The 72,089-nt window shown below is 35.5% G+C and overlaps 1 protein-coding gene and 1 long non-coding RNA gene across 2 annotated transcripts; one reads left to right on the top strand and one right to left on the bottom strand.

Moving 5' to 3' along the window:
- The first annotated feature begins 16,643 nt into the window (after positions 1-16,643).
- Positions 16,644-26,417, top strand: LOC114280903 (aspartyl protease AED3). Its single transcript, XM_028223305.2, has 3 exons — positions 16,644-17,301; positions 20,547-21,021; positions 25,651-26,417. Exons 1-3 carry the CDS (start codon positions 16,789-16,791, stop codon positions 26,007-26,009), a joined length of 1,347 nt encoding a protein of 448 aa, XP_028079106.2. The 5' UTR covers positions 16,644-16,788; the 3' UTR covers positions 26,010-26,417.
- Positions 26,418-34,037: 7,620 nt separating this feature from the next.
- Positions 34,038-46,800, bottom strand: LOC114280901 (uncharacterized). The gene is made up of 8 exons (XR_014361592.1): positions 46,420-46,800; positions 45,644-45,775; positions 40,638-40,774; positions 40,418-40,507; positions 39,719-39,770; positions 39,007-39,632; positions 34,633-34,774; positions 34,038-34,404 (listed from the first exon to the last, which is right to left on the bottom strand). It is a non-coding gene; the product is annotated as an uncharacterized LOC114280901 (long non-coding RNA).
- Between the last annotated feature and the right edge of the window lie 25,289 nt (positions 46,801-72,089).

The following is a 72,089-nucleotide window of genomic DNA, read 5'->3' as shown; positions in this document are numbered from 1 at the left end:
GAGATCAGAATAAAAGATACCATCAGAATAAAATTAAATCAGATCTCAAACAAATATTATTTGCATGGATATTGCAAGTTTCCAAAAACACCTCTATTATTGAAAGTTGACTTCAAAAAGGACTATTTTTTCTCAACCATTTAGAATAATTTAATCAGACAAACTAACAACTACACTTGAGGATGATTTCTTACCTAAAAGATTTTGAGATGGGAACCAACTGCTGAATCATCTACATCAATAATCAACTAGTCATGGATCCATGTATATGGCTGTATGCTAAGGGAAAGAAAAAGAATCGAACATACTTGCTGCAATGTTGTCCCAACTAGCCTTAAGATTTTTACTACCCTCTCTTCAAACAAACTTAGCACATTATGGGCTTTTGAAGGAAGCAAATCCTTTGTTGATCCATACACATAAACAACATAGGTGGCGTCTGGATATACAGAATCCTCAATTTGAACAATTGTACGCCTCAAGATATTGAATAAATGGTAATTGGATGTAAACCAATTTGAATCTACAAAACCAAGTGACCTAGGATAATTTATTAGCTACAAAAGAACTCAGAAAACCAAACCAAACCAAACCAAGCATTAAGTCCCATTACAAAAGAACTTTGAAACACAAAAAAAAAAAAAAAGGGAGTAAAATTCAGAAATAGTAGGAACTTCCTATTTAAAAGTCAAGTGCCATCACATTCTGGTGTAATAATCAATGTAATCACTTGTGGAAAGAGTGCTTGAAAGCTTTTACCTAGACAATATATGTTATAGAAGGACTATAACACTTTCCAAATGTACATAAAATTTTCAATATCTTCTCTGATAAGTTGAACAAGAATCATGACTCCTATGATAGGAATCCATTAGGCATTGAGAGATACAACAATAATTTAATAACCAAAGATGGGTAGTTGTTAAGTGTTAAAGTAGACATGAATAAATGAGAAGTCAAAAACTGAAACTAGAAAATAGATTTAATTTGCATATGTAGCATTTTACATTGTGGAAGGAAAGGGAGTTAAAAATAATATTAACAGGACACAAGCTTACAACACTGATTAGATATTAACTATAATACTCTATAAAGTAGCTTGAATAGTGAATATAGATTGAAAAACATGTAAATATTCTCAAGCCGCATGAAACCATGATAAATGAAGTACCCAGCAAGAAATATGAACCTGTAATAGCAGAGGAGTGATGATATCCAGAAAAAAACTTTAATAATTTCCTTGGGAAGCCTAGAAACTTTGAGGGGCTCCTGTATTAATAATACAACCAAATTACATGGTCAATTCAAAAGGAACTGCATTGGAAACATTACAAATAATAATCTAAACAATCACATCTCTTTTTCCTTTTTATTGGTACTAAAATAGTTAAAGAAAATAGTGAGTGAAATTAGCCAAACTAAACAGAAGTAGAAAAATATTATGTAGTTTGAGTAGGGAATTTATGCAAACATGTGCGAAGCATTGTAAAAAAACACAACCAAAATACAAGATTAATAAACCCCATTTGATATTTTGAATCCATGAATCAAGATCATCATATCATTAAAAAAAAAAAAGTTCAAAATTCCAATCATTCGTCAATGGCAATGTGTAGGTCGATTTGGGGGTGGGTTTGCGTAAAGGTATGTGAATGGAACAAAAAAAACCCTAGAGGCTGAAATTGGGAGAAGAGAGATAGAGATAGAGAAACACACGCACAGAGTGAAAAATATAAAGGACATGCCTGAGGGTAGTGCTCTAATGGTGGATCGTGCTGCAAGATAAGAAGAGAATGGTTGCTGGTTTACGATGGTGATATCAATAGCGGTGGTGGTCGTCGAGGCAATGGTAAGCGGCGGTGGCCATGTGATGATGTGCGACAATGAGCAACAGTGGAAGATGGACGGACACTATGCGGTCCTATGTGACATTGAGATGAGCGACGGTAATGACTCTATGAGAGAGAGCGAGAGAGAGAGAGAGAGAGAGAGAGAGAGAGAGAGAGAGAGTACCTGTTTGTGAAGAAAAAAAAACTGTGAGAGAAAATAATGGCACACATTTGTAATTTTGGGAATATTATTTTATATAAAAATAAAATTGAAAAAATATATACAATCACACTTCTAATAAAAATGAGATGTTTTTAATTTCTCCTGTGTGATCTTTAATTATTGTAGTAGTGTACATATAATCACACGTTAATTCGAAGGTGTGATTAATATATATATATATATATATAATGACACTTAATTGAAAAGTGACATAAAAAATAAATATAATCACATGTTAATTAGAAGGTGTTGAAAAGTGACATCAAAAATAAATATAATCACATGTTAATTAGGTGTGATTAATATATATATATATATATATAATCACACTTAATTGAAAAGTGACATAAAAAACAAATATTGTCACACTCAATCAAATTGTGATTAAAATATCAATCTAATTTTTTTTTATCACACTTCCAATAAAAGTGAGATATTTTCATTTGTCAAAGTGTGATTTTTAACTATTTTTGTAGTAGTGTGTTCAAATAGCAAACCAGCAAACCATCACCAGAAACACACTAACCTGTTCAAGAACCACAAACAATAATATGGATGTCTAGAACAGGCCCAAACAGGCCCAATTTCTCAATTACCTGTATTTCTCTGTAAAACATACAAAAAATCTATATATAACAAATAATACAAACTAAACCTAACACATCATAACAATTAGTAATGTAACCAAATTAATATTTATGACCTAAAAGATAAAATTATACAAAAATAATAAGTATTTTTTTTTACCCCATTTTTTTTTTTTTTAGTTTTTTAGAAACAAAATTTGGAACTAGTTTCTAAAAATAAAACCAAACATATTGAAATTGATAATCTAATCACATTCTTTGAAAAAGTTTAAATTATCTCAAATTAGTTATCTCAACTTAAGAGTGTGTTTAGACTTGATGGGTTCATTTTGTAATCTAATTCAATGATCACTTTAACTTTACAATTTAGTAACTAGAATATTTAAAACTCTTTGAAAAGTTATAATAAAAACACAAATCACTAAATCACCTCATTTTACTTGCAAAACTTTTACCGACGAATAGTGTTATCATCGCTAAATGGTTGACTCTTTGCCCATGCCAACTGATCGTCGCCAAAAATAAGCACACTAATAGCAACACTCATTGTGTTGCTAAAACATAAGCCTCGTAGCTAAATTTTTTGAAATTTTGGTGCCAACCAAAAATTTTGATGCTTAGTGAATGTTATGCTTTTTTAGCGATGGTAGCAAATTGTGTCGGTAAAGGTATATGTAGAAACCCTATTTTTGACCGACCTTAAGACTCAGACGTCACCGATTGAGCGCTCGGTGATGATGCATATTGTGCTCGTTCTGAGGTTTCAAAGTCTCGACTGTGAGCCTTGCCTCCGGACTTCGGGGCTCTTTTGTGCTTTGCCTCGGTTTGCGAACCAGGTCCTGTTTTCTCTATTTTCTCCCCGAAGGGAGGGAGAGGTCTCATAGACCATCTCTTAGTGGCCGTAGGCTACGTTTCGTGGCCGTAGGCCATTTTTCCTATTTGGAGACCAGTTTTCGGTTTTCGGAGCCGTCGGCAGTGTGCCTCGGTTCGGGACCGCTTAACTACCTCCGTTTGCTCCAATTTTTGGCACACACCTTGTTTCCTCTCTTTTGAGGGACATTGTGGCCCGAGAGACCACCTTCGTGGTCACATGCCACTTCCGATACCTAACAGCCTGTTTTTGTGGCCCCAGGCTGCGCGTTTTGGCCGCCAAACCCTTGTTTTGCATCGGTTAGGGTTCATTTTTGGTATGGACCCTATTTTCATTATTAGGAAGGCGGTACTATAGTGGGAGACCAGCAATTCTTTTGGAAATTATTTTCTCTCTCCTCTAGCCGATTTTCTTGACAGAAAGTTGGTTTTTTTCACTTTTGGGCCATAATTTTTGGTCTCCTATACCACCATTATGTTGTACTCATCTGGGAGGCCACCAATATGGGTAGGCCGACCAGCTTTTCTTCCTGACCCTTTTGAACCTTGCTAGAAAGCTGGTTTTTCTCTCTCTTGGGTCACATTTTCTGGTCTCCCACCATACAGCTGTATTCTACTCACCTGGGAGGCCACCTTTCTGGTATGGCCGACCAACATTTCAGCTTGACCCTTTTGAACCCTGGTCGGCCGACCAGGGTAAGTGGTCGGCCGACCACTTGAACTGGTCGGCCTATCTTCTGCTTTTTGGCCTTCCTGAGTGCAACACAGCTGTGCCAGCTGTGAAGGATTTGACCCTCTCTCCGAGATTTCACCCTCTTGTTTGTCTTCTTAAGGAAGCTTTGGTCCATTTGCTTAGCTTCCTCAAGAAGCTTGACCCTTTTGGTTAAGTTTCTTTGAGAAGCTTTGACCCTCTCTTGAGGCTTCTCCAAGAAGTCTTGGCTCTTCTCCTCTATAAAACCAACCCTCCTTTCCACTTGCAAGGGTTGAACATTTTGGTCTCAAGATAGATACACTCCTCCATATATCTCTACATCCCAAGCCTCCAAACTCCATTATTCTTGGCCATTTACACTACACCTCCTAGCAAAACACCTCCACCATCTATCCAAGCACCTTGAAGCTGATTTTCAGAGGTTGAAAACTCACTATTTGGTCCAGAAGCTGCTGGCCTTCTTCTCTTCAAGGGTAAGTCTCAATTTCCCCCATTTTGACATTGTTTTTCTCTATAGTTTATCCCTATTTGAAAGCATTTTTGGACTTCGACATAAACTAAAAAAAGTCTTGTTTTGAGCTCTTCTTCAAGTTTGTTCAAGATCATTTTTCTGTTCGGGGTCACCTTCCCCCTTGCATGCTTCATTTCCTCATGTTTAAGGCTATGCATTAGAGCATTTGTATTGGACATGGTTTGGCCTTTTAGCCACTGAAATCCAGTGGATTTTTAGTGGCTTAGATGTGTTTTTGAGCCCTAAAATCAGAAAGGGGTGACCCTCTCACCCCTTGTTCTCTTTACTAGCTTTGTTGGCCTTCCAAAGGGGCTCCTACTTGCATGTTATGAAGTCACATTTCAGGCCCTATTTGGTGAGTTTTAAGGTCTTCCTTGACTCTGTCTAGAGCCCATTTTGCCATATTTTGTGTCTTTGATGCATGTGTAGAACAATCCCATTCAAGGCCTTTCAAAGGGGCCTTTATTTGCATGTTTCCTAGACCCATTTCAGTCTATTTTTAGTGGGTTTTAGGACCCTCAGAACTTCTTTCCAGACTTGGTTTTGCCATTGTGTGTGTCCATCATGCATGTGTAGAACAACCCCCTTATTGGCCTTTCAAAGGAGCCCATCATTCTTGCATGCATTGACTGAGTTTCAGTGGTTATTTAGACATATTTTGGCATGGTATACTTCTGTTTTTGGCTGGTTTGGTGATCCTTCATATGCTCCATATAGTTGTAGTGTAACTCATGGTTCACTAGCTTTCTTTGCATGCTTTGTTGACCCTTGATTTTAACACTTTTTGGCCATGCCTTAAACTGATGTTGTGCTTATTTTGGACTGCCCTAGCTCTGTTTTTGGGTCTTGTGGTTGAATTATGTTTGTTTTGCATGCTTGTAGTTCAATACCCATGCTTAATTTTGAGTTTTAAGGCTCATTACATGCATATACTGAGGTGTGTTCATGTTTTGGGTCCATTATCTATCATATTTCAGAGCTTGTACCAATGCCATATTGCCATGTTTTATACTCCTTAAGTGTACTTGAGAGTTGTCCATGAATGCCTCATTTACCGACCATTGAATGAGCTCCATTTCGTTGCATTCCGAGGCATCATTTTAGGCCATTTCCCCACTGTTTCAGACCTGCCTAGGGTCTGTTTGGGGTTGATTTTGCTATTAGTGCATTGTCTTGGGTACCTCTAGAGTAACGTACTTCACTAGTTTCGGTACCCAAGCCCCCTAGCTTGTATTGTGTGCCATGTTTGCATGTTTCGGGACCATTTTATATCATGTTTCAGAGCTGGAATTTGTGTGTTTGTATGCCATATTGCATCCTCTTCCATGCTTTGGTAGAATGGCATTTGATGCCTTAGGATCGATCCTTTGCATCGTGCATGTTTGCATGTGTTTCGGTTGTCTCATTTCCATCATATGGCCACTGATTTGAGTGTGGCTGAGGTCCACTCATATTGGTGTAAGTCCATCTTGCATTGTGTATGCCATTTTAGTCCATAGCATAGTGTATGCTAGGTTGCATGTTAGTGCATTGTGCATGCCATGTTGTGTCTTGCATTGTGTATGCCATTTTAGTCCATAGCATTGCGTATGCTAGGTTACATGTTAGTCACATTGTGTATGCCATTTCATTTGCATTGTGTTTGGAATAGGAGTTAGCCCAAGCATGGGAAACGAGGGACGTTTCGTACTCCAAGTGACAGAACGTGTCTCAATTCCCGGTCGCCGACACTCCGGATTAACCATGGTGGAGTTTAGGCCTTGTTGCGTTCATATGTGCATTCATTTCACATCGAGTCGTGCAATTCGACTCCTCGGCCATCATGCATCGAGATGCGTGATTGGTGGCACGAGGATCGAGGTCTACGCTCCCTTGAGCTTATACAAGGACGGGGAGTGTGGTCGTGCACACATTTGTTGAAAATACCTTGCCATGTCTCTCTCTTGCTTTGTGTTGCAGAAAACCAAGATCCAGCGGTAGAAAGTGGTCGGCCGACCAGGTTTTCTGGCAGGCCGACCACATTTTTTTGGTATCCACTACAAAGGGTGGTCGGCAGGTGTTTCCTAAGCCAATAGCTGGTTGGCAGTCCTCCCAGGGTGGAGTTTCAGCCTTCTGGAGCCTTGTGCAACTTTCGGAAATCAATTGCAAACAAAGGCGAGACGAGGCATCGCGATGGAATTTCCCGATGAGGCGACTCGAGCATGCATGCATCCATTGTCATCCAAAACAGAGCCGAGGCTATCCATTCTACATAGTTTGTATGCTAGTTTATTGCTTACCTAGTTCATTTGTTAAGTAATTAGTGTTGTGTAATAATTAGCTGTGAGTTATTATCCATTTTGGTTGTGTATTATTTATTCAGACCCTCTGAGCGAGGGCACAACTGTAATAAGTGTGCGTGTGTGTGATGTATGTCTTCCAACACCACGTCTTTCTCCCTTTTATTTATCAGCTTATGATGGTTAGATTAGGGCATGTTTCAATTAGCATACTCATGCTCGCATGTTTGCATTCATTCATCTGTCTTGCATGCACCGGGCTCGGCGCATCATACTAACTGCATTGTATTACAATTCCGAGTTGAATACTTGTTAGTTGTAGCATTTCACATGCCATCTTTAGAATAGCCGAGCCTATTGTAGTTGCATTCCTGCATGTGTTGCATTAGGCATTTCAGCATAGTTAGGATCATGCATGGATTGCTAACATAGCTTCTGTTTTGGCTCGGAGTACTCGGTAAGTGTTTATGCTCTAGCATCCTTGCATGCGTGTGAGTGACTGCCATGATAGCATGCTTACCATGAGGCTATGTGCTTATGTGATATACCTGCCTGAATGCCTGTGGGTGAAGGTTGGATTATTTGAATTGGAACAATTCATCGATTGCGAGTTTTAAGCCCACTTGAGAGTGGCAAACCATGTTTTCTAAACCCACCCGAGGGTGGCAAAACCTGCATTTTAGCCTACTTGCGAGTAGCAAACCATTTTTGAAACAAACATGAGATGTTTTGTTCCAATTCAGGCGATCCGGTCTTGTAGACGCGCCCGCGTGAGGCCTTCGTGCTACAGTTCGGACTCAATTTGTGTTACGGTTCTTAATTTGAACCAAAGAGTCCAAATCCGGAAAATCGTTTTGAGAAAACAAATTTTTAGAAAAATAGTGCCAAACATGGACTGCTTTGCCAGATACAAAGTCGCCACCTAAATATTTTTTAAGGGGGAATTTAGGAAACTCTGACTCGGTGCCAAAGGCCACGTGTCCGTCATCACCAAAGTTGCCTCAGCTCGGGAGTTAGGGTACGATTGGGGAAGGTCAGCTATGAGCACCCCCTCTCGCCCGATCCGAAGATCGGCCTCTACTAACCGTGATATCCGATTTTGAAAACGTTATGTGTTCTTATCCCGATTATTAGCCTAGAATTACTATGTTATGCGCACAGCACAAAAGTATAGACTAGATCGCCTAATTTGGAAATAAACATTGCATATCCGTTTGTTTTGAAAAATATTTTGGAATTTTGCTACTCGCAAGTAGGCTAAAACACGGATTTCAATGAGCTATTCCAACTCAGACAATCCAACCTTCATCCACAGGCATTCAGGCAATTTATAACACATAAGCATCTAGCCACATGGTAAGCATAATGTCATGTCAACATCCACACGCATGCGGTATGCTAAAGTATAAATACTTACATAGTACTCCAAGCCAAAACAGGGAACTCGTTAGCAAATCAATGTATGATCCAAGTCCATGTTAAGTGCCTAATGCAACGCATACAAAATGTCACTAGAATAGGCTCGACTAATCTAGAAGTGGCATGTGAAATGCACCAACATCATGTATTCAAGTTAGATTTGAAATACTAATACAGTTAGCATGATGAGCCGAGCCTGGTGCATGCAATACTGATGAATGATGCACGCATGCATAGCATAAGGTATGCTAAATTAAACATGACCTATTACTAACCATCAAAGCAGGTAAGTAAAAGGGAGAAAGAAGTGGGGGTTGGAAGACATGCACACACTCACCCATACTTATTACAAATTCACCCTCGCTCGGAGGGACCGAAAGAATAATACAAATTAACTAACTCGCAAGCTAATTAATTATTACAAATCACCTAATTAATTAACAAATTAACTAAGCTAAGAAAAGCAATAAAAAAAAGGGGCCTCGGGAAGAGGGTCTAATGCACGCATGCTCGGGTCTTGCTCGGAAGTCCAGTGCCATGTACAAGCCGCCTCTATTTTCCCTGCTCTACTTCTCTGAAGACTGCCAAAGTCTCAGGATGTGCTCACTGGATGTTGGGGAATGCCACCGGCTGGAGGGAATCATCATCGACTGTGATTTGGTGTCGATCGGCCAAAAATGAATCCATCGGCCACCGATGGATTGCCGGTCGGCACTCTGTGCAGTCGATCGGCAAAAAGTTCCTGCAGAATCCGTTTGACAGCAGCAGAGGACAGAGCTTTGCATGGCAATGCAATTCAAGCAATGTATGCACCAACCATATCCCTTATCATGTTTATGACTCAAAGGGACATGATCCTCGATTCTCGGGCCACCAATCGCGCATTTCGATGCATGATGGCCCAAAGAATCGAGTGTGCAACTTCAATTTCAAATGTAATGCAATGCAAATAAACAAGCAAAGGGGCTCAACCTCTATCATGCCCAACTCAAGAGGTATCGCATGTATGTTAATGCAATGCAATCCTAAGCATGTGAGCTAGCATGCAACATAGGCAATGCAATGTGTACATGCAAGTATGTAAGCAAACATACAAGAGGAGGATGCAAGCAAGTAAGGAGACGGACTTAAACTAAATTAGGCCACTCTCAAACAAGCCCAAATCAGCGGCCAAAGTGCTCAAACATGAGGGCCAACACACATACACGCATGCACATGTTAAGACCTAAACACTTAAACATCAAAGGATATCCTTTAAGCACACTTCAAGCGGAATAATCACGGACATATGGCATGCATTGGAAGCTTTAAAATCATACTAAATATGATACCAAATCAATTAAACATGACAAGCCAAGACATGCAACCAAGGTCCCAAAACTCAAAGTAAGCTAAGGGGCATTAAACTACCCTTGACAAAACCAAACATGGCATGCATTAAACAACTAAAATCAGATTTCTAGCATGTTAAAACAAAGCCAAAAGACTACTTAGATGATATCTAAGAGGCCTAAACATGCCAGCGCACCAAAGAGGCTAAACATGAAGCATGGAATGTCGACCTTTGAACACACTTAAGGGACCTCAAATGCAACCACACGAGCATGCTAAGTGAGCTGAAATAACATGGCAAGTGGTTCCAAACCACTGAAATGAGGCAATGATGCATGTTACATACTCACACCCTTGAAGCCTACAAGCTAAAATGCAAAGAGGCTATGCAATGCATGCTAAAGTCGACCCAAACAACTAAGGACAAACCTTAAACATGGCAAAATAAACATGAAAGCTTCACAAAGCTAAGCCTAAAGCACGCTAGAACAATGGTTTACAACCTAAGGCATGTTAAGGCAACAAAATAGCATTACAAGGCATGTATGCTAAGCAAGCATGGTGTACCAAAACCAACTTAAAACAATGCTATATCATGGCATAATAAGGATAAAAAAACAGCCAAGGCATGGTCAACATGAGCCTAAGCTAGGTGCTCCCTCAAGAGGCTAAAAATGGTCCCTTTCAAGGACAACAAGGAGAGGGGGTGGCCCTCTCCTTCTTGGGACCTCAAGGCACCATCCTCACCTCTGAAATCCCTCAAGATTTCAGTGGTGAGGAGGCCCAAACACCAAGGTCTCAGAGCTCACCCAAAATGGCACAAAATGGAGCCTTACAAGGCTTAAGAGGGGTCAAACAACCCCAAAGCTTGAAGCAACCTTAAACAACTATTTAGAGGGCCTAAAAATAGAACTGTTTTATGTTATACACTAAGCTCAAAAATAGATGCAAGATAGGTAAATAAGCTATGCAAAAATAGGAGAAAAGGGACAAGTTTCTTACCCTTGTAGACCCTCTTCACAAATGGTGGACCAACAGTCTCCTTAGGTCCAAACCAGCTTCAAAACTTCAAAAACAACCCTCTAGAACCTCAGTTCCAAGAGAAAGGTGTAGTAGTAGGTGTTTGTGTGCAATACTAAGGCCTAAAACACACACAAATACACCAAGAAAGAGAGATATAGAGATAGGATATATACAAACCCTAACCCTAGAACTCAAAGCTCTGAAAAATAATTCCTAACTTGTCTAATTTTGTCTAACCCTTGAACAAGAGAGAAGACCCTCTCTTTTGTAGACCAAATGGTCTTGTAAAGCTTCCAAAGGAAGCTAACAAGAGGGCAATCCCTCCATACACGTGTATGGAGGGGGTGAAAGTATATGCCAGCTGCACAAAAATATCTGCAAAAGCAGATGCACAGTAGTCGGCCGGCCAAAAATGCAATTGACCAAAAAAAGATAGCCGGCCGGCCATTGATAGTGCCGGCCGACCAAACATTTGGCTGGTGGCCTCAAGCCATGGCCGGTGGAGTGTGGGGATGGCTCACAAGCCATTCCCTGCCCCTCCAAGGCAAAGCACAAGTGTTTGGTGCAAAACCAGACACAAAACAGTCGAGTCGAGAGGTCCTGAGGCAGGGAATGACAGTCCATGTTCTCGTCAGGGTGTCCACGTGTCCATGTCCACGTGCCAAACATGGACTGCTTTGCACCCAAGTTCCTAAATAACGGACGAGAGAGTTATGCCTATTTGAAATTTGCGAATCTGTGTTGTGTGCATAGTACGCTCGAGCGCAACTTTCACCGCTTGAGCGCACCATAGACCCTTCCAGCTCTGTTTTTCAAAATTGTCTGAGATATTGGAAGCCTCGATTCACCGCTCGAGTGCAACTTTCACTACTCGAGCGAACTGTTTAGAATCATATGATTAAAAGTCATTTTTTGGATCAAACCTCTTCACTTTTCACCCATTTTCTCTCTCCTTCCGCCATTTTTGAGTCTTCAAGACTTTTAGCCTTGATTTCATCTATATCTATACATCTTTGACCCCTAGTTCCATATGCCAAAACGTAGAGTTCGACGAGGGCTTCTATTTAATCTAAGCGGATCGTGTTTTCATTGAAGTTAGATTTTCAGGCTTCTTTTCTTCATTGCTTGAGGTAGGGATTTCTTTGCTCCTTTTCAATACCTCATCTATAGATAGCTATGCGGTAGATTTTATTGCATAAAAATCATATCCATTATGGATTTCTTTGAAAGTCGTGAAAGGAGATCTAGAGTTTGATATTTGTGAATGAGATTATTAAATTGATTGTTGTTGGGTTAATTGGGTAACATGTTTATGTTGAAAGGGAGAACAATTCCTAATTTAATATTTTGACGTGGTGAATTAAAAAAGGGGTAAAGTTGAATAATGTTTGTATTTTGTTAATATGGATTGTGCAAATGTGTTAATAGCTAAAATGGAGAATTATTTATGGCATTGAAATTATTTTGGATTGATCATACTAAGTTGAGTTAGGTTGTGGCTTTGATATCCATGAATTTAGTTTTGTGAAATGAAAAGAATGGATTTTGGATAAAGATTGGAGTATGTTAACTTGGAAAATAAGAGAATCGATTTTTGAAAAATGTAAGGAAATCATAACACTTTGTGAATTTTAAAAATGAACATGAGCTTGGATTATGAACACTTTATTTATTATTTGTTGTTGTTGGACTTAGAGTTTCACAAGAATTGGGGTATGATATTACGTGTATTAAATACAAGTGTTTGGGGGTTTTGTCCTTTGTCATCGGTGGAGGATGACACTGTCGTGTTGAATAGATTATGTGTATGTATTACACTTGTGTTATTAATGTTTTTAATATGTTGTGATGATTGGTTGCACTTAGAATGAGAGGTACCAGTACCTTCTAGCTAGCTCTTGGAGAAATTATGTGTATGTATTATTGCCTTCCAACCGGTGTCTGATAAATTGGCATTTCGTTATTGGAAAGGTGCATCCTTGGCTTACCGTGCTTAAAGCAAGTAGAACATAGCTTATTTATCATTATTGTCTCAGTGTATCTGTGTATATCATGCGTTATGATGGTTATGGTTCAGGAATGCCGAGTTGTCTTATATGTTGAGTAGATAGTTGTTGGGTGCTTATTGTTTTCATTTTTCGTGTTAGATGTATATACGTATATTTGAACGTGTTGGAAAAGAATGTAGATCATGTATTGAGTTCATAAATAATGTGAAGGAAATCAAAGATTTATGAACATGTTTAAAAAAAAATAATAAAAAAATAATTGTTATGAGATATTTTTGAAATGGGAAATGAAAAGAAAATGTGAGCCGTCTTTATTGTCGAAAGAATTGAATGATTTTGGAAAAAGTACTTATGTAAATATTCTTTGGTTATAAACCGTCACATTATTTATATAGTATGAGACTAAGCATTCATGATCGTAGCTATCTGTAAATTGTTATTATTTAGGATTATGTTGGGATCCCTACTAGACTTTATATTCATCCCATGTTGTTAATCCTTTTTCAAGTGAATGTCGAGAAGTGTTTCAAGATTAAGGATCTTCTTTATCTGTTTGCCACAGGGCCTTTTATTTGTTGGCAGAATGCCATTTTTGTAAAAAGGTTGAACCCTTCCTTTTATATGTAATGATGTAAACCTAGAGGTAACTTCTTTAATTGTAACTCATGTTGCATTCATTATATATTCGAATGATAGAACCTTTACCTAATTGTCCTTATTAATGTATTGAACTTCCGAACGCTATCTTTGAAATTGTAATATAACAAAGGATTTGGTAATGGTATCTGTGAATTTAAAAGTGGAGTGTTACATTTAGAATGTCACATCATACCTGACACGTTGGAGTATCACATGTCACGTTTGGAAAAAGTACACTAAAGAGTTTTTAATTTTTTTAGAGTATCACATCATACCCGCAACGTTACCACGTTTGAGAAAAGTATACTAAGAGTTTTTATTTTTTTTTGAAGTGTTATATCATACCCGCCATGTTGTCATGTTTACAAGGGAGCTTTTTTTTTTATTTTTTAATTTTTTTTTATTTTAAGTGTCACATCATACCCACCACATTGTTAAATTAAGGAAAAGTACATTAAAGAGTTCCTTTTTTTTTTTGAAATGTCACATCATATCTGTCGTGTTGTCACAGTAGGAAAAAGTACACTATAGAGTTTTTTTTTTTTGAAGTGTTACATCATACCCGCTACGTTATCACATTTAGGAAAAGTGCACTAATGAGTTTTTAATTGTTTTGGAACGTCACATTAATACTTTCTATATTAGAGTATTAAATTATACCTATCACATTAATTAAAGGGTATAATTATCCACCAAAACACTACCAAAATCAAAAATAGGACCACACAGAAAGAAACTCTCCATTAATAGGATTTAACAGATTAATAGAAAAAACTTAAGACTAATTGGAATACTTGTTTGTGAAATGGGATTTATTGATAAATATCCCTTGTTTTAACTTTACTAAAAAAAAGTATTAATATATTTACATTAAAAATGTAAGATTGATTATATATATATATATATTTTCAAATTTCAGATAATATGAGTGTAATTTACCTTTTGGTTTGCGCTCACCTTCTTTGAAATTTGATAAAAATACAGTTAGTCTTCATTTCTAATATAACCCTAAGAGGTTAGCCAAGCAGTAAGATTTCAAAATAAGATCGAAGACCTTAAGTTCGAGTCATCCTCAGGTACCACCGGAGGTTTGCCCAGTTAATTTCAAGACCCTAAGAACATGTTTGTTTAGACGGACTGGATATGGGAGATTGTAATCCATCAGGCAATTAAACCTAGATACATAATCCATCGGACTATTTAGTTGAAAAGAATGTGTATTCCATGTTTGTCTTCTCATGGGATTAGATATCTGAAAAGAACTATCCTAGCGATTTCAATGTTTGGTTAGAATATAAAGAATGATAGATGTTTAAAAGACTATTTTACTATTTCAATTATTTACTGAGTAATAGCAATAATAAATTTGTCTTTAATATATTTTTTTTCTAGAACTTTTAAAAAATTAAATAACTAAAACATCAATAAAAATTAAATAAATTTATTTAAATTTTTAATTGAGACTTAAATTTTGTTTTATTTTATTTTATTTTACTGAGTACAATATATAATGAAACTAAACAATTTGTCTATGTAATAGTGAATTTTTTTTTTTGAATCTTTATCCTACCATTTGAAGAAAAAAAATTTAAATTTTTATCTCATCATTTAAAATAAAACAAAATAAAATAAAATAAAATAAAATACATGTACTTGGGGGGCCAAAAGTGTCTTTTTACAAGTTAATGCTATGTGATTGTTATCTCACCATTTGTAACTTACCTCCCTAGGACACAACAATTCCACGTACGAAGAACATAGAGTCCCCTTAAACTCATAATCCGGTCTATAGATTTTCAACCAAATAATGAACTCCTTCATAGAATAGACATGAATCCAATCCCCCTTACAATCATTCCAAACAAACACCTCCTAAGATTAGTTGAGGTACACGCACAAATTAATCCAAACTCTCAATTATGAATAAATAAATAAAATTACCATTTAATTTATCAAAGTGACAATAAATATCAAAAAATTATAAAATATTCTCGAAATATCGCGTATTTATTCTTCCTAATCAATTATCACTCACCATACTTTTTAATCATACAACATAATATTCTAGTTACTCGCCTTCTACCTCCATCATAATTTTATATCAGCAATGTTAGGTATCATGAAAATTTTTTCATGAAAATAATTATAAAAATTTTGTGACCCTTAGATTATACTTAGAATAAAATACCATACACTAATTAAAGTAATCTAAAAATTATAAATTTTTTATGATCATTTTGATGACAAAATTTTCCTGATGTAGGAAAATCTACCCATTTTATATAGGCACGAGAGCTACGGCACTAAAAGCAAATGGAGTACAGTCTGTTAGCTAACTTGCTCAGTTGAATGGTCTACATTCTCCCTCCCACTAGCCAGAGAAATTATTCAATACTATTGAAATCAGTTCATATCATAGTGCCCACTAGCTACAGAAATTATTCAATACATTATAAAAAATTAAAATTTTAGAAATTAAAATTTAAAAATAATTATTTTTTAGAGATCAAATATTTTTATTATAAAAAATGTCATTATTATATTTTTAATAACGAAAATTGAATATTAGTGATGAATTATTATCTTTTTGAGATCAAATATTTTGTGTCAAAAAATAAATCATTTTGAGATCAAATTATTTTGTCTCTTCAAGTGTATTTATTAGTGACATTTTTAAAATTTTGTTATTAAAAACCTTATTTTTTACTTTTTAGAATGACCTTTTAATGACCATCGTCATGATATTAGAAATTGATCCTTAAATGTCTTTTGTAACAAAATTTTCACTTTTAAAGGCCAAAATTTTTTTATTTTTAAAACTCTTATATGTTGTAGTGATACTATTAAAATTCGATATTTTAAATTAATAATTTATTTTATCATGATAGAATTATAAAACTAATATTTAAAATGTCAATCAATAAATAAAATTGTACATTGTTGGGAAAATACTGGATAATTTTGTGATATAGAGGAGTGTTTTGAAAAGATGATTAAAAAGTTATTTTTTAGTTTTTTTTTTTCAAATTTTTTTTTTTGAAAGAAGGAAGTGATTAAAAATTAAAAACTTTTAATCCATTTCCAAAGAATAATGTTACGTATCATGAGAAGAATATCATAAAAAGTTTCATGAAACTAATCTAAAGGTAATTGTATAATATACAATAAAACACTACAAACACTATAAACTAATCCAATAATAAAAAATCTTCATGAAACCTTTTTATGATACTTATTTCATGATATCTACCATTATTGATTTCGAAATGAGCCACTGACTTGCTGGTAACCACCGACTGATCACTGGGTCTATATATATAGATACAAACACAGAGGCAAAACTCACACCATAGCCATGGGCACCTCAATCTCAATGCCTCCTCCACTTGTAGCCATTCTCTTCTCACTACTACTAGTAACCATTCTCATTGTCTCAGCAAGCGCAGGCCAAGGCCCAAAGTCAGCAAAGTGTGAGGCAACACCGGACCAGGGCTCAACCCTGCGAGTGTTTCACGCGAACAGTCCTTGCTCTCCATTGTTCAAGCAATTAGGAGGAGTGTCATGGGAAGAGAGTGTGCTTGAAATGCAGAGCAAAGACCAAGCCAGGCTTCAGTACCTGGCCAGCCTCGTCGCAGGGAGGTCGATAGTGCCGATAGCTTCAGGGAGGCAGATCATACAGAGCCCAACTTATATAGTGAGGGCCAAGATTGGCACACCACCTCAGACATTTCTCATGGCTATGGATACAAGTAATGACGCTGCTTGGGTACCTTGCTCTGGTTGTCTTGGCTGCTCTTCTACCTTGTTTGATTCTGTCAAGTCTACCACTTTCCAGACCATTGGTTGCCAAGCTCCTCAGTGCAAGCAGGTATATAATTCAATTACTTAACTATCCGAGAAGTTGATAAAAAGTTAATTTTTTAATTTTTTAATTTTTTTGGTGACTTTTTTGACAAAAAAATTGGATTAAATCTGATTTTTTTACTAAAAAAATTAAAAATCAAGAAGTTTATTTTTTACCAAAATGCCCCTCTATAGTCTATAACTAACAAATTACATTTACACACCATTTCTAATTAAACTAACCTTGTTTTGCTCACTATATATGTTAATTACATTTCTTTTTTCTTTCTCCTTTCTTTAATTTTTTTGTTATAAGATGAGTGTCTTCCTAACGAGTGTCCTCAAAATATAAGAAAAACACAAAATATATTTAGATCCCGAGACATTCATTATGAAATTGAATATTATTTTTATAAATTTCAAAATATTTTATAATCTTTTTACACACTTTTAATACATTTTTTCTCACATTTTAATATTAACAAGTCCCAATCAATCCATCCAATTCACTCAAGAATGGAGATCCTAAGTAGGAGACATATTGGCCTGATATGGCGCTAGCGAATGGTCGTATCTCTGTTATTAATTGATAAAATGATGACATTCAGCTTGCTTATTTTCATTTTTTAGAAAATACTTTTTAGAAAATTTTATTTTCTTATTTTTCGTATTTTTTTATTTTTACTAAATTTTTTTAATATTTTAAGCAATTTTTTTTACTTTTTAGAGACACCTAACATAAATACATCTAAAAAGGAAAAAAATTGTAAAAAAAATCTTTTAAAAATTCACTAAATATCAAAAATACAAAAAAAAATATAAGAATTCAGTACATTTTTTGTATTTTTATATAATTATTAATTTTTTAAAATATTTTTTCACAAATTTTTTACTTTTTAGATACATCTAACTAAGATGCATCTAAAAAGTAAAAAAAAAATATTTCAAATTTAAAAAATATTTACTAAAAATAAAAGAATACGAAAATTAAAAAACTCAATTTTCAAAAAACTTAATCCAGAAAACTCAAACCAAACACACGAATTATTATCTTTTCTTCTCTAAAGTGTTTTTAAGTTTTAATTAATGCAAGCAAATCTTTTTGTGTGTTTTACCTTTGTCCAACAATGTATACAATAGTGTAGCGTAGGCACTTTATTTATTTATTTTTTCAAGTAATTTTTTGGACTATTAAGTAAATTACTTTTTTTTTTTTTTTTTTTTTAAACTCATTTTGTTTGACAAGTATCTAAAAAGTAACATTTCTTTTTCGATTTTTGTTTTTATTTTTATTTTTGTAGTAATTGAAAAGTTAAAAAAAAAAAATTCAAATCCATTATTTTTTCAATTACAAAAATAATTCTTTTAACATTTGTCAATAATTTTATTTAAAATTAAAAAATTAGAAACAAAGGTGGATTTTGAACCCCACACGTGACAGCGGGTCCCTTTCTTTTGAAAATGGTCAAACAGTGGTCCTATCTAAGGCTCCCTTGGTATCTCTACTTGATAAAGAAATTTAATTGTATTTTAAAAGATAAGTTGTTAAAAAAAAAATTAAAAATTAAAAAAATGTTTGATTATGAGTTTTAAAAATAATTTTGGAAAGATTTATATATATATATTTTAAATTATAAATAGATGTGAGAAAAAATTTAATTGATTGATTGATTGATATACATAAAAGGAGAGAGGAGAGAAGAGGGAGAAAAAATGATTGATTAATTTATTAACAAAAAAAGAGAAGGAGAGAGGAGAAAAAATAATTTAAAAAATTTATTAACTAAACATAATTTTTAATATTTTGATCTAAATATTAATTTAAAAACTAATCAAACGTTGCCTAATGTCCTCTACCAGCACAACAATGCGTAAGCAATAGGGCTTAAAATTGACCATCTTTTGATGATACAATTCATATAACATGATAAATCACACTTTGGATTCGTTTGTGAATATGGTTGGTTTTTTTAATTTTTAATTTTTTTTTTTGGATTATTTTAGCTTAAGTTAAAAAATCTTATTTGGGTTGGTTTGATTTTTTTTTAACTTTTATGAGAAAAAAAGTAAAATAATTATGATTTATATATAATATTTAATCTTATTAATTTTTTAATCTATTTTATCTTTTTTGTGTAAATTTTAACATTTGAACCCCTCAAAACCTTTGTGCCAAACGAGAGCTTACAGGTTGTAGTTGAAATTTTTATTAAAGATTGTAATTGAAATTTTTATTAAGATTTAAAATATTGTACTTATCATTATCATGTCATTTTAAATTTTTTAATTTAAAATAAAAATATATTAACGTGACTCTTTCCTATGGAAAATTCTCTGTCACCATATTCAATTTTACCACAAAATTAAGTAAATTTTTACAAATTTACTTAAGTAATTTCATAAAAATATGTAAGTTAAATACAAATTCGCATAAATTTATAAAATCACGTAAATTTTTACTAACTTATAAAAATTTATGCTCAATTTACACATTTTAATAATATCACTTATGTAAATTTATAAAAATTTACATAACTTTGTGATGTGATTACATATGATGTTGATTGCACCGAAACATCTATCCTCTCAAATAAATTAACCAAAATGTCAAAGATAAATTCCCCAGATCATTAATGGGCCCACAAAGGTAAAATAAAAAATCATCAACCTAATCCGTGACTGTCGTTTCGCTGAAGAGCTCAGTGTCTTTTTTATTTGATCTTTCAAAAATTATTTTATATTTTATTTAATTTTTAAATACGTCTAATCTTGATATTTTCAAATAGTTAAGAAATTAATTATTTCTTTTTAAAATTCAAAAAAAATAAATAAAAATCCGTTTAAAAATTATTTTTAAAAATGTAAACCAAAAAACAAAGACCTTAAATTGCTCACGCACTCGTATAGCGTGAGTAACACGCTTCCAATACCAAGGCAATCAATGCCTAAAATAACATACACCGGAGCAAAGATGATTTCTGAATCTTCATATACACAACATGTCCATAAATTCAGAAAAAATATATATATATATATATATTACAATATTTGTAAGAAAAATTTGTTTTTAAATTTTTTTTTTTCTTGTAACCCTAGCATTTGTGTTGGTGAAAACTGGTTGATGTCATTTTTATTATTTTCTATTTTCTTGAAACCCTATTTTAGTGCATTTAAGAATATAAAAGTTGCGTTTAGTAGAATTTTTTAAATATAATTTGAAAATAGAATTGTATTTTGAGTTTGTAATACTGGTTGGTGAAAAATTTTCAGGTGCCAAATCCCACGTGCGAGGGCAGCGCGTGCAGCTTCAACCTAACCTATGGCGGCTCCACCGTGGTGTCGAACCTCTCACAGGACACCGTAATGCTTGCCACCGATTCCGTCCCTGGATATACCTTCGGTTGCATCCAAAAAGCCACAGGCAGCTCTGTGCCACCTCAGGGCCTTTTGGGCTTGGGTCGAGGCCCACTCTCACTATTGTCACAGACCCAGAATATCTACCAGTCTACATTTTCCTACTGCCTTCCCAGCTTCAAGTCTGGCAACTTCTCTGGTTCACTAAGACTTGGACCCATTGGCCAACCCAAGAGGATCAAGTACACTCAGCTATTGAGGAACCCTAGGAGATCATCGCTCTACTATGTGAACATGTTCGGCATTAGAGTCGGCCGGCGAATTGTTAGCATCCCTCCACAAGCATTGGCATTTAATTCGATCACCGGCGCAGGGACAATTTTTGATTCCGGTATATTTATTTTTTCTTTTAATAAATTTCTGGCATATACTTGACATAAAGTTATTTAGAAAAATTATAAATTAGTGAAAAATAAATTAAATAATTACAAAAAACATAGAGGTGTGGAAGTGGAAGTTTATGCTCGGATACAAGTAAAATCACAAATTTTACTTGTAGCAGAATGCATACCGACTAAGACTTCAAATTTTTATAATTACTATATTTTAAACTGATTTACAATGCTCGTAGTTATTTTGGTACATGGTAAGAATCATGGTGCGAAACTTTAGGTAAAAGATGTGAGTCAAAAAAGTTTAGAACCACCTTATCATGTGTTTCCATCCACGAAGTGGCATGGCACATTATAAGCTAAAAAAGGCGGGTGTTTTGAGAAGAAGTTAAAAAAGTCAGCTTTTTAAGTTTTTAATTTTTTTAGTTAAAGAAGTTAATTGTTTTAGTCAAAAAAAGTCAGCTTTTTTATTAAAAAAATTAAAAAATTAATTTTTTATCAACTTTTCAATATGACTTGTTTTAGTTTAATGGTAAGATGGACCCAATCGATATTTAAAACCAATCCATGCTTTATATAGTCTACGTTTGGGAAGTGGGTTGGCTTTTTGGCTTTTTGGCTTTTTTGGCTATTTTAGCCTGGGCTAAAAAGTTTGGTTTGGGAAGGGCTTTTTGGTTTTTTGGCTTTTTTGACTTTTTTTGTGAGAGAAGAGTGTAATGATTATGGGTTGGATGTGATGTTTTGTTTTTTGTGGCTAAAATAGGCTATTTTGTTTTTTGTGGCTAAAATAGCCAAAAAAGCCCCAAAATTTTCTGTGGAAGGAAAAAAAAGGAGGTAGTGGGAGATTGTGACATCATGTCGAGAGCAATAGAGTGGCAGTGGTTAGTGCCTTTATTCAATCTTTGGCATCGCCTTTCTCTTAGACTAAGCTGACACTAAAATTACACTAGCTGAGCCTTAATTTATTAAAAGAAAAATAATATAAACCTATTTTTTAAATTTAATGATTTATAAGTTATATGATTGGTTAATAATTAAAAAATTTATACGAAAAAAAAGTCGTCTTAAATATTTTAATAGATTGTCGTATTATTGAGTTTGAAAGGTAAATCTAAATTTTATGTTTAAAGTGTTATTCTTATAAAAATTATTGATGTAGGTCCATTAAATACTAGGGAGATTGAACTCCAACAGTAGAGAAGACTTTTGTTTTGGGTGAATGAACAGTAGAGAAGACAATCTATTTAAAAAATTAATGATAACATGTTTGTTTTAGGTGGTAGATCTCCGTGGGAAGTTTATATTTCCCCAACACCAAATTAGTGGGTAAAAAAACAATCGAATCTAAACAAAAGAGAATCTTTATGTCCTTAAATGCGCTAAAAATAACAGAATAAGAATAATAATAATTATAATAATAATAATAAAAAATTAAACTGCTTAACTTTAATAAAATACCTCTAGGTAGTTTGTGAATAGGTTTGAGCTCGGCTTGGTAAAGAATTGTTCGAACTCGATTTATTAAATTTATTTATTTATTTAATGATAACATGTTTGTTTTAGGGGTAGATCTCCGTGGGAATTTTCCAGGTCCCCAGCACCAAATTAATGGGTAAAAAAACAATTGAATCTAAACAAAAGAGAATCTTTATGTCCTTAAATGAGCTAAAAAAAAAATAATAATAATAATAATAATAATAATAAATTAAACTGCTAAACTTTAATAAAATACCTTCAGGTAAGGCTCTAAATAATTAGAGTCAGTTCGTTCGTGAATAGGTTCGAACTTGACTTGGTAAAGATTCGTTCGAAGTCGATTAATTAAATTTATTATTATTTTTTTTTTTGGTGTTCGAGTTCGAGCTTAAAGTTGTTAAAACCTTAATAAACAAATCTAAAATCGACTCGTTAGCTGGATTGTTTAACATTTATTTAAATAATAGAATAAATATATTATTTATATATTAAATAATGTAAAAATATATATAAAAAATATGATAAATATGTTATTTATATATTTAAATAATATAAATGTCAATAATAGTTAAATTTATTTATATGTAAATAATAGCTAACTATAGATAATACATTTATATAATAGTAGTAGTAGATATTATTATTTTAATAAGACATTGATTTTTTTTTTTTTTATAGTATGTTTACATATATTGTATATATAGTTGTATAATTAAAGTTTCAATGGTAAAGTTAGTCTCATATGTAAATATAGATTTATAATTTCTTTGTCTCGTTAAAACTCGTAAACATGCTCGAGCTTGAGTCAAACTTAAGCCAACTTGATTCGACCTCGGTTTGTTATATTTTTATTGAACTCGGACTCAAGTTTGGAGTCATTAAAATTTTAATAAACAAATTCAAATATATTAAAACTCAGCTCGATTTGAATCCTTAGCGGTTCTATCTCTAAATTTCACTTTTTGCCTTGTGTAGTGCATGGTACATACAACATGAATGACTTCCATTTTCCGTGTCAAAATTTATAAATAAAATTATTATTATTATTATTTATGAGTAAAGTGGGAAGCTGTTTTATTATTAAAAAATAAATACTTGTGGGTATGGGTCTCACGAAAAATCTTACACTCGTATATATATTTTTGTTATCATCTATAATTTAATTGTGTATAAAATTGTACTAGTCTTGCACATGGCATGTGAATGGAGCACTTGGCGTACGCACGCGCAAGTGTGATCCAGGACACAGCAATTGACAGTGACTTGGGAACGGGCAGTCGTCGGGGAACTAGACATAATTTTAAATTTCAAGTCTATGTATTTAACTTAATAATAGGGGTGGATAAATATTGAGTTGGGTCGGATTTAGGCTCGGCCGACATTAGATAATAAGAATAAATGTCTCATCTAAGTTTGACATTGGTTGACCTGGGCTTAATCTTGTCATCCTAAGTCCAATTTTAAAATAATATCTAAATCTCAAGTCCATCAATTTAATCCTTTAGATATAATTTTTTTTTTTTTGACTTGAAGGGTATTAAATTAACTTAATTATTTTAAGAATTATTTAATTTTAAAATATTAATAAAATTCAATAGAATAAATATAATTTTTAAAAAGTACCTTAGTTTAAGTTATGAAAAAAAAAATCTACGTATTTTCTTCTTTTATCTTTTATTATTATTTTAATTTATTTTGTAACTAAATAATTTAAATTTAAAATTCATATTTTCTAAATGGGTTGGCCTGGCCAAGCCAGGCCTTTCGAATACTCTTTATTCCAAACCTAGTTTGAAAATTAAATGAGTTAAAAATATTTGTTCAACTCGGTCCTATGGATTAAATATTTTTCCTATGCCCTAAATATATCGTATTTGGCTGGTCAAGTTAGGTTGGGCGGACTATCAGGCCGATATCCACCCTTAGTGTGCTAATTCAAAGAAAATAGATAATAAATTACATATTGTTTATAAACATGGTTATCATAGCATTATTAACCAAAAATTATGTCATGAGTGTGTAATAGAGTTGATTTTAATACATTACTAACACAAAATAATTTCTTACATAAAGATTTTAAAAAATAAATAATTTATGAGAAATAAATAAATAAATCTAAAAATTTGCTATTTTATTATTTTTTAAAATTTTGAATTATTAATTAAGTCATTTTATTCACTAAAATAATATAGTAAATAAAAGTATACATCGCACTTTTATTTTTAAAATAAAAGAAATTAAAGGAAGTAACATTTGCCTCTTATATAAATAAAATCTTTCAGATTATATTTAAGGGTTGGTTTGGGAAGTGGGTTGGCTTTTTGGCTTTTTGACTTTTTTGGCTATTTTAGCCTGGGCTAAAAAGCTTAGTTTGGGAAGGACTTTTTGGCTTTTTGGCTTTTTTAGCTTTTTTTTGTGAGAGAAGAGTGTAATGATTATGAGTTGGATGTGATGTTTTGTTTTTTGTGGCTAAAATAGCCTATTTTGTCTTTTGTGGCTAAAATAGCCAAAAAATCCCAAAACCTATGTTGCCAAACAGAGGCTAGTGGCATGTGAAATAATTAGAGTTATCTTATAGGTGATGAAATATTAATAACATAAAAAATTACAAAAGTGATTTATTTTATTTTATTTTATAAAATTAGGGGACAATTTCATTAATCATTTGACAAATACTCTTTAAAATATAATAATAGTATTAATATAATTTTCAAAAAATATGGAAGTCATAGCCCCCAGTTGGTATGTAGTTCCGCCAATGACCAGCGGCAATGGCAGTCGGTCGCAGGTGGTAGTAGCAGTAATCAGAGAAATAAATAAATTTGTTGACACCCTGTTAGTTAAAAAAAATATATTTACATCATTTTTAAAATTTTTCTATGTATGTTTTTATAAAAATTTTAAATATGCATTTATTTAAATTATCTCAAAAATGAAAAATTATTTACTAATATTTTCAAAATATCACGTGTTTATACTCCTTAACCAATCATCATTCGATATGTCTCTTTATATTTTCTAATCACTCAATACAATACTTTATCTACCTATTTTCTCCACCAATCATAATATTATGGAATAGCATGTATCGATTATAATTACCCCCTCAAACATGAGTGTGATTGGTTTAAACATATGCATGTATGTATCAGGGACGGTGTTCACGAGACTAGTCCAGCCAGCCTACATAGCGGTGAGAGATGAGTTCCGAAGGAGGGTAGGTGTAAACGCGACGGTGACAACATTGGGAGGATTCGACACGTGCTATTCGTTCCCCATAGTGGCGCCAACGGTGACACTTATGTTCACAGGGATGAACGTGACACTACCACCAGACAACTACTTGATCCACAGCACAGCAGGAAGCATCACATGTCTAGCCATGGCAGCAGCGCCTGACAATGTCAACTCAGTCCTCAATGTCATTGCCAACATGCAGCAACAAAACCACAGGCTCCTCTTCGACATCCCCAATTCTAGGCTCGGTGTCGCTCGTGAACTCTGTACCTGAGATTCCCCATCACCATCATCATCATCATCTCTCTCTCTCTCACTGTGTGTTTTTTGTTTTTTTATTGGGATCTTTTGTTAGGTGGTGATTTGTGTGGTGCTAATAGTAGTAATAATAGTAAGGTATCTTTCGGTGTTGTTTGTTGGGTTTTTATCACTTACTTTATATTTGTAGTATTTAACCTGGAATTGTAAGGAATGGGACTAGAAGAAGGCGCAAGAGTAGAGTGTGTTGTAGTTTTGTGATCTGTTGTGTCACGGGGCAGTCTCTTCCTTTTGTTACTTTCTCTATTTTGATTACTGTTTGTGGGTGTGGGTCGTACAAGGTCACGAGTTGCATGCACGGACCCCAAAGTTCGATCGCCATCAATGTCCAAAATTTCCGATTAATAAATTCAGAATTTTACCATGTTTTCGGCTTTCTTCCAGTTTTACAGGACAGCAAGCAACACTAGGTGCCCATAAAATAAATTTGAAAATTTTACTCACAATTTTGACCACACTATTATAAGTATAAAGTTAAGTTTCAATTTTGTTTCTATGAGTTCTATATTTTTTTGTTTACCATAATTTGAATTGAACAGTTTCCTCACATTTTTCTGTGGTGAGTCTGGTGAGTTGTTTGTTATTGTTTTCTTGAAAATTATTGACTGCTCCAGTGCTCCTCAAGTAAGGTCATTTCATGTCCCAACCTAATTTCTGTAAGGAAAAATGAGTGAGAGCATTAATTAGTGCCATCACTAATGATGTGGCAATAGGTCTCACCCACTGCCACAGTGTTGTTGTGTCTGTTTTTTATTTTATTTTATTTTAAGTGGATGTCACATCATTAGTGATTGTTTTAGAATATCATTTTTAGTGATCTCTATCATTACCGTTTTTGTAAGTTTGAATAGTGGGATCAATCATTTTATATTATTTAATGTTGAATTTTAACTTCACAATTAAATCAGATCTCTTTGTTGAGACCTTGAGAATTAAGTCATAGAGTTATGTGTAATAATAAATAAATCCAACACTTGCACATAAGAAGATAACAAGGCCAGTGGCTCGTCCACCCGGGACACTCCAACGATTAAGTCAGACAATAAATCTTATAAATATCTCAGTTCAATTAAACAATCATTACAACATATAAGAGTTTTAGAAACCAAATGTTTTGGTCTCTAAAAGTGAAATTTTTGTTGCATAAGATATTTAAGGACCAATTTCCATTGTCATGAGGATAGTTGCTAAAAGGTCGTCCCGAAAAGTCAAAAACAAGGCATTTAGCAACAAAATTTTAAAATTGTCACGAATAAATAGACTTTTAGTGACAAAATAATTTGGTTTCAAAATGGTTTATTTTTTTAGACAAAAAATTTGGTTCTAAAAGGATAATAATTCATCACTAATGTCTACTTTTTATTGCTAAAAATATAACAACGATACTTTTCGCAACAAAATTATTTGGTTTCTAAAAAATAATTTTGTCCCTAAATTTTGATCTCTAAAACCTTAATTTTTTTTGTAGTGAACTATCAATTAAAAGTAGCAAGAAAAAATATATTTTAGACTCACGTGGGGTGCTTTCATTTTATAACCATCAGTGCCCTCTGTGGGTGCCGTGCCTTTTTCGAATCTAAGGCGTTACTTTCCACACCGGCTTGCTTTGACCAATAAAGAGTCGCCGCTTAATTTTTTTAAGAAAAATTAAGAAACATTTAACAATAAAAACTAAGTTAAGGTCCAGTTCATCATAATTAGAAAATTTCTAAGTTCGGGAGTTTAGGTACAAAAGAGGGAAGGCCATTTATATGGAAGCATTCCTTTTTGCCCAATCTGAACATTGGCATCTACTTACTTGCTATTTTATGATTTTAGTGGTTAATTATTTCACACAAACCTCATTATTAGACCTAAAACTTTTAATTAACCTAAAACAACTTGATTTGAAGAAAAATAAATATCATTTATTTTAGATTAGGGAATAAAGGCATATTTTCCAAAAATGATGATTTTTTAATGAGAAGTGAATTGTTAATAATCCATGGCCATAAATCAATATAAAATTAATAACATTCACAAAATATTCAAAACACATAACTTTGCACACAGAGCATCTAACTTGCATAATTGAAAAACAATACAATAGCAAGCACATGCAAAGGAGATGGAGAGGACTTACCTGGATATCCACTTGTGCGTTTTACATGCATGCATAAAATAAATATGACCTAATCATACAACTAACATACAAAAACATGAACATAGATCTGATTTGAGACTACTAATGATGCTTATGCATAGAATACAACTAACAAGTATAAATATAAACTAAACTATATGATGATCCAAATCGGGCTTAACACATGATTTCTACATGATTAAATTAACTTAAACATGCTGTTCTAATGAGAGTAAAGAAAACATGCAAGAGGCGGTGGAAAGATGAATATAATGAATAAACTACATGATGAGAGGATGACATAATATCATAACATGCTTTGAATACTGAAATAAGAGACTAAAAAGTACCGAAATATAAGCAATAGAGGAGTTTTACTTGCTGGTTTATATAAACCAAAGGCACGCGAAGAAAATAGCAAAAAAATAGCAAAAAAACAAAGGATTTCTTGCTTACAAGCCTCTCAAGCTTTGGTTATGACTTAGTTTGAGTTCTTTAGGCCTTAGGTTAATTTGCAGAAGTTTGGAGTTTCTGTGGGTGAGGAAATTTCGTGGCTAAGGCAAAGAGGAGAAGAAAAAGTGGTGTTTGGTCTCAAGTGCTCTCAAAATGCCTCAAGTCTAAACCACTTGAAAGGAAGGGGAAGAGGCCCTTTTTATAGGGAGAAGAGAAGGTTCTGGAGCCTCTTATGGGGTTCCATAACTTTCTCCCTCCGCTTTCCATAAAAAATGCACCAAGATTGAGTTTTCAAAAATAACACTATCATGCTTGGATGTGTGCACGCACAGATAAGGTTTACACGCACGAGGAACGTGCACACATACCCTTTGCTATGGTACACATGTCATCCCTGCATGCATTGCATGATCTTGGCTTGCTTGTGGCCCAAGTAAGTCCGTATTGTTTCCTAATAAATATTTTTGATAAAACGGGTCACTAATTTTAGAACATACGTTTGATCAGTGCACAATAGTGCTTTTATCTCCTTCTTAGGGTTAAAAAGTTGATTTTCGGTTAAAAACGAGTTCAGGGGTATGGTTATTTTCACAAAAAGTCAGTTTTTTTTTTTTTTTTTTTTTTTTTTTTTTTTTTTTTTTTTTTTTTTTTGCCAAAATGAGTTTACAGAGCAATTCCAAACATCCTTAAACATTCTAAAGATGAAATAATTTACCATTTCATCATTGAGAAACTTGCAAGCGTCCGAAATCTTAGGGTTAGTCAAAATGGGATGTCTACACCCTCAATCCCTAAAAGTCTTACTTCATAGGACTTTTATTCCTTTCAAGGATATCACCTATCAACAACTCCTCCAATTTGGATTAAAATTAACTCTCTCAAGAATTCTCACTTATCCAAACAGAGTCTGTCATTATCTAGGACTCTTGTTCTTCATCCAAACATCTCGAATTCTAACATGTCTTGACCACGCCTCGACTAATCAGAAACACCTACATGGCACCTCGGCTAACCACCTAAGCCATGTAAACAACTCAAAATTATGTCCCCACAATTGCCTCATAGGTTCTATTACCTTGGCTATTCTAAGGTGATGGAACCTAGAGTCTAAACTCCCAATATGTCAACTAAACAACATGCTGACGGGTACACCGCTATTCGAGATCATGACTTATCGACTTCAAAAGACAAGAACCCGAGCGTCTCCTCTTGCCAAACCCTAGGTTTGACAATCCAACCATCACTACCACTTGGTACTCACTAATTGGTCTCATGTACTATGTTGACCATCTATTCCGACTAAGTTCTCATAGACAATGCCAAATTGTGAGTATTGAAATATGACCTCACAACCAAATGAAATCTCTAACCCAAGAATCTAGGAACGAGGCCGTAAAGTACGTGCAAGAATAGAGAAGCCCAACATCTACACACAAGAAAGATAACAAGATGGTGACTAGTCTACTCGGAGGTACTCCAACGATCAAGTCAGTCAACAAATCTCACAAAATATTAGCTAAAGCATAAAAACTCTTAAGTAAAAGCATCAAGAAAAAACATACCTTAGACCCACATGGATGCCTTTCTTTTATAATCATCAGTGCCCTCGTCCCCTAGAAGTCCTACTTCATAAGACTATTATTCCTTTCAAGATAACACTTATCTAGGACTCTCAATTTAAAGTAAGATTAACTTTCACAAAAGTCGTACCCTATCCAAACAGAGAGTCTGTCATTATCTGTAACTCTTATCTTGTATCCGAATATCTCGAATTCAGGTGTAATCTGATCACACCTTGGCAATTTAGAATTACCCACATGACACATTGGCTAACCACCTAAGCCACATGGACCACTCAAAATTATATCCCCACAAGTGATCTTACAATAATAATTTTAGAAGAAATTAAAACAAATATCACAAGTTAAATGGTATAAAATATTATTGTAAGACTATCAAATAACCTCTCCTAGTTTATTTGCCTTTTGTCGGACACCTTTTTAGCCGTTTAGTATTAAAATCGTGGCTTAATTTAAATTTTATTCTTTGATTTTGTTTCCTATATATATTTTTGTATTTTTGTAAGGAATTAGTCTAATTAGTTATTTTTCTAGATGAATTGAGACTTTTTTAAAAAATTTATCATAGCGCTCTATTTGTTTGGGAAGCAGAAATATTTTCCTCTCAAAATTGACTTTTTTTCTTGTGTTTGGTTGGACCTTAAAATATTTCCTGAAAAATATTTTCTGTTATTTTAATCTCACGAAAAATTATTTATTTTTTTACAATTCCATTAAGCTATGTTTAAATGAATGATAATATTGGTGAGGGAAAATGGAAATGTTTTAGACCCCAATGATTCATTAGAATGATAAAGTGATTTCTGATTATTTAGATAATTAAGGATTCGTTTGGCAAGATGATTTGTGGCTAAAATAGTCATAAAAGATAAAATAAGTTATTTTAGTCACAATAAATAAAATGTTATATCAAATTCATAATCATTACACTCTTCTTTCACAAAAAAATTAAAAAATCAAAAAATTCTTTCAAAATCAAAATTTTTAACCCAAATTAAAATAGTTAAAAAAATCAAAAAATCCACTTCTAAGAGTTACGTTACGTCCTCAAACTAAGTGATTATCATTCCCCACTTACCTATGAGATTGTCACATTCGTAGAGGAATATTAATCATTTAAGAGTTGAAAGAAAAATGAGCCCCACAAAATTTACTGTTAGGCTCGGTCAAAGATCCAACTTTTTCAAAGTACAGAACCGATATTTTTATTTAGATAAATTACACTAATAGTCTTTATAATTTAAGATTTGTATCACTTTAATTTTTTACTTTTTAATTATGACATATTTAGTCTTAAATTTTAAATCTTATTCTAAATAAGAATAATTGAACATATCATTGTTTAATTTCAAAGGCAAAATCGTCAATTTGATAAAATATAAATTACTTTGACAAAAATAAATATCAAAAAAATATTTTAAAATTTTTAAAAAATTATTTCTACCCACCAAAAATAAAATTATGTGAAATTGATAAAAATTAATAAAAATTATATGATTAATTTTTAAAAATTAATTTTACATTATTATCATCTAAATACATAATAAAAATTAATTTCATAAAAAAAATATATCTAAAAGATTTATCAATTTTATATAATTTTATCTTTAGTAGCTAGAAATATTTTTTAAAAATTCAAAAATAATTTTTTGACATTTATTTTTGTCAAATTAATTTATATTTTATCAAATTGACGATTTTGCCCTTGAAAAATCTAATAGTATCTATAATTATCCTTATTTGGAACAAAATTCAAAATTCAGGATCAAATGTGTCACAATTGAAAAGTCAGAGACCAAAATGACACAAGCTCAAAACTAAAAGAACCATTAGTGTAATTCACCATTTTTATTTTATTTTATTTTATTTTTTAAAACTTCTAAGAATATGATATTATTCACCAAATTTAGATTGCTTCTAGACTTAAAATTAAAAAATTTGATAACACTCATAATGATTTCCGGACCAGGTTAACTCACTGAAACTATTAGAATCATTTCCAAACTTAAAATTGGAAAGTACGATAATATTCGTAACCAATTTCTAGACCCTGTCAATTTACCAATAATATTTGGATTGTTCCCGAACTAAAACTGACAAAATATGATAATGTTCATACCAATTCTAATTGGACCAGTTTCTTTAGACTTGAAATGTGGAACTTGGACCATTCCCAAGACAAATAAATTGAAACATATGATAATACTTATTTTCAAAAATATTTGGACCAATTTAGCAATCCCATTTCAATAAAAATGATAATGAAAAATGTTTGTTAACTTGAATTTGAGTTTGACCGAATAACTCGAATTTGTACATGTCAGTTGACTCTCAGACGATTGTCCGAAAGATCGGTGCAATACTATTTATGTCGATTATGACTATTACTTTGTTATCGGATAATTGATAAGTCAAAACTCAAACTATTCAGACAAATTTAAATTCAAATTACATAACATTGTTGAATGGTAATATTCATCACAACTATTCTTGGAATTAATTCCCTAACTTAAAACTGGTAATGTATGATGATCTCCATGCTAATAGCATTTAGATAGGCCTTCCGACTTTTGACTTTTCCAATCAGTGGAATCTGGACTTGGACAATTCATTTGAACCATTTTTCAAACTCTAAATCGATTGGACGTTTGAGTAATCACAACTAACAGTATTAAATAAAGTCAAAACTACTAAAGATGAGAAACATGGATATTTTGTAGGAATGTAAAAAAATCCAATAGAATTGAACCAATCACTTAAAATTGATCGAAAATTTGAATTTCAGTATTTTTTTTTAAAATTTTTTTATTTAACATATGGTCTATTTCAATTTTAAGAAGGAGAAGGAAGAGACTCAAATTTTTGAAGTTGTCCCATTGAAGATCGGCTCTGGTAAGAATGACGCTCTTGATGCACTCTACATTTTTGGTCAAAGGAGCAGTGTGAGATTCTAATTTAAAATGAGGTGATCAAGAAGTTTATAAGTTTTTAAGTGTTTGTAGAGAGACAAAGAGGAAAAGAGTTATAGAGAGAAACACTACAAGAATTTTTGCCAAAAGTCAATCTTTAGTTACCGAAGGCTTTTAGCGACAAAAATATTTGGTCGCAGAATTAGTCGTGAAAGAATTGTCGAGAAAGATTATTAGTGACTAAAATCATTTTTGTTGCCAAATATGCTACATTGTCGACTAAGTTTTTAGTTGCCAAAAGGTTTGAAATAAAATTAAATATCATATTTTCGGTGACTAATTTTTTTTGTCGCTAAACACTTCACTTATTTTTAACGACTAATCATTTAGTTGCGGAAAAGATTTGTAGCTACCAAATATATTAGTGGCTTAAAGTAAATGTCATATGTTTTTGGCTAGTAAGATTTTAGTTGGCAAATATTTTGTGTTTTGGCTACTAAACATTTGGTCGCCTAAAATCTCACATTTTTTGCTACTAAAGTTTTAGTAGCCAAAAGTTTTTTTTATTCTTCAGCTTATTTTTTTGCTACGACATATTTTAGTGGCCATATGTTTATTTATTTTTTTTGGCTACTAAACTTTTAGTCGCCAAATGTTTGATTGTTTTTTTGGCTATTAAACTTTTAGTAGCCAAAACTATTTTTCCAATTTTTTTTTAGCTGCTAACAATTTAGTCATCAAAAACATGATCTTATGTTTTATCGCAAAATTATACTTTCTTCACAACCTGTCTATATTTCATGCAACTTGTAATACGTATATAAACAAAACAATATGTACACTATATCAATCATTCCACATCTGCATCCATATACAAAAAATGAATAATTTTAATTGTCAAAGTCCATACAAACCAACTATTGCCCAAATTGAAATAATAATTCCATAAAAAATATAGACTCATACAAAAATCATGTCTTCCGTATACAAAAAATACATGTACTAGCATGTGAAATGGCCATTTGGCATGGTACAAATTACCATCGTAATCTGTACCACAACAAAAGGTAATCTATGTACCATGACAAAAGGTGATATATGTACCACGGCAGAAGGTGATATATGTACCACGACAGGTATTATTAGTTGGTTTCCAAAAGTTTTTCGTATCAGTAATAGTGAACTACACAAAAGCCGAGAATGAAAAAAGTATTTGTTGTATACAAAAGCGTAATTTCTTTTCCATATACCAAAATGGATTATCCACAAGTCCGTACAAAAAGCCATCTACAAAAAAAAAGATTGCAATTGGTTACAAAATATCAATTGATCTAGACATAGGAAAAATGTTGTAACATGCATTTAAGGTAGAACAATCTATAAATGCCTTCTTGGAAATAAAAGCATATATATGTATCATGCAATGTTTATTCCAACCAACTGCACAATTTTTTTTCTATAATTTCATCGTCCTATAAATATACAAAGGCAATTATTAGAATCTGTGGAATTCACCTTTCATAAAGTTGTCAGTCTTTAAACTAGAGTTGATGAGGTTTCCCTTTTATCTACATGCTGTAGTTGTGGTTATAAATAGAGGTGTCAACGGTGTAATTTACCCTCATTGTTTGATGAAAACTGCACCTCTCAAAGTTTGCTGAAAACAAACAAAAACTTAGGTGAGAATTGGGAGATTCTTTTATGCAACTATGAAATCCCAAAATCTGCACTTAAATTTTAACAACTAAGGCTAATCATTAATGGGTAATGAATGTATGCTCATCTACAATTGAAAATACTTGGGTTTTTTATCAGATTTTTCAGGGTATGATATCAAACCTTCTCAAAATTTGATAAAAACAAACAAAATTTAGGTATAGGACTTGTTGACAACAACCGTTGTAAATTGTAGTGGCTGTAAACATATACTACATCAGACTTGCAGCTTTCCATTCTTGTACTATTTTGAGATTTTCCTTCTAAGCTTCATATTGTTATTTTCATAGATGACCAATGTCTCGAAGCTTCATATTGTTATTTTTATCTGACAGAAAACGAAAGAAATAATCTTGCTTCAATATTAAGATTATCAACGTTACAAAAGTCGGAGCCTTAGAGGCATACAATATGTAATTTGTTATGTTTGACTTTGAGAGGCCAATCATCATATCATGAGGTGAACTCCAATAATGGAACCAAAGAAATGTTAAACACGTAGCAACATAGTTTTGACTTAACGTCCTTTTTCAGTTAAGTTTGAAGCGTTTTTGGCTCTAACTCCCAACCTACATGTGCGAATTACATTCCGTCTGTTGTCACAGGTCCTATTTGTCATGGTGAAGCTGGCCGTGACATCCATAGGGCGGTTCGGTGGCTGTTTCGCAGTTTCGCCACCTTAACGTCATTTTTCGGTTAAGTTTGAGACGTTTTTGGCTCTAACTCCCAACCTACACGTGAGAATTACATTCATTTTGTTGTCACATATCCTATTTGTCACGGCAAAGCTGGCCGTGACATCCATAGGGCGGTTCGGTGGCTGTTTCGCAGTTTTGCCACCTTAACGCCCTTTTTTGGTTAAGTTTGAGACGTTTTTGGCTCTAACTCCCAACTTACACGTCCGAATTACATTCTGTCTGTTGTCACAGGTCCTATTTGTCACGGCGAAGCTGTCCGTGACATCCCTATGGTGGTTTGGGGGCTATTTTGCATTTTCGCCTCCTTAACGCCCCTTTTCGGTAAAGTTTAAGGTATTTTCAGCTCTAACTGCCAACCTAATACATTTCGTCTGTTGTCACAGGTCTTATTTGTCACGGTGAAGCTGGCCGTGACATCTATACGGTGGTTTGGGGGCTGTTTCACAATTTCGACCCCTTCACACCCTTTTTCAGTTAAGTTTGAGGCGTTTTCGGCTCTAACTCCCAACCTACACATGCGAATTACATTTCGTCTATTGTCACAGGTCCTTTTGTCATGGAGAAGTTGGCTGTGACATCTATACGGTGGTTTGGGGGCTGTTTCGCAGTCTCGTCCCCTTAACGTCCTATTTCGGTTAAGTTTGAGGTATTTTTGGCTCTAACACCCAACCTACAAAAGCAAATTACATTCCGTCTATTCACAGAGGTCCTATTTGTCATGGAGAAGCTGGTCACGACATCTATGGGGCGGTTCGGTGGCTGTTTCGCAGTTTCACCACCTTAACGCCCTTTTTCGGTTAAGTTTGAGATGTTTTTGGCTCTAACTCTCAACCTACGCGTGTGAATTACATTCCATCTGTTGTCATATGTCCTATTTGTTATGGAGAAGCTGGCTGTGACAGCCATAAAGTGGTTCGGGGGCTGTTTCACAATTTCGCCCCCTTAACGCCCTTTTTTGGTTAAGTTTGAGGCGTTTTCGGCTCTAACTCCCAACCTACACGTGCGAATTACATTCCGTCTATTGTCACAGGTCCTATTTGTCATGGAGAAGCTGTCTGTGACATCCATACGGTGGTTCGGGCACTATTTTGCATTTTCGCCGCCTTAACGTCCTTTTTCGGTTAAATTTAAGGCGTTTTCGGCTCTAACTCCCAATATACACGTACAAAATACATTATGTCTGTTGTCACAAGTCCTATTTGTCACAGCAAAGCTAGCTGTGACATCCATATAGTGGTTCAGGGACTGCTTTGCAATTTTGCCCCATTTACGCCCTTTTTTGGTTAAGTTTGAGACGTTTTCAGCTTTAACTCCCAACTTACATGTGCGAATTATATTTTGTCTATTGTCACAGGTCCTATTTGTCATAGAGAAGCTGTCTGTGACATCAATACTGTGGTTCGGGGGCTATTTCGCAGTTACGCCCCCTTAACACCCTTTTTCGATTAAGTTTGAGGTGTTTTTGGTTCTAACTCCCAACCTACAAGTGCAAATTGCATTCCGTCTGTTGTCACATGTCCTATTTGTTATGGAGAAGCTAGCCGCGACATTTATAGGGTGGTTCGGTGGCTGTTTCGTAGTTTCGCCACCTTAATACTCTTTTTCGGTTAAGTTTGAGACGTTTTTGGCTCTAACTCCCAAACTACACGTGCGAATTACATTCCGTCTGTTGTAACAGGCCCAATTTATCATGAGAAAGTTTTATGTGACATTAATACATTGGTTCAGGGGCTGTTTTGCATTTTTGCCTTCCGAACACCTTTTTTCGACTAAGTTTAAGGCGTTTTCGGCTCTAGCTCCCAATCTACATGTGCTAATTGCATTCCGTCTGTTGCGACAGGTCATATTTGTCATGAGAAAGCTGGCTGTGACATGCATGTAGTGGTCGGGGGCTGGTTTGCATTTTTCGTCCCCCCAAATGCTCTTTTTCTACTAAGTTTAAGACGTTTTCAGCTCTAACTCCCAACCGACACGTGCTAATTACATTCCGTCTATTACAATAGGTCCTATTTGTCATGAGGAAGCTTTTCGTGACATGAATATAGTGGTTCGGAGACTATTTTGTGTTTTCACCCTCCAAATGCCCTTACCCTCCAAACGCCCTTTTTTGACTAAGTTTAAGGCATTTTCGGCTCTAACTCTTAACCTACGCATGCTAATTACATTCCGTCGATTGCAACAGGTCCTATTTGTCATGAGGAAGCTTTCCATAACATGAATACATTGGTTCGGGGGCTATTTTGCGTTTTCGCCCTCCGAACTCATTTTTTTGACTAAGTTTAAGGCGTTTTCAGCTTTAACTCCCAACATACACGTGCTAATTACATTCCGTCTGTTGCAACAGGTCTTATTTGTCACGAGGAAGCTTGCCGTGCCATGTATTTAGTGGTCAGAGGCTATTTTGCATTTTTGCCCCCTCCTCAAATGCCTCTTTTCGACTAAGTTTAATGCGTTTTCGGCTCTAACTCCCAATCTACGCATGCTAATTACATTCCGTGTGTTGCAATAGGTCATATTTGTCACCAAGAAGCTGGCCATGACATGCATGTAGTGGTCAGGGACTATTTTGCATTTTTTGCCCCCCCGAATGTCCTTTTTCAACAAAGTGTATGGCATTTTCGGCTCAAACTCCCAACTTACGCGTGCTAATTACATTCTGTTTGTTGCAACAGGTCCTATTTGGCATGAGGATGTTGCCCGTGATGTCCGTATAGTGGTTTAGGGGTTGTTTTGTATTTTCGCTACGCGTGGTAATTATGAAACTCAGTTGGATTATTTTTTTTTTAAATTGGCATGTCGGTATGTTTGTGTCGTATCGTGTCATGTGTACAAATCCGTGCTTAGCATATCATGGTATCTATAGTTGAAGGCTTCATTACTATTTTGTGATCTAAGACGCTTGAACTAGTAGCAAAACAAGAGTGTCATAACTGTGCATCGATGGTAAGTATTGTTGATGCAGAAAAGTGTGCTGCATTGGGAGAAAAAGAAACAACACCCTAATGTCAGAGTGCTAGAATTGCCTCCACGCAAATAGCAATGTCTGCTAGTCATTTGAAAAAAGAAAAAAAAAATTGTCTTCTAGCTAAATAGATGAGTCTGAATCTGTCTGAATCCAGTTATTAATATTAAGATTGTAAATGTCAAACAATTACAATAATCATAATTTAAGATTTAAAGTAGAATAATGTAAATTATGTTTTCTAACTGTAAATTTTCCTTTGTCTCTAATTCTTTATGTTGTTTACACATGCACATAAACACAAACTAGCTATTCACATTAAAATATAATCTGCTTGCCATTCACAATAACCAAACCAAATGCTTCTAAGGTAAAGAAAGATTTTTACACATCTCAGCAATTAAACAAAACTCTACATCATCTGACTCTAATTCATTTTCTTTTGTACAAGATTTTACTAGATTAATAAACAAAATTATAATATTTGCAAAATAGGTCAGATGATTCACTTACCTCATCTTCGCTTATAAGATCTAGTTTCCTCATCAGGTACTTTTGGATAAAGAAATAGGTACATTCCCATCCCTGTTGCAGAACAAATGCATGAATATCTTCAGCCAATTAGTGTCCAAACTCGGTAACAAAAGCAACCCATTAAAGTTCTTAAATAGATAATTTTTGTAAAAGTATTGGCAGAAACACTCATTACAAGAAATCAGCTTTTTAGGGACAAATTTATTTTGCCCCTAAAAGTGTAATATTTGTTGGAAAAAACTTTAGCCAACTAATTTTGTTCATCCAAGGTTTGTCTCCAATGGTCCTTTCGGAAAAGTCAAAAATTGAATTTTAGAGACAAAATTTTGCATTTGTTACTATAAATAGACTTTTAGAGACAAAAATATGTGGTTGTAAAAAGTTTTGATTTTTGAGACAACCAAAATTTGTCTTTAAGTGTCTATTACAAACTACAGCAAAAAAAAAGTTTTTGAGACATTGGAAAAGCTTTTAGGATTTCACTCCTCCCAGCAACATCAGCAGCACTGCGTAAAAGAGACAAGGCTTCTGGAAAGCGAAGGAAATTAGTTTCCCTGTTTGTAGAGGTTAATTGGCCTGTAGCATACAGGGCAGAGTAACTCCCCCTGAGATAAAAAGTTCATTATTCAAGATACTAAAATAAACAATTGCTATCAACTGCAGAAAACGAGAGACTAAAGCAGACTACTACCTGATCTGGATCTACAATGAGTCCTCCTTCAAAAACAATTCGTCTAACATACCTGTATTAGCAGTGTAAAAACATTACATATGCCTTTTCAATACATGCACATGTCCAGCAACATGTTTAGAGAAACCCTACTTTATCAATATTATCGCAACGGTGAAAAGACAGATAGAAAACTTTAGTTACAAGTGTATGCCTATGTAGCAATGTTCAATTAATTATGCATGTTGAAGGAACCTTGAAATAAAGGCAAGTTTAAAGCGTTGCTGCAGAATCACTTTATTCCTTTTGGTTGTCGCGATATCATGAAAGAATTCTGGAACAAGGGAAGTTAAGAAAGCTTGCTTTTCCACAACTAAAATCTCCTGAGAGGCATTTTCTTGTTAAAGGACAGGAAAACATTTAAGAAAATACTCTATTGGAGGCAAAGCCACGAACAAACACTCAAAATTGAAAGGGTAAATTACACGACACCCCCTGATGCTTTAGTTCATGGTTTCTTAGTAAAAGCTTTAAAGTCCTGGGATTCTCAAGTGATTGAGACATAATTATATTTGTAACAATAGTAAGAAACAGTTTTGAGCAATCATTCTCAAAAAAATCTACTTCCTTCACACATAGAAGATCATAAGTTCATAACCCTTAGGTCATAATCTAGGAACAAGAGAAATAGCTTCAAAAAATAATAACCCCAAAACTTACTATAAAAAATTTTAGGTGTTCCTCGTCTGACTGGCAAACTTGTTCCCATAATGGGGGACCTCTGTCAATGAGACTCAGAAGCCTAGATTTCTTGTTTCAAGAATACAAATAAAAACATCCGTATGAGTTTAAGTTGGAATTTAAAAAAGAAAAACGAATTTGTAATCACTGAAGCTCAAATGGTAATTTTAGAATTTGGGTCATGGCAAAGAGAGCAGACATCTTGTGTAGGCTCTCCAGTGTCGCTTCTGATATCAGAGGGGCATGCTTCTTCTCCACCTTCTGAACCATTTTTCCATCATTTGTAATTGAAGTAATGCTTGCCAAAAATTTGGATTGCTGGGCTCACATTTTTTCCTGCATATCAAATATAGTGATATTTTAAAAGACACTTCTAACAAGGGCTTAACTAGGTGTTGTGCCGTCACTGATTTATCCAATCTGACCCAGGATAATTTTGGTACAGTTATCATTCACATCTGTTACTAAAACAAGAACATAAGAACCTACTACTAGCATGTATTAGGCTGATAGTTCAGGCTGAAAAATCTAGAAATCCCCTAAATGTTGACTTGTGATTATGTATCAATTTTAAGCTGAATATAACAATCCCAATCAAACAATCAAGACAAAGAGACACAACGATTTAACGTGGAAAAAACCACAATTGGACACCTCCAACTGTGATAAAAAAAACCACGGGCAACAGCCACAAGAACAATCCACTAAGAAGATTTAAAGGAATTACACAGGTATACTCTCAATTACGTAGCGAATCCACAACGCCTAATTGAACCAACCTCTATGTGCCTCTTCCAACCCCATCTTCACCACGGAATTGTCTTTCTGATGAGCCACTCCAGATTCCACCAAAGCTTCAGGCTCGAATTCTTCAGAATCCACAACTGAAGAACAACTCTCTCTTTTGTGTATAACAAACAAACCTTTGATGTACTCTCTTTAAATCATGAGTTGAAAACTCAATAAAAACATCAAAGTAAACTAGCAAAATCTCTCCAGATATAAACCTTAAGATCCAAAAATAAGATCTGGAGAAGTCCCATCAAATCCACTAGTGTTGGGAGAAAACCAACTATTTATAGAAAACCAAAGCAATCCTAATTTCAGAAGAAAACCAACTCTTTAATCAAATCTGGAAATCTGGATCGCGCGGTCCGCTCGAGCTCAACACAGCCCGCTCGAGCGGACTGACCAAAAACTGCGTGCGAACAAACTGAGATGCGCTCGAGCGTAGGAGAATCCGCTCGAGCGTAAAATCACACCGACCAGTATTTTTTGCTTGCCCTGACAAAATACTGAGACCTGCTAATCTACTGAGACCTGCTAATCTACGATCGAGCTCACAAAGTTCCGCTTGAGCGGACAGAACAAAAACACAAAAAAATACAATTGAATCAACACAATGTTTTGTCTCCGGATTTGTCAACATAGGTAGTACCTTATCTGAAAAGCACAATTCGGGTTGGATTCGCATCTAAACACTCATAGCCTCACTGAAATAAAAGTGCAAAAATAAATACAACTGAAAGGAGTTTTGTCAAACGGGTTTGCCAAGAAATAAAACCTAACAATCTCCCCCTTTGGCAATGCCGTGACAAAACACACCTAACAAATAAAATCCTAAACACCCCAACCCATTACAGCCAACAAAAGCCAACTTCTTTCTCAAGGTCTTGATCTGCAAAATAGTTATTAGTGCCACAATCTCCAAAACAATTATTAGTCCCACAAGAGTATATGAAAGAGTAATAGACATATGACACGATTATCTTGAAACATGAGATGGAAAACATGAATAGATGAAAATTAAGACTCATGAAAAACAACTCTCAAACAACAAACGCAAGATCATAAACCACACAAGCAATGATATGACGATGTAAATACCATGAACATACAAGAAGGGCAAATAGTGCATAGTAACATGCAAAACATATAGCCAATCTCCCTTACCAAACATATCAAAGTGTTCATGCTAAACAACTCTTGCAATAAGAAACCAAACTCCCTTACCAACCCAAATCAAGATGAACCAAACTCCCCCTCACTAAAAGCAACCACAAACACTGAAAACAGTGAACAAGAAGAAAATGAAAAAAAAAATATGGTGGACCAAGCAAGGAATTTCAGATTAGTACCTTAAAACACATAAGATTATCCAAGAAGCACCATTGCAAGAAAACACAATGTGCACAGTCTGTAGAAGATTCCTCATGAAAGAAAGTGATGCATTAACTGAAAAGCATAGATCCCATGATAAAAAGTGTGTGTGTGACTCTTGAAGTTTGACAAACACTAGATTCAATCCTAGTAGTGATATGAAAGCCGGACCTCCGACAAGAGAATCTTAAGTACGACAAAGGAAAGTCAAACCACTAGGAATCAAGGGGTATTTGGTGAGTAAAGGCGGAGGCTCCCCCTCAAACAATGAATCTTTATCTTTTTTTTTTTTTTTTTTTCACACACTTTTTCTTTTCTTTCTTTTGCACATTTTTTCTTTTCTTTCTTGTGCATTTTTTTTTTCTTTTCCTTTTTTTCCCTTTTTTTTTTGCACAATCATTGGTGGTTGACACGCTCAAGAGTATGGAAACCGAACCAGAGAAGCATGGATATAATAAGGATGGCCTGGTTGGTGACTCTGAGGTAGCCTTTTCCTCATGGCTAGATTGCAAAGAATTAAGGGGAAAGCCGTGGAGATGCAAAAGGATGGTAGGTGGTTAAGAGACTCAACATCACCCAAGATATGCTAGTATAGGTCAATTCCTCTAGAAACGCAAAAGATCAATGACAGAAGTCCATAGAGAAAAAATAATCACTAAGGCAGAAGACTAAAAAATTTGCTAATCCAAGAGTGTGTACAGAATGAGACATACTTATCAAAAACACACACTCCAAAACGAGTAATGACCACAGAAAGTACACATATATTAACATGTAATGGATATTCTCATCAATTCCAATATGCACCAAGGACCACTCAAAAATTTCAAGCTTGCAAAACCATACTAAGAAAAACTTTTTGAGATTTTTTTTCTTTTTTCTTTTTTTTTTTCAAGAATAAAGCAAGACAAAAAAAAAATGAACAAGCACACATGTTTAACACACAAAAATCCAAAAGCTAAAACAAATAAACAAATTAACACAAGTCAAGTTTTCTCACCCAAATCTTTTTTATCTTAACAAAATTAGGTCTAGCGGTCTTGGTAAATGTCGCGGTGTTGTGAACACCCTCATGAATCTTGGTATTCCGCTTAGACATGTAAGGCTGTCTCCTAACCCAAAAAGTATTCGAATTTCTACCATTTTGAGACACTTTCCCATGCAACTTATAACAATAAGGGCGAATATGACCATGCATACCACAATGATGACAAACAAAAACAGGGTGTACCTTCTTTTCTTTTACCTTACCAACTCTAGGGAGTTTGAGAAGTCTTTCCTCTTGTTGAATCTTTTGTCCCCCCTTTCCTTGAGTTCTTGTATCATGAGATGTTGAAGCACTCTGCTTTTGCTCTCTCTTACCACCAAAGCCAATGCCACTCTTGTCACAACTCGTTTGTTGAGACCCAATGATATCCTCCAAGGTCTTTGATCCTTTGTTCCAAAGACCAATGGTAGCCATAGCACACTTGAGCTCTTCCTCTTTCTTGATCATTAGTTCTTCCAAAGCAACTTGTGACATCTCGAGAGATTCAATCTTTTCTTCATATATGGCATGGGTTTGCAGTAGCTCATTCCTCTCTGTCTCACAAGTTAACAGTTTTGCACAAAGAACTTGTTGATCATCAGCTATCTTGATGGCATTGATCCTAGCCTCGGAAATCTCCTCCTTAAGTTTGACATTCTCACATTCACATGCTTTGAGTTTCTTTGTGAGTTTGTCATTCAATTTGAATAACTTAAGAGACTCCTTATACAACTTCTCATAAGCTTGCTCAAGCTCTTCATTATCACTCTCCGAGGATTCATCATTAACCGATCTCTTTGCATCCATTATCACAAATCAAACAAGATCTCGTTCTAAAAGAATGTTTTTTTTAAAAAAAAAATAGAACGACCCGCTCTGATACCAATTGAAAAATCTAGAAATCTCCTAGATGTTGACTTGTGATTATGTATCAATTTTAAGCTGAATATAACAATCCCAATCAAACAATCAAGACAAAGAGACACAACGATTTAACGTGGAAAAAACCACAATTGGACACCTCCAACTGTGATCAAAAAAACCACGGGCAGCAGCCACAAGAACAATCCACTAAGAAGATTTAAAGGAATTACACAGGTATACTCTCAATTACCTAGCGAATCCACAACGCCTAATTGAACCAACCTCTATGTGCCTCTTCCAACCCCATCTTCACCACGGAATTGTCTTTCTGATGAGCCACTCCGGATTCCACCAAAGCTTCAGGCTCGAATTCTTCAGAATCCACAACTGAAGAACAACTCTCTCTTTTGTGTATAACAAACAAACCTTTGATGTACTCTCTTTAAATCATGAGTTGAAAACTCAATAAAAACATCAAAGTAAACTAGCAAAATCTCTCCAGATATAAACCTTAAGATCCAAAAATAAGATCTGGAGAAGTCCCATCAAATCCACTAGTGTTGGGAGAAAACCAACTATTTATAGAAAACCAAAGCAATCCTAATTTCAGAAGAAAACCAACTCTTTAATCAAATCTGGAAATCTGGATCGCGCGGTCCGCTCGAGCTCAACACAGCCCGCTCGAGCGGACTGACCAAAAACTGCGTGCGAACAAACTGAGATGTGCTCGAGCGTAGGAGAATCTGCTCGAGCGTAAAATCACACCGACCAGTATTTTTTACTTGCCCTGACAAAATACTGAGACCTGCTAATCTACTGAGACCTGCTAATCTACGCTCTAGCTCACAAAGCTCCGCTCGAGCGGACAGAACAAAAACACAAAAAAATACAATTGAATCAACACAATGTTTTGTCTCCGGATTTGTCAACATAGGTAGTACCTTCTCTGAAAAGCACAATTCGGGTTGGATTCGCATCTAAACACTCATAGCCTCACTGAAATAAAAGTACGAAAATAAATACAACTGAAAGGAGTTTTGTCAAACGGGTTTGCCAAGAAATAAAACCTAACACAGGCAAACAAATTGAAACTAGTAATCTATTCCTTATATATCTGGGAAATTAACCAATAATAAACAAAGAAACTGATCCACCTGACTTGGTCTTCTGATTTAGCGAAATCTATCCAAATTTCCAATTAAGTGAGCTCGATATGTACTGGACGATGTAAAGCCCTGCAACTTTGCCCGCTTCTTCAAAGTATAGTTTTGAGAAAGACTCAATTCCTAAAGAAGTCATGAAAAATGAACCATTAAATTGATAGAATTGAACACCAAGGAAAAAAAAAATCATCCACAAGTAAACATTAGAAATAAGAAACAACCAAGAGACTAGAAATTTATAAGGTTTCATGATGCAGTTAGGTTTCTTCAGAATTTGGATTTTCTTATGAAAGAACCAGAGATTGTTTACATTTTCTGGGAAAATATAGAGGAAAAAAATAATTATTTATATCAAATACCATACTTGTCCCATAGCAGCACCAAAAAGTGTAATGAAAATGATTTGGGCTGTAGTCTAGGAGTCCTGTGGAAAATCATTTTTGACACTCAGAATGACACTCAAATTTTTTCCAAATCATTTCAAATCATTTCCAACAATTTTTACTAGAAGCTGTTGCAGTAAAAATCAATCACATATAACCAGTTTTTCAGAATAGAACCCTACACACACACACACACACACACACACACACACACATATATATATTCTTGATTTTATTAATTAATCCAGCTGAAAGGGGGTCATAGGAAGGGAAATAGGGGGTTTTGCAGAGGGGTTTGGGAAGAGGGTTTCACCTGTTGGTAAGGGAGTTGCAGAGAGGGGGGAAAGGAAGGGGAAGAAGAGATAGATTGAGAAGGATACATACCTTGATGAAGAAGAGAGCTGCAAGCAAAGATGTGAATGAGGGAGGAGCAGCCGATCGAACTTCCGTGGGTGATGGATCTCAGGCGACGGTGACCAACAAGGAGGTGAAATAGAGAAATGGGGATAGAGAGAGACAGAGAGAGAGACCGGGGTCGGCAGACCCAGAGACAGAGACAGAGAGAGAGAGAGAGAGAGAAAGACAGACCGAGAGTAAGAGAGAACCTGGGAGGATACGGCGGTGGTGGTCGTGATTTGCGGCTTCGGTAGTGGTGGTGGCGAGCGGTAGTGGTCTGCGCTGAGGTGAGGTTGGGTGCTGACAGAATCTGTGTGTGAGAGAGAGCACCAGATGTGTAAAAGTAAACAGGCGCCAACATTTATTCATTTCCCTTTAAAATTTCATTCAACCTTTAGCGACGAAACTACAAATTTGTCGACAAATAGTGGCAAATGTTATTAGCGGCGACCAAACCATTAGTCGCCAAAAGTGAATATTGGCTGACTAAGTTCCTGATAGCCAAAGACAAACAGTAAATTTTTCTGTTTTGGGCGACCAAATGGCCTTTTGTTGCCAATAATTACTAAACACCAACTAAAACAGAATTTAGTAGTCTAAAATGTAGCCTTATGCCGACTAATATTTTTTTAGTTGCCAAAAGTGGCATATTCAGCTACTAAATTTTTTTTTAGTTGCCAATAACTAATATATGCCGACTAAAAAATTTTAGTAGCTACAGAATCAGCAAATGCCGACTAATACAATTTTTAGTCGCCAAAAGGTTGACTTTTGGCTACTAAATTCCTTTTAGTCGCCAAATTTGGTCGCCAAATTGCATTTTCTTGTGGTGAGAGAGAGTGGAGACAAATGAGAGAAATAAAAGAGAGATATCATATTTTGATAAAGAAATGTGCAAATTTCGTGTTGAAAAATAATGGTTTTTCGCCAAGTATAATTCGAAATTAAAGTGGGATCCAACCGCCGGTTGAGGTGGGTTTGAATTGTTTTGTATTCTTTTAAGTGAGAAGATTACAATATAAAAAAAATGAGCCGAAACTATTGAGTTGTGAATGAGAATTGTCGCATAAAGTGGGCATCAATAAAGTTGGGCTTAGATTTAGACTTAGTCTTAGTTTGGACTAGGCCTAGACTTGTGCTTGTGCTTGTGCATGTGTTAGGTTTGGTCTTGGACTTAGTCTTGGAGCTAATATTAAGTTTGGATTAAGCTATGTTGTGTTGGGCTTAGCTTGTGCATGTGTTTGAGAATTGGGTTTGGATCGAGTTGTGACCTAACATTAGTATCCATTATGTGACCTATCTAGTTGGTTTATTCAAACATCATTATATATATACTTATTTGTATATATTAAGCACATGGAAGTTTAGACCTTTGTAACTCTCAACTTTTGATGATGGAGTTAATGATCATATTAGTGGCCATAGGTTTTCAACCTTTGTAACTCTAGTCCTAATGGCTACAGTTGATGGCCTTGGTTAATGGCATTTGATGGCCCTATTGATGTATAGCCTTCATGGCTAGGAATTCCTTTACTTGTATAAATAGTGGCCTTTCCCCTCCAACTTGAAAGAAGAATTTTGGAGAGTTTTTTGATGGAAAATGGAGGGGGTATTTTGAGATAAAAAGTTGGAGATATTTTTTTTCACCAAAAGAAAAATTTTCCTATCTTCTTTTGCTAGCCCCTTCTTTGGTTCTTGTTAGAGAGAGTGCAACCATTGTCAAGTTCGCCGAAGTTATATAGAAGGTGCTTCTGCATTAGTTGGTTTCGACCGTCGTATTCTGGGAGACAGACGTTGGCATACCTCTAGCATCCATCGGGAGGCGGTGAATTTGTTTTAAGGACACTGTGGTATCACATAGGTTTTGGTTTGCATCTCTTATCTTTTGTTCTTCAAACTTTTACATTTAAACTATTTCTTGCATATTATTTTATATGTTCATGGGAATCAATTTTGTAATATGTTCCATGATATAATCTAGTTTATTTATGTATTTTTAGTTGTATAGTTTATTCTGTATTTAATTTTTTAATAATAATAATAAAATTATTTTGTCATTTCTATTTAATTTATTTCATATATTTTTCTTATATTATTATGGAAAAATACCAACAATCTTAAAGCAGATTCATTATAAATAGTTTTGATAAACAATTCAGTTTTTGTTATAATTTTATTCTAGTGACTCTTGGAATTCGAGTTGTTTGTTTCAAGTAATTTATTCATGGAATTATTTTATGTTAATTAGTTGTTATTGTATGAGTAATTTGATTGTTAGTGCATAATTTACTAAGTATTGATAAGATAAAATAAGAATTTTATTTCTTAAGATTCTTACTAATTTATTTGATTTGTTTGTTATTTTTTTCCTTTTATAGCTAACTTTCTTTTACAGGTTTACCTAAACACTAAAGGATGATATATAATACGAACAATAAAACAAATTGGAATTAGTAAATGAGACTACTAATTTTGTTTTGGACAGGATAACCTAAGCATGGATGAGAATTTTGGATCTTCAAATTTTTGGATATATTTGTGAATTTAATTATTTACTTTATAGTTCAGGTTTATTTCAGATTTATTCCGTATGTTGTTTTGAAAATTTGGTAACAATTTTGATTTAATTTGATTAATTAAATTCTGGAAAAAACAAAGAGTAGGTTTTTTTTTTTTTTTTTCAAAATTTCAAGAGATTCGGCAAGTAGAGAGGTTTTCAATAGTATAAAAATCTCCAAACAATTTTGTTTTGGGCGAAAATTTAGCCAAACAGTTTCGGTTTTTCTAAATATAATATTTATGTTGCATTATAGAAGAGAATATTAGTGCATGATGGAATATTTTGCATTATAAGGCCTTTACTTTGTATTCATTCTATTAATTAATTGTTGTATTGGTTGTGAGTTTTTCCATGTCTTGATGTGTATAATCAAGTGAATTACTTCAAATATTATTGTGTATTGTTGGAATTTAACTCTATTGTTTATAAGAATATTTGCTCATAGTTAGATGGTTGAAATGCCAATGTTATGACCATAATTGTCTTAGATTTGTAATTATTTCATGGCTATGAAACTCAAGACATTCTTATAACCGCAATACATCTATAGCAGCTTGAATTACATGATGTGAGTGATTATTTAAATTATTTATGTAATATGCATTATATGAGTTATTGGTTTATTAACTCTTTCGTATCCAAGTGTGTATATAAGCAGCGAGCATGGAGGTTTAGCCGCAACGTGGATAAAGTTTTGGATAACCTTTACATGGAGTAGAACACTGAGTTTGTTTTTTGTATTGTATTTTATGCAAAGATAAGCTGGCAATTCGAAAGGATGGTTTCAAGTCGAGGAGTGTGTTCCTGGCTAAATAAACCATTTCAGACGCAGCCATGAACTTTGATTTTGCAGATTTAGATAATTTGTAATTGTAATAGTTGCATTTTCTTTTGTAGTAGTTTTAATTTCTAATTTGCAATAGTTTCACCATAGTGAAAGGAAATGGGGAAGGAAAGAAATTATAAACCTTTGGTTTAGAAAGTCTTTAGGATTAATTTTAGTATTCCTAAAAACTAAGATTGATTTGGTTTCAAACCTTTGTGGTTAGAGGAAATCTTTAGGTTTAAATCCTTTTATTCCCAAAGTGGTAGTAAACCAAGTTTTGAGAAAGTTTTTGGTTATAATCTGATTATTTCCAAAGTGTTGTAGGAAAGGAAACCAAATTTTAGTATTAGCTAAAATATTTCTAATTTTTATTCAAAAATAATGGGCTCAGTTCTGGGAGTACTGATTAACTTTTATGAGTGGTGTAATTCTGATAGTAATTTTTAATTGCTTATAAGTTTTGTAAACTTGGTTTGTTTTAACCTAGTTTATCATCTGGAAAACTTAATTCTAAATTTATTTCTCATGGACTAGGAGTCAAAATGCTTTTGAAAGTTTTGTCTAAGGTTAACTGGATCTTAAGTGGGACCGGTGTGACCCCCTCTAGTCTTTCTGGAAACTTTCCTGACCATATTCGATTCTAGGATAAGTGGTGAGATCAATTTGAATTAAATTTCAGAATTTGGGATTTTCTAGTGTTAAGTTTAGTTTTTGGAAAAACAAAATAGTGAAATTATGTTGTGATTTTTCAGAAATGGCTTCATGAGGTAACAATAGGGAATGTTGTTCCACCTGACAACCTTAAACCTTGCGAGGTTCTTAAAGGAAGATCAAGAGAGATCAAGTGTGATTAAAGGAAATCATAAGATTGCATAATGATATTTCTGAATTTATCAGAGACAATTAGTATGTTATCCATGTGTCAATTATAACACGTATGATTGCTATGTTACTTTGCTTGAAGATCAAAGATGAGACAACCCGTTAGGGTGGGTGAATGTATTTTTTGAATTTTTATAATTTTGAATATATTCTTGAATTGGTGGCTCCTAGTGAGTGCAAGATCACTAATTACAGAGATAGAAAACTGGTGGTTCCTATAAGGTGTTTGTAGATACCTTATTTTTGACCACCCTTAAGACTTGGGCACCTTAAGTTGATCACTCGATGATGAAAAGTTATATTGTACAAACGTTTGATTTCTTCAGCAAGAAGAGCTTCTAAATCCAAACGTTACGCCCTATTTAAGACCAAAACTATTTCAGACCTTAAAAACTCTCTTTTTCAAAATATTTTTTTAAAAGTTTCTATGATGTCCCTGAGGCTCGCATTTCATTTAAGACATTGCATTTTTCGATAAACCGAGTAAGGACAAAGTGGAAGTAAATGAAAGCGAGGTGAACTCTTTCAAAAATCTTAAAAACATCTTATTTATAGGTTTGGAGTTGAAGAAAATAGGAGGAGAGGGAAGAAAACCAGTTTGGGGAAAGGTTGGACATCAATCCGTTAAGATAAAAATGAGTAGCCTTCACTAAAATAGGTATATCTCTTTGTACACTTAGAATTTAGATGTGAGGCTACCACCATTGGAAAGTAGACTTCCGGGGCTTCAATTTAGACTCAATAATGACCTAAAACCAAGTCCGGATGAAGGATATATGGCCATTTGAAGTCGGGCTTGGAAGTAGATTTTTGTGGATGCCCGGCCACTAAAGTGTACGGCCGGCCAGTTGTGAAAAATTAGGCCATTTTGAGTGGATTGGCCAACCAAATGTCCTCACAAGTGCACGGCTGCCCAGAAGAAGTGTACGACTATCCCCTTTAGTGGCCTGCCGGCCACTTGTGTCAAAAAATAGATTTTTGCAGATATTTGTTGCCAGCTGTTCCCACAGGTGCATGCACTGCACCAACTGTCTTTATAATGATATTTTCGACCTGAGGCACATGTTTTCTATATATAGGGGACCTTCCCTCTTGATTTAAGGTTAGAAAAAATTCCAAAAACTCTAATACTTGCATAGCTCTCTCTCTCTCTCTCTCTCTCTCTCTCTCAACCTACACACTCTCTCTCTACACTTCCTAAACCAAAAATGTAGCTCTTCTTGCTGAGGTTCTTGAGCTCAACTCTTATCTCTTGAGAGTGAGAACTTGTGGGTTTATTAACAAAAGAGTTACCTTGCTTCAAGAGGTATAATTTTGTGCATCTCTACACTACTTCTTTCTTCTCTTTTCTTGCTATTTTTTTGTACTGTTTTTCACCTATTTTTATGGGCTAAAGCTTATGGTTTAATGCCATTAAAGGTAGAGGGGTTGACCACTTGTTTCCTAGGCTTTCACCCTTGTGTTTCCCATCTCTTCATCAACTTTTTGGAGCTTTCTATCACTGAATTTCAGAGGTTTTTAGAGGCAAAAAATAATGTTTTGAAGTCTTAAAAATGGAGGGGTTAGTCTCCCCTCCTTGTGCTTGTTTACTAGCTTAAATTCCTCAATATTGTAACTAACTTTTTCAAGCTTTTCCATGTGAATTTTAGTCTTACTTTTGACTGTTTTAGGTTATTTATTTCATTTGTGCCTTGTATAGCATGCTTGTAGTGTAATGGTCCTCATAGGTTTGGTGTTTTAGGCCTTAGCCACCACCCTATTTGAGTTGATAGCATTTATTTCAAAGCTTTCCATACTTGTGTTCGCCCCTAATCACCTCTGCACCCTCCCTCATTTCTTGGCTTTTTATTTCTTTGAGAGTCGTTTCAACCGAGTGTTGTTTAGGCTTGAGAAAGAGGTCACTCCATGCTTAATGGTTTAATCTCTTCAGAGGTTCATTACCAACATCATGACCTCTCTTTTATGCCCGAACAACTTCTTGTTTGACACCTCTCTCCATTAGTGGACTTAATCTTCATTTTGGACAAAATGGAACAAAATGGACTAATGAATGGAAAGGTGATTACAAGAGGTAATAAATTGGGGCTTAAAAGAGGTAACAAGATAATAACATGGTTTGGGGTTCAATTGGACGTTAATTGAACCAATTGAGTCTTGAGTCGTTTCATACTTGTTGGAAACTGTTCAAGAGTCAATGTCAATCACTTCCATTGATCAATATCATGATAGGGAGGAGGTTCATGAGTCTTTCCTTGTCATTTATTGAAATTGTATCCCTTGATTCATAAGCCATCATGCAATTAGTTTGCATTGATTGACGGCTTTCGAATCGAGCCTACCCCTCTTTTGACCTGTTTGATGATAAGGAGAGGCGAGGTGGACAAACATCCCCTGAAAATACTCTGTTTGTGTTCTGTTTTTTGTCTGTTACAACAGGACAGTATTAAACATTAGTGGTTAGTCGGCTACCTTTACTGTACGACAGACCACTTCTTTTGGCCAGCTGACTACCTTTTTCAGCTAGGTAGTATTATTTTTCCTACAGAACAGAGTAGACGATAAGGCAAAACAGTGCATTTTTCTCACTGCAAAACAGAAGTATTTTGGCAGCCAAACAGAGAGCATTTTCGAGTAGAAAACCATGTGCATGCATAAGCCATTCCTTCATTTCTCGGGGTCCGTTAACTTGTGGAATTGTAATATTTAATTAGCTAGTTAGAATAGCAACTTAATTTTTCTGTTATAAATAGTTAGTTAATTCATGATGTAAAGTGATTAATTTGTGAGAGTAGTTAGTTCATTTTGCTTTGTAATTAATTCATTAGATTAATTAGATAGCTATTTATTTTTTGTGTTGTAATAATAGTGTAGTTAATTTATTCCATTTGATTTGTAATAGCTAGTTAATTCATAGTAATTAGCTAGGGCATTCATTCGGACCCTCCTGCACGAGGGCAAATTGCAATAATGTGTATGTCTTTCAACCCCCATTTCTTTCTCCCTCTTATTTACCCACTTATGATGGATAGTGTAGAGTGTCATGTTTCTTTTAACATTTTCCATGATTTGCATGATTCGTCTTGCATGCATAAGGTTCGGTTCATCATTTTGACAGCATTTTCATTTATTACTTCCTTGAATACGTGCGCACCGCATGCTGTCAAAGTGATTCACATGACATATTAGACAATTGAACCTATTAGTTGCATTTTTGTATGTGTTACATTAGCCGTTTTGTATCATTAGGATCATGCATTTTTTCTAACTATTGTATTTCTTTTTGGCTTGCCTCGGTTGAGTACTAGGTGAGCGTTTATTGCTTTAGCATATTACGTGCGTGTTAGTGTTGCCATGTCAAGCATATTTTCCATGAGGCTAAGTGCTTAAGTGATATAACTCTTGAATGCCTGTGGATGAAGGCTAATTGCTTAATTTGGGATAAATTAATTAAATGTACATACGGGCTCACTTTTTTTCAAGTGACATGTGTTCAAGACAATTTTCAAAACAAACATGAAATCGAAGCGTTCCAAATTTTACAAATTAGTCTATACTTGTGTGTGTCCCATAGTAAAAATAGCATAATAATCAGAATAAGAGCATATAATGTAAATAAGAATCACATCATGATTAGTAAAGGCTGATTTTTGATCGGGCGAGTGGGGTGCTCAATTCATGACCTTCTCATCGCGTACCTAAGTTCCTGAGCCGAGACATTTTGGTGATGACGGACACGTGGCCTTTGGCATGAGTCACGGGTTTCCTAAATTTTACAAAAACATTTTAGTGACGACTCTGTAATATGGAAAAATAGTTCATTTTTGGCATTTTTGATTCAAAATTGATTTTCCAAAAAGAATTGCTGGATTCATACTAATTTGTGTTTATCTATTTCACATTGCACTTGTGAAATCAAATTCAGAACCACGGGGAGGCTGAATGATTAGTCTATTGTATCCGAAAGGAGCACGAAAAGCAAGCTATAGTTTCTGGCGTCTCTGCTGGGGATTTTAGAGACTCAAACTTCATGGTGTGAAATTTTGTCTACACTTATATGTTCTTTGCATTGGATTTGCATTGGTGCGCTTAAGTCACTGTGTTTACCATCTACTATTCCTGGACAGTTTGCTGGAGGCTTGCCCAAAAGCTCGCCAAAAGGCTGACCGGTCGTGGACTCTGCCAAGTTGGGAACACAACCCTTGGATTTGGACTACCGCTACACTGTTTGACCCTCCTTTCACTTCTCGGTGTTAGGTGTAGGAGGTATATTAGGTAGTCTTGCTGAGGTACCCCTATTTTGACCATTTGGCCTAGTTGCATATAGAAAAGTCATAGAGACGATTTCAAACTAGGACAGTATGCTCACCCTTGTGCAGGATTTTGTGAAACTACTTGCTTGAAGTAGTGAAACCTTAGTTCATGCCAAAACTAGGACAGGGTAACCCTACTCCCTCGTAAGGGTGCTTTGGCTCTCTTTAACTGGTATGTGCTTTACAGTGAAACTGTACAAGAATGTTTATATTAGTGGTACAGTTGGTGTCTATTTTGGTGTAGAATTAAGCGGGGAGTACAGTCACTCAGCTGTGATCATATCTGTTCTAGTGAAATTTGGGCTAAGGTGCTGTCTATTATCTTTTTTCTAGGTAGTCCTGGAACCATAGCTTCAAAAGGCTTCGATATCCCCTAGGTACTCTAAACTTGTGTCGATAGACTTCGTCAGGTTAGAAATTTAGTTCAGAGGCAGCTAATGTTTGCTTCGCTTTCACCGGTGGCAAGACAAAAGAGGGCCAGACAGGGTTTACCAGTTCCACCGTTCCGACATTCACTAGTTAGATCACCTTTGTTCAGCTCATTCTGGGCATCTACTCCTATCATGGCCCAGCCTTCGACAAATCTAGAGGATTTACTGATCTGTCTTCAACAAACAGTAGATTCGCTCTAACAGGATATGACCCGACAAACTAAGGTCACTAATAGGTTGCAACAATAACAACAACAACGGGGGTGTTTGTTTCAGCTTTTCAGAGCCAACTTATGGCTTTTAGCTTTGAAAACGTTATTTTGAACTGTTTGGTTAAACTTATTTCAAACAGCTTTTGATTCTAACAGCTTATTTTAACTCAAAAAAATTGATTCTGAGAAGCTGCTCACCCCTTGCTTCTAATTATCAGTTTTTGCTGTGGACATGTTAATTTATGGTTATACTCTTAAATTTTTTTATTTTTTATTTTTTAAAAAATAGAAAAAGACTCAAATGGACTATAGATTATTATTATTATTTTTTATGAGAAATGTAGACAAACAAAAAATAAAAATTAATTGAAAAAGCTATTTCAATGCTTATTTAACAAACACTACTCAGCAACTTAAATCTATAATCCAACAACTACACCAAACAGATTAACAACTTCTGATTAAAGTCATAATCTATAATCTGTTAAGCTATAATCTATAAGCTGTTTTAACAGCTACACCAAACGGGGCCAACAGCAGCCAGCTGTGGCTTCTGCTTCTCATACACCTAATGTGGCTACTCCTATGGCAAGCACCACTGCTAATACAGCTCAAGATCCACCAGATGTTCCTATTTCTCCAGTCCAGACAGATCTAGTCCTGGTTCAAATGTCTAGAGCTCCAGCAGAGGCACCTTTCGACTTTGAGTTTGATCTGACCTTGCTCAAAATCAACAAACTTGAAAAACTATTCAAGAAAGCCCAGGGGTTTAGCTCTATTACGGGTATTGAAGATGGATATACTGAATCTGCCGTTACTTTGCTGGAGCGGTTCAAGATACCGCATATTGACTATTTCAATGGCTCTGGAGATCCAATGGTGCATTTGCGTCTGTTTTCTGATATCCTGCGACCAATGGGTTTGACCCGAGTTCAGAAGTTGTCACTATTCGACCGAACCATATCTGGAATAGCTGCCATTTGGTATGCGAAATTAGAGGACTCTGTGAAACAAAGCTGGCAAAAGTTGTTTGAATCCTTCGTTGCCCAATATTCCTACAGTACATAGATTGAGGTCACAACTCGTGATTTTGAGGTAATGTGTCAGGAACTGAAGGAGGGCTTCTTAGAGTTTGTTACTCGATGGAGGGAAAAGGTGGCTATGATGACAAACAGGCCTCTAGAGAAATAGCAAGTTCGTATAATTGTCAGAAACTTGCATGAAAGGCTATTGCAGAAAATGGTAGTCCTCTCACTATTCAACTTTAATGACCTCCATGAAATCGGGGTTCAAATCGAGGATGCCATCAGACAAGGGATCATTGTGGAAGATAACAAGCCTTTGAAGAAGAATGTTATTCGCGGTTCCAATGCTACTACCAGTGGTAGCACAGTTGTGAAATGCTCAGAAGTAAACACTGTCACCAGTCCCATCAAAAACCCTTCTCCTGATAATAAGCCAAAAACCAACCACTTCAACTTAGCCCCAAGCCCGAAATTTCCATCCTCTTTACATGAGTCTCTCTCAAGCCTTGAAAACGCTACTAGAAAAAGGGCACTTAGAGCTCCTAGAACCCCGACCCCTTCCAAATCCTCTTCCACCAAGACATGACCTCGCTAAATACTGTGTCTATCATCAACAAAACGGTCATAATACAAACCGTTGCATCTGCCTCTGTCATAAGATTCTGAATATTATTGACAAAGAGATAATAACTCCACCAAAAAGACCTCAGCCCACCACTAACCCATTACGTCCCCATCTTAACCTAATCCATACACTGTCATCCACCTACAACCCCAGCATATACATCATCACCCTAGCCTGTTTACCCAAGCTTGAGGTGTTCATTCTAGAAAGCACAGACTTGTGTATAATGGATGCACTTGAACCTTAATCATCTTAAACCCATGAACCCATTACTTCTGAGCTAATGAGCACGATTGAAGATCTTTAGAGAACTGTGCAGATCTAGCCTTTGGGATATTGGCTCCATCATCGACCACATCACATACCAGAAATTTCATGTCAAAAGGCTCCCTAATCTTGGGACGAGCTGTGTTTGAAGAAGGCCAACCCGAATTCATTTCAAGTTTGGGTGATGACATGTCAACAACAACTGGGCCTCACCTCGACATAGCCACCCAATCCATTGGCAAAGTTGAAGTAAGAGGAAAGAACAAGGCCGGGGCAAGTATTGATCCTTATGCACATCTTCGGGGGGCTATTGAGATTTTGAAGGCCAAGGGGTTGAACAAGAAGTAAGTGCTTGCAATTGTTGCAAAGACTGTGGATGACACTTTTGTCACTCAGGTTAGGGGCATTTTGAATCAAGGGGCAAGCCATGAAAAGGGATGTCGTACCAGAAACATCCATTCTAGCTCCAGTCCTACACCCATAAGAGATCATCAAACCCAGTCAACAACTGCTAACCCCTTTGTCAATCCTGTCAAGACTATAACTGCACCTTCAATCCCCTTTTCATGACCTTATCCAAAGCTCTCCAAATCCTCATAAGACAAGGCCATCTCAAACCCCTTGACCCTCGGCCTCTTCCTGATCCCCTTCTAGCCAAGTATAATGTTGCTAAGTACTGTGCCTTCCATCAACAAATCGGCCATGACACTAACCATTGTTTTCGTTTTCGCAATGAAGTTTAAAATCTAATTGACAATAAGGTCATCATTCCACAAAGTCCTACAAAGTCTATCGGCATTGGATCGATGAACTTGGAGGGATAATGTGACTATGTGTTCGGGGATGAACCGCTTGTTGATGGCGCTCATTTTACTCCAGATGTGGTGGATGGCACGCACTGTTTTAGCACTTTGAAAATACTATTTATTTTACTTTTAGACGTGGGTATTGAGTCAGTCTTGTTGTATTGAGTCAATTTTATTGTGTTAGGGTTAGGTGATTTCAGGTATGTTAACTTAGACATCATTTCCCTGTTTGTTTTTGTTTATCTTTTCACTATTTCTTTTGCGTCTGTTTCCATCATTGAGCCAATTGAGCCAGAATAGTAATTTTTACCTACTTCTCTGTGCCTTTAAATCATTGCATTAACCAAAGTTTTTCAAAGCTGTTTCCAAAACTGTGGTGAAAACAAAGAGGGAGGAATTCCTCGGGATATGTAAAAATTTGATAAACTAAGAGGAAGAGAGGAATGCTAAGCCCTTAATGAATCAGATCATGTCTGTTAATGTGAGTATTGAGGAGGATCCTGGCTTGGTCTAGATTGGTTCTGCATTGTCTTCTGAGGAGCATGAGCGACTGGTCGCTTTATTAAAAGACTTTAAAAACATTTTTTTGCATGGTCTCATGAAGACATGCTTGGAATTGATCTTGAGATTGTATAGCATCGGATCACTCTTGGCCTCAAGACTCGACCCCTTTGATCTCAAACTTTGATTCAGAATGTTCAATGGTCAACCACAATATGAGGCTTGCGTAGCCGGATTCGAAGCAACCCTTAAACTAGGGGCAATAAGATCGGATGTCATCAAAGGAAGCTTGCATAGCTGGATTAGAAGCAACCCTTGAACTAGGGGCAAAAAATGTCAGATATGCTCGAAGATTCAAAACTGGGTCATTTCTCAAGCCAATCGAGATCAACAAGAAAGCCAAATCCCATAAATAGTGAGAAGAAAATTTATTGCTGAAAGGACAATCGAGTTCCTATCCATAACACTAGGGGAAAATTCAGACCCAATTGGATGGGCCCTTACATCATCAAGATTATTTAGTTAGGGACAACAACCATTCTCATGGATTCAGATAGCTTAGAGATCCTACGACCAATCAACATGGACAAGTTAAACTTTTCTATCCTTGAGAGGCTTGCTGGGCTGAAAACCTAGAAGGGCAACCCAGACAAAAGTTAGAGCAAGAAGAAAAAGAAAAATAACAAAAAAGAAGAAATGAAAACAAAGAAAAAGAACAAAAATGAAAAATATGGAAACAAGGAAAAAGAAAAAGAAAAAGAAAAAGAAGAAGAAGAAGAAAGAAAATGAAAAAAAAATAAATAGAGCTTGCAGGGTTGAAAACCCGAAAGGGCTGCTTTGGCAAAAGTTAGAGCGCAAAAGGAGAGTGTTAATACTTGAGTGCACCTTAACCCAGGAACTACGGAAGGCCTAATTCCCATCTTTGGGATACGTAGGCAAATTCATTCTGAAGTTTGGCCCTAACCATTTTTAGCCTGCTTGTCTCATCCATGTCGATTGGCTTATCCTTATTCAAACTCGGCTATCCTATCCATGTGCGAATTGGCTCATCTTCATTCTCATCTTCATTCAAAATCAGGTGTCCTATTCTGTTAAAAGGATTCAGTTGCAAGGCAATTCAAGTTCAGATCTGAGGTTGCGCATCTCAAGAGTTAATTCTGCGTTGGTTGAGCAGTGGCCATTTGCAAAAACAATTTTGAGGATTTTTAGTGAAGTTGACTAATTTCCTAAAAAATTATTCCATTTTTCCAAAACTGAACCATTTCTTGGACCCAAAAAAGGAAAATTTTTAGTGCTCGTAGCCTGCCTTCCATGATTTCAAAGCAGAAAGTCGAACAAGCATGTTAATCTAACCCTTATGTTGGTCAAAATTGTTTTAGCAGAAAGCCAAAAACAAACAAAAATAGTCAAAATGATGAACTAGGGGCACAATCGAGTCAGGTTTTCTGTCTTTTCCCTGTTGTCAACGTACTGGCCAGAAAGGGCACAATTGAAGTTAGTAGCAAAGGCCAAAAACTCTCTTATCCTCCAAGTAGTGAGGTATCGCACTAAGTGCGAAGCATGAACTAGAAATAGAGTTGGATATTCGAATCCCCTTACAAGGTCCACAACTTCTAGATTATCCACCAACCACACCTGGGAAGGGATAAAAAAATAAGAGAGATTAAAGAATAGAGAGATGTGCGCCGAGAGAAAAAGTAAGGAAATGGCTTTTCAGAGAGAATAGAGATTGAGTGCCAAAGTGATGTGAGAATCACAAATGTGAAAGGGTGGGAAACAATACCTGGAGAAGCAGTGGGTTCCCCGTGACCTGAGAGGTCTCCCACCGGTGGTAGACATCCAAGTGTTGTGTTTTTGAGTCGTTTTGATTTTGGTAGGTGTAAATCGATGCGTTTAGGTTATTTTTACTTTGTTTTTCCTTTGTCTAGTCATGGTGTACTGTGGTCAATCGTAGGCTTAATACCCGATTAAGAATTCATTCTTGGTTTTAATTTTAAGGAAATGAATCGTTTTGTGCTTAGAGTTCCTTGCCATTCCCACCATGATGTGAAAAATAAGATTCTTTCTTTCATAAACTACAGGGTCCAACAACAAGGACCTATCTGAAGCTACATAGGTTTCGGACTACAAAGCAAAAGAAAATAGAAAAAATTAGAGCATCTGAGCAATTTTCAGAATTGCATTATGGAGGCAGCTTGTCAGGCCTTGTCCTAAAGAGAGGCAACTACAGATACCTCATTTTTGACCGCCCTTATGACTTGGGCGCCTCAGGTTGATCACTCGATGATAAAAAGCTATGCTGTACAAACGTTCGATTTCTTTAGCAAGAAGAGCTTCTAAATCCCAACCTTATGCCCCATTTTAGACCAAAACTATTTTAGGCCTTACAAACCCTCTTTTTCAAAATATTTTTATAAAAGTTTCTATAATGTCCTGAGGTTCTCATTTCGTTTAAAATATTACATTTTTCGGTAAACCGAGTAAGAACAAAGTGGAAATAAATGAAAGGGAGGTGAACTCTTTGAAAAATATTTAAAAACATCTTATTTATAGGTTTGGATTTGAAGAAAAAAGAAGAGGAGGGAAGAAAACTAGTTTGGGGAAAGGTTGGGCATTAATTCGTTAAGATAGAAATGAGAAGCCTTCACTAAAATAAGTATATCTCTTTGAACACTTAAAATTTAGATGTGATTCCACCACCATTGGAAAGTAGACTCTCGAGGCTTCAATTTAGACTCAAAAATGACCTAAAACCGAGTTCGGATGAAGGAGATATGTCTGTTTGAAGTTGGGTTTGGAAGCAGATTTTTGTGGACGGCAGACCACTAAAATGTACGGCCGGCCACTAATAGTGTACGACCAACAAGTTGTAAAAATTAGGTCATTTTGAGTGGATTGGCCAGCCAAGTGTCCCCACAACTGTACGGCCAACCAGAAAAAGTGTACGGTCGTCCCCTTTAGTGGCCTGTAGACCACTTGTGTCAAAAAATAGATTTTTATAGATATTTGTTGTCAACTGTTCCCACAGGTGCATGCACTGCACCAGCTATCTCTATAATGATATTTTCAACCTGAGGCACATGTTTTCTGTATATAGAGGACCTTCTCTCTTGGTTTAAGGTTAGAAAAAATTTCAAAAACTCTAATACTTGCATAGCACACACACACGCACACACACACACACACACACACACACACACTCTCTCCCTCTCTCTATCTTGCAACCTACACATTCTCTCTCTATACTTCCTAAACCAAAAATTTAGCTCTTCTTGCTGAGGTTCTTGAGCTCAAATCTCGTCCCTTGAGAGTGAGAACTTGTTGGTTTGTTAACAAAAGGGTTACCTTGCTTCAAGAGGTATAATTTTGAGCATCTTTACACTATTTCTTCCTTATCTTTTATTGCTGTTTTTTGTACTATTTTTCACCTGTTTTTATGGGCTGAAGCTTGTGGTTCAAGACCATTAAAGGTAGAAGGGTTGACCACCATTTTTTGAACCCTACTTCCTAGGCTTTTATGTGTTTCCCATCTCTTCATCAACTTTTTTTAAGATTTTTATCACTGAATTTCAGAGGTTTTCAGAGGCTAAAAATGATGTTTTGAAGTCCCAAAAATGGAGGTTTAGCCTCTCCTCGTGCTTGTTTACTAGCTTAAATTCCTCAATATTGTAGCTAACTTTTTCAAGCCTTTCCATGTGAATTTCAGTCCTACTTTTGACTATTTTAGGATTGTTTGAGGTTGTTTATTTCATTTGTGCCTTGTATAGCATGCTTGTAGTGTAATGGTCCTCATAGGTTTGGTGTTTTAAGCCTTAACCACCACTCTATTTGAGTTGATAGCATTTATTTCAAAGCTTTCCATACTTGTGTTCACCTCTAATCACCTTTGCACTCTCCCTCATTTCTTGGTTTTTTATTGCTTTGAGAGTCATTTCAACCGAGTGTTGTTTAGGCTTGAGAAAAAGGTCACTCTTGCTTAATGGTTTAATCTTTTTAGAGGTTCATTACCAACATCATGACCTCTCTTTTATGCCCTAACAACTTCTTGTTTGACACCTCTCTCCATTAGTGGACTTAATCTTCATTTTGGAAAAAATGAAACAAAATGGACTAATGAATGGAAAGGTAATTAAAAGAGGTAATAAATTGGGGCTTAAAAGAGGTAACAAGATAATAACATGGTTCGGGGTTCAATCAGATGTTAATTGAACCTATTGAGTCTTGAGTTGTTTCATACTTGTTGGTGATGTAAACGGTTCAAGAGTCAATGTCAACTGCTTCCCTTGATCAATATCATGTTAGGGAGGAGGTTCATGAGCCTTTCCTTGTCATTTATCGAAATTGCATCCCTCGATTCATAAGCCATCATGCAATGAGTTTGCATCGATTGACAGCTTGCGAATTGAGCCTACCCCTCCTTTGACCTGTTTGATGATAAGGAGAGGCATGGTGGAAAAACATCTCCTGAAAATACTCTGTTTATGTTCTGTTTTGTGTCTGTTGCAACAGGGCAGTACCAAACATCAGTGGCTGGCTGGCTACCTTTGTTGTACGGCCGACCACTTCTTCTAGCTGGTCGGCCACCTTTTTTAGCCAGGCAGTATTATTTTTCTTGCAGAACAGAGTAGAGAATAAGGTAAAACAGTGCCTTTTTCTGACTGTAAAACAAAAGTATTTTGGCAGCCAAACAGAGAGCATTTTCGGGTAGAAAACGATTTGCATGCATAAGCCATTCCTTCATTTCTCAGGGCCCGTTCACTTGTGGAATTGTAATATTTAATTAGCTAGTTAGAATAACAACTTAATTTTTGTGTTGTAAATAGTTAGTTAATTCATGATGTAAAGTGATTAATTAGTTAGAGTAGTTAGTTCATTTTTCTTTGTAATTAATTCACTAGATTAATTAGATAGCTGTTTATTTTTTGCATTGTAATACTTATCTAGTTTAGTTAATTTATTTCATTTGGTCTGTAATAGCTAGTTAATTCATAGTAATTAGCTAGGATATTCATTCGGACCCTCCTGGGTGATGGCAAATTGTAATAATGTGTATGTCTTCCAACCCTCATTTCTTTCTCCCTTTTGTTTACTTGTTTATGATGGATAACATAGAGCATCATGTTTCTTTTAGCATTGTTCATGATTTGCATCCATTCGCCTTGCATGCACAAGGTTCGGTTCATCATTCTAACAGCATTGTCATTTATTACTTCCTTGAATACGTGCGCCACCGCATGCAATCAAAGTGATTCACATGACATATTAGACAATCGAACCTATTAGTTGCATTTTTGTATGTGTTACATTAGCCATTTTATATCATTAGGATCATGCATTTTTTCTAACTATTGTATTTCTTTTTGGCTTGCCTCAGTTGAGTACTAGGTGAGCGTTTATCACTTTAGCATATTGCATGCGTTTTAGTGTTGCCATGTCAAGCATATTTTCCATGAGGCTAAGTGCTTAAGTGATATAACTCTTGAATGCCTGTGGATGAAGGCTAATTGCTTAATTTGGGATAAATTAATTAAATGTACATATGGGCTCACCTTTTTTCAAGTGACATGTGTTCAAGACAATTTTCAAAACAAACATGAAATCGAAGCGTTCCAAATTCTACAAGTTAGTCTATACTTGTGTGTGTCACATAGTAAAAATAACATAATAATCAAAACAAGAGCATATAATGTACATAAGAATCACATCATGATTAGTAGAGGCCGATATTTGATCGGGTGAGTGGGGTGCTCAATTCATGACCTTCCCCTCTCATACCTAAGTTCCCGAGCCGAGACACTTTGGTGATGATAGACACGTGGCCTTTGGCACGAGTCACGGGTTTCGTAAATTTCCAAAAACATTTGGGTGGCGACTTTGTAATCTGGCAAAGCAGTCCATTCTTGGCATTTTTTTATTCAAAATCAATTTTCTAAAAAGAATTGCTAGATTTGGTCTCATTTGTGTTTATGTATTTTCACATTGCACTTGTGAAATCAGATTCAAAATCACGGGAGTCCAAACTGTAGGGCTATTATATCCGAAAGGAGCACAAAAAGCAAGCTACAATTTTAGACCGTTGGGTACGCAGTTATGAGATTATGGTTCCTAGTAGTAAATAGATTATTGATCATATGTTAAGACATGATGGTTCCTAGTAATAAAAGTGTTTACTGATCATATGTCAAGACACGATGATTCCAAGTAATGAAATGGTCTACTGATCCTATGTCAAGACGTTGTGATTCCTAGTAGCAGAGTGACTACTGATCACATGTCAAAACATTGTGATTCCTAGTAGTGGAAAGTTTACTAACCACATGCTAAGAAATTAGTGATTCCTAGCGACAAGACTATTGGTCATGTCATGAAGTTTCGAATAGTATGCTATTGAACACTAGATCTGTGTTTCTGAATAGTAAGGCTATTGGCTTTAGAGTGACAGGTTGGACCAAATTTGTTTGGTGCCTTGAATTCGGAAAAGACCTAATTTAGTTGATGACGGTGTGGGAATGTGTTTTTTGTGACATGATTATGAGAGTCTCATAATCATTGTGACACAATAAATTGTTTAAAGACCCTGCATGAATTTTTGGAAAGGCTGAAAACCTTTGTATAAATTCTACATATGTGAAGGTGTCCTGCAAAAGGTGGCAATACCTAAACCCAAGCAGGTATGAAAGCCTTAAAATCCGTTGACTTTGTATTCAACGGTAATGCACAATATAGTAGTGCATATTAGTTTTTTGTATGGACAAATTTGATATTTAGATTTACACAAGAATATTATCATGAAATTGAGGAAGCGATTTTCATGAGAAAAGAGATGAGTGTATAAGATGTTAATATGCTAGGACTTTAAAGTTCTTTTATCTAAATCTTCTTAAACCTATATGGTGGCTAGTGAGGCTAAAAGCTTCTTTGAAACTATGATTTCTCTAGGAAATTTAGCTTTATCTTGCATAGGTAGTAAGCCTTGGGATACAAGTGAATCAAACCCGCTGAGATAGGCTTGTTATCAAAGGATACCGGCAAAGAGAAGGCCTGTATTACCTTGATACGTGATCACTAGTTATAGTGAGTGTGATCGCAATTGTGCGACATCTGAAAATACAACAAGATGGATGTTTAGATAACTTTCCTATATGAAGATTTAGTTAAATAAATCTTTAAGGTTTGAATACTTGAGAAGACATTCAATACTACCAAGTGGATGTTGAACTCTAAGTTTGACAGGGGCATTGCAGATGTATATCTGAGAATTAAAATTTCCTGACCATTTGCTGGTAGTATACTTTCTCAGTCTCATTATTTTGATAAGAGTCTTGAGAAGTATAAGTCAGATACAAGTGTGTTAAAGACTTCGGTAGACTCTCTGTTTGATCAAGAATATTGAAGTTTGAAGTATCTGATGAGGTGTACAAGGCCATGTATAGCCTACTCAGTTAGCAAGCTAAATAGATACACGAGTAATCTCAATGCCTATCTTTAGAGGGCATTTGTGCAGGTACTAAGGTACTTACAATGAAGTCAAGATTATGGGTTGCATTATCCTAGATATCCAGTTGTACTAGAAGGGTACAGTGACGTCACCTGGATATCTGATGTAAAGACTACAAATCCATTAGTAAATTTGTTTTCACTATTGGAGGTGCAACCGTGTCTTGGAAATCTTTCAAGCAGGTGTGTATCACGAGATCAATGATAGAATCAGAGTTCAGTGATTTAGATAAAGCTACCGAAGTAGCTGATTGGCTTTGCCGTTTTCTTGAGGATATTCCATGTTGATCAAAACTTGTGCTAGCAATTTTGTATACTTCGCGACAACCAATCAAGTATTGGTAGGGCATAGAGTAATACGTATAATGGAAGATCTAGACATTTTTGTCGAAGACATAATTTCATACGATAACTATTCTTTTGTGTTGTCACTATAGACTATGTAAAGTCGAAGGACAATATTACGGATCCATTAACCTAAGGGTTAAATCGAGAGTTAGTAAGAAGTTGTCAAAAGGAATGAGGTTACGGCCTTTAACGAATGTTACCAGAATGGAAAACCTAACCTAATTGACTGGAGATCCCAAGATATAGGTTCAAAGGGATAACCTAATAGCGTGTAACGAATGAGTCATTGTGGAGGTAAATCCTCTTGCCCATTCCTTTATATAGTGATATCCTGTGAGGTGGGAGGTTAAGCTGAAACTTTTAATGACCTAAGTGTTGTGAATAGTCAACCATGGTATAGCGAGATACCTTATCTAGGTCACCTATGTGAGTGCGAAGTGGGCCGCTTCTTTAAGAATTGACAAGGCTGAATTCTTTAAAAACGCTCACTGAACAAGCTAGTGTTCCAGGGCCAAACTGGACACACTGGTGAGAACAAGAATAATGGTTGGAGTAACTCTTATGTGAGGTCTATTATCTCAATTTACACAAACGGCAGAACAGTTCTGTGGCTCGCATTTTTCGCACCCCCTTTCGGAAACTAAAAAAAGAAGCCCTACCATTTGGACTCCCGCGGTTCTAAATCTAATCTCACAAGTGCAATGTGAAATTAATAAACATCAAAGAGTCCAAATCCTGCAAATCGTTTTGGAAAATCAATTTTAAATCAAATAATGCCAAAATTGGACTATTTTGCCAGATATAGAGTCGCCACCTAAATATTTTTTATTTTGGGAAAATTTAGGAAACTCTGACTAAGGCCAAAGGCCACGTGTTCGTCATCACCAAAGTTACCTCGGCTTGGGAACTTGGGTACGAGGGGAAAGGTCATGAATTGAGCACCCCCACATGCCTGATCAAAGATCGGCCTCTACTAATCATGATATGATTTTTTTTTATAAACATTATATGCTCTTGTTCCGATTATTAGCTAACATTACTATGTGATGCGCATAAGCAAGTATAGACTAGTTTGCTCAATTTGGAACAATTAAACTCATGTTTGTTGCAAAAATGGTTTGAATTTGCCACCTCAAGTGGGCTTAAAGTTTGCGAATTTGACACCAAACATAGTGGTTTTAAAACATGATTTTCCATTCAACAAAGTGGGCTTCAAACTTACATTCGTTGAATCATTCTAATTCAAACAACAAGCCTTCATCCACAGGCATTCAAGCAGTTTAGCATTTAAGCATATAGCCTCATGACAAGCATGCTAGACATGGTAACATTCACATTCATGCAAGTATGCTAAAGCATAAAAACTCAACTAGTACTCTAAGCTAAGAAGACGAAGTTAGAAAACTATGCATGATTCCTAACTATACAAGATGCCTAATGCAACACATACAATATGCAATTAATAAGCTCGGCTACTAATATGACATATGGATCGATTTGATAACATGCGGGTAAACACGTATTTAAAGATGATATTGAAATGACAATGCAGTTTGAATGATGTGCTGAGCCTCGGTGTATGCAATACGCATGAATGGATGCAAAGCATAAGGTATGCTAATTAAAACGTGTCCCTAATCTAACCATCAAAAGTGATTAAATAAAAGAGAGAAAGACGTGGGGTTGGAAGACATACACACACGCACGCACACTTATTATAACATTATGCCCTCGCGAAGGAGGGTCCGAATGAATAAGCTAATCGACTAGCTGTGCTAAGCTAATTAAGCTAATTATTACAACATGTCGAATGAATAACGAGCTCACTCTAAGCTAGTTAATTAAAACAATTAAACAATTAACTATCTAAGTTAATTAAATATTACAAAGCAAACTAATTAGCTAAATACTTAACTAACTAATTACAAAGCAACTAAGCTAATTAATTACAACATGAATTAATTAACTACTCTACTTAAATAATTACAACATTAATTATTTAGCTACAATTAACTAACTAATCAATTTAAACAAATAGTCCCGGGAGGTGAGGGATGCCCAATGCATGCTTGATTTCCACCTGAAGAACGTCCACTGCTTTGCTTCCAATTGCCTCTGTTACACACCCTATGCACTGGTCCTCCTTTTCCAGATCAATTTTGCTTTGCCTAACAAGTTTTTTACCAAATTTTCATTTGTGCCTAGTAGGCCAGAAGTGGTGGTCGGCCGACCACCAGCAAGGGGTGTCGTCCAACAGTGGTGGCCTACCGGCCGACCACTGGTGATGCTCCTTTTCTTGCTGCAACAGAGTGCACATAGGGCAAAGAAAAGGCATTCTCATAGGTTGTTTGTGCTATGTATCACCCCTTATCATCAACACAAGCTCAAAGGAGTGAAACATTTGGCCCTCAAACCATCAATCAAGCAATTTCCATGCATGATGGCTAAGGGACCAAATTGTACAAGTTTAATGAGTGCAAAACAAGACTCAAGTGCCATCACCCTATCATGCATGATTAAGGGCAATGGAGACCAAGAAAAGTGGCACAATTCATCATTATTGAGTATGGAATGTCTCATTTTACTTGTGTTCAAACTAACGTCCGATTTGAACACATGCAATGCAACATAAAGAATGCTTATCTTGCCACTTTTACGTGCCAATTTTGTTTACGCATTTTAATTACCAAATCATTCTTTAATCAATTTATCCTTTGGTGAGTGTCCTCTAATGGAAAGAGGGTTCAAACCACAAGTTGCTTTGGGCATGAAAGAGGTATCACATTGTTGGTAATGAACCCCCTAAGGGATTAAGCCATTAGGTGTAGCACCTCCATTTCACACTTAGGCAAACAAGTGGCTTGAAACCACTTTACAAACAAAACAAAAGAGTAAAGAAATGAGAGGGATTGCAGAGATTTTAAGTGCTGAAATGAAGTGAGAAAAGCACTAAAACATGCAATTAACTCAAACAAGTGGTGCCTAAAGGCCTAAAACACCAACTTGTGAGGACTATTACACTACAACCATGCAAAACAAGACTCAACCGACCCAAACAGCCCAAAAAAAAAAGCTAAAGCATGCTATTTCAGTGGCAAAAACATGCTGGACTTCAGCTAAGTAAGGCTAGAAAAACATACTAACATGCGAAGCTAACTAGGCATGCAAATAAGACACAGAGGGGAGGCTAACCCCTCCAAATTTGAAATTCAAAATGAGTTTTTTACCATTGAAAAACCTCTGAAATTTAGTGGTTAAAAGGCCCAAAAAAGTTGGTTTGAAAGTGATGAACAAAGGCATAAAAACTTTACAAGCAAAGAAGCAAGAAGAGTAGAACACCCCCTAACTAAAAATGGCCTCAAACCACCATCTTTAGGCTACAAAAACGGAGTTTTTTACAGTTTAAAAATAGGCCAAAAATAGTTGAAAAGGATGGCAAAGCAAGTGTGCAAAACAAATATAAAAGGAGAGTGTTAGACCTCTTGAAGAGAAGGCACAAATGAGGCACTAAATCAAGCCAAGACCACCTTCTAGAGCTCAAAGAGGGTCCCAAGTAACCTCATCCCAAAGATAAGCAACTTTGATTAAGGGTTGATAGGCAAACTTGAAGTGTTTCTGCACTTGTATGCACAAAAGTTCAAGAGAGAGGAGAGAGAGAAATGTAGAGAGAGAGAGAGAGAGAATTTTGTTCCAAAATTTCTAACCCTCTTCAATGGGGGAGAAGGTCCCATATTTATAGAAAAAAAAATCTTTTGGTTGAGGTATATCAGTCCATGCACGTGTATGGTGATCAAGCTAATTGTGCTAACAATTGGAACAACTGTCAAGAAAATATCTGCAAAAAAATCGCTAATGGCCGGCAGCCTCATTTGGTGGCTGGCAGCCACCAAGGGTTGCAGGCTTGAAGATGTTGGTCCAAAACAAGGCACATAATGGATGGGGGTTTGAAGGCTCAAAGACAGGGCATTCCGCCGAGGACTTCGGGCATCAAAACGAGCACAGACAATCACAATCATCGTGTGCACCATCGATGACATCCAAATCTTGAAGACGATAAAAAATGGGTTGTCTACAGTTGCCCTCTTTGACAGAAATCGGAAGTCATGGAATGACGTGAGTGAATGTCAAAGCCCAAAGACAACCCATTTTTAACAAGGCCGAAGACTTGGACAAACAAACAAGCCAACAACAAATGGTTGCGCCCGCAGGCTGCCTACGTATCCCTTTGCAAGGAATCAAACCAGTATAGTTCTGGGGCAAGATGCAAGCAAGATGCATGATGCAGGAACATAACTTATGATCATGCAATGAGGCTATAATGAAACATTTAAATGCAAATACAATGCAATGAGAATGCCATATTCACACAAATTGAAACAAGGTATAACAATCTCATTCATGAAAAGAAATAAGTAAATGAACACGCCACGCGTGAGAATCATGAACTAAGCCACATTTCATGTGGAAAGAATGTAAGAAAATTATGCAAGCTTAGCTACGCGACGCACAAGAAAGGCGAAGAGCGACATAACCATCGGGCTCACCCAAGGTTTCAACGGAGATCCTAACGCATTGCACATGAGAGGAGGGAAAGCGATGTAAACATCGGGCGCACTCGAATATTTTTAACTGAAGGGAAATCCTAACATGTCTCGCGCAATAGGAGAAAGATGAACAAATCCAAACACGTCTCACGTGAGAGGAGAAAGTGAATACGTTCAAACTCGTCTCACACGAGAGGAGAAAGTGAATATGTCCAAATGCGTCTCACACGAGAGGAGAAAGAGAATACATCCAAACGCGTCTCACGCGAGAGGAGAAAGAGAATACATGGGTTTTGAACCGATTGAAATTCGATTTCGGTGTTTTTTCTTGGAGTTTCACATTATGAGGTTTATTCCCCTCGAGTTTCTCTTGGGTTTTGCACTTTTTCCCGGGCTTTGACTTTTTCTTCCACTTTTTCTCTTAGGGTTGACTTTTGGCATTTCCCGTCTATTTTCTTCATTTTCGACCACCTTTTCATCTTCTTTCCAGATGGCAGACGACATACCTCACGACAGAGCCTCCTCGGAGATCCCACCTCAGTTGTCTCTAGAGATAGAGGCAGAGCCTGAGCCAGTGCTACTGCCACCCAGGATTGGACCCTTTGATCCGACGACGTATCATCCTGAGATGCATGTGCTACCCCCCGGGGGTATCAGGCACTTCAGAGCATTTGCGCGACGTGCTCTAGAGGACCTCTTGCTTCGGGAGCTGGACTCCTATTTTCTTTACAGCGCCACCGATGTATACACTGTGTTTTCATGTTTTCTACATTTGGCACTGCACTTCTTGCTTTAACAGTGTTCCTTACTTCAACTGTAATGTT

This window comes from Camellia sinensis, chromosome 2 (assembly GCF_055761805.1).
Source record: "Camellia sinensis isolate YWXY chromosome 2, ASM5576180v1, whole genome shotgun sequence".
Taxonomy (NCBI): domain Eukaryota; kingdom Viridiplantae; phylum Streptophyta; class Magnoliopsida; order Ericales; family Theaceae; genus Camellia; species Camellia sinensis.
This window is presented reverse-complemented; position numbering and strand designations above follow the sequence as displayed.

What these genes read in the sequence shown, in the direction of transcription:
- LOC114280903 (XM_028223305.2), top strand. Translation starts at nt 16,789, where the DNA reads ATGGGCACCTCAATCTCAATGCCTCCTCCACTTGTAGCCATTCTCTTC. An exon ending in AAGCTCCTCAGTGCAAGCAG is followed by an intron (nt 17,302 to 20,546) that starts GTATATAATTCA and finishes AAAAATTTTCAG; the next exon opens with GTGCCAAATCCCACGTGCGA. An exon ending in AGGGACAATTTTTGATTCCG is followed by an intron (nt 21,022 to 25,650) that starts GTATATTTATTT and finishes TGTATGTATCAG; the next exon opens with GGACGGTGTTCACGAGACTA.